At 41.9% G+C, this 60,948-nt stretch overlaps 3 protein-coding genes across 6 annotated transcripts in view; 1 reads left to right on the top strand and 2 right to left on the bottom strand.

Annotated features, from left to right (window-relative positions):
- The first annotated feature begins 10,116 nt into the window (after positions 1-10,116).
- Positions 10,117-28,575, top strand: fbxl4 (F-box and leucine-rich repeat protein 4). Of its 4 annotated transcripts, none has more exons than XM_075464876.1 (9): positions 10,117-10,347; positions 12,078-12,713; positions 13,319-13,655; positions 15,767-16,011; positions 16,267-16,480; positions 20,549-20,620; positions 22,313-22,437; positions 22,628-22,815; positions 23,778-28,575. In XM_075464876.1, exons 2-9 carry the CDS (start codon positions 12,217-12,219, stop codon positions 23,939-23,941), a joined length of 1,842 nt encoding a protein of 613 aa, XP_075320991.1. In that variant the 5' UTR covers positions 10,117-10,347; positions 12,078-12,216; the 3' UTR covers positions 23,942-28,575. The 4 variants fall into 4 exon arrangements, with proteins under 4 accessions (XP_075320991.1, XP_075320993.1, XP_075320990.1 ...); XM_075464878.1 differs by lacking the exon at positions 10,117-10,347 and adding an exon at positions 10,368-10,600 and having other exon boundaries at positions 12,270-12,713; XM_075464877.1 differs by lacking the exon at positions 10,117-10,347 and adding an exon at positions 10,546-10,600.
- A 6,988-nt stretch (positions 28,576-35,563) lies between these two features.
- Positions 35,564-38,331, bottom strand: pou3f2b (POU class 3 homeobox 2b). Its single transcript, XM_075464874.1, has one exon. It carries the CDS (start codon positions 38,276-38,278, stop codon positions 37,133-37,135), a length of 1,146 nt encoding a protein of 381 aa, XP_075320989.1. The 5' UTR covers positions 38,279-38,331; the 3' UTR covers positions 35,564-37,132.
- A 6,039-nt stretch (positions 38,332-44,370) lies between these two features.
- LOC142380538 (furin-like protease kpc-1) overlaps positions 44,371-60,948 on the bottom strand; it is a 166,088-nt gene continuing 149,510 nt past the window's right edge. The window contains exons 17-20 of the mRNA XM_075466455.1: positions 55,190-55,313; positions 49,175-49,344; positions 46,066-46,140; positions 44,371-45,579 (exon numbers count right to left, since the gene is read on the bottom strand). Of these exons, the coding sequence (XP_075322570.1) occupies positions 45,337-45,579; positions 46,066-46,140; positions 49,175-49,344; positions 55,190-55,313 (612 nt within the window). The 3' untranslated portion in view covers positions 44,371-45,336. The remainder of the gene's footprint in view (positions 45,580-46,065; positions 46,141-49,174; positions 49,345-55,189; positions 55,314-60,948) is intronic.

Here is a 60,948-nt window from a genome sequence, read left to right as displayed (position 1 = left end):
ACATCACAGTTTGTACACGTCATGAAATGAATATCTTATATTAACATGCAGATCACACATTCATGTCATACCATCTGCAGATCATATTTCTCTCTCCTCACCGACTAAAGTAATCTGTCATATTTACTCTTTTGGCATCTTATTATACTGTCTTAAAAAATGTCTTTATGATTATTTCCCATTTATTTGATCTGCTTTTGTATTTATACCGCACCTTTTTGCATTCCCTCATACTGAATATTCCATGTATTTTTCTCTCATGAGCCCATTTATAATTGCAACCACTGTTACACTGATATTATTCCGTTAATATATGATTCCCACATGTCTTTTTTATATTCCGCCACATTTATTGTTGTATCTCAGATTAAATTGACAAAAGTGCCCTCAGGTAAAATGAAACTTTAATCTGTTTTGAAAGTGCTTTTTATATCACTGTAGGGCTGTAACACAACAGATCTAGATCTGACACTCATTAGGACTAAATTTAGAACTTTGTGATTGCATTGTTTGTATTTTTTTTTTTTTGTAACCAAATTTGGTACTTTACGTCTGCTCTAAAATATATACACAAGCTTGCATCTATAAAGTTTTAATGGGGAGAACCCGATTTCCAAAACTTAACAGTTTGTACTGATGTTTTAACTAGCCAGTGCTCGTCACAGAAGCAGTTGCTTTTACATGAGAAAAAACATTAAGAGAAACGACACTTTTGCAAGCAAAAGTAGCTCAGCCACCTTTGCAACTCTGTACTCAGCTTGTGGAAACAATGGTTTATGATGTTATATGACTGTGGAAGGAACTCCTGGCCCGATCCAGAACTTTAACGGCTTCACAATGACGCATGTAGTCTGAAAATAATGTGGACATTTACTGGCTGGCAGAGGAAGTCAAAGGAAAATGAAACTGCATTACAGGAAATGTTGAAACCAAGATTTTTTTTCCCCCCAGACTAGTCACAATGTTGAGGACTCCACAGCTTCAGTTTTGACCATTCTTTCTGAAAGTACAATAGTGAGCTGCTTGAGTGCCCTTTTAAAAGATTGTCAAAAAGGGACAAATTCCCTGAAAAAAAGACAAAAAAAACCCTATAAAAGCTATAGAGTGATGCAATCACTACTACTAACTGCTAATAATTTTAAGTTTTTAGAAAAGAGACTACAGACTTTGAGACTTTTACTTTGTCAACAGTGAAGGGTCTTTGGTGGGATTGGCTGAGACCATAGGTCACCACTGGTCTGGCCAGAAACCAGAAAACTGTGACTGGCTCATGTAGGGCTGCACAGTGGTGTTGTTGTTAGAACCATTGTCTGGCTCTTGGTTAGAATCCCAACTGGGGTCTTTCTGTGTGTGGAGTTTGCATGTTCTCTCATGTGTTAGATTCATTGGTGTCTCTAAATTGAACCTAGGAGTGAGTTTTTGAAGTAGTGCATTATCCAGTGTATCTTTTGTTTATGCTCTTAACCTGTGCTTCCATTTTGCTATTCATGACTTTTAGCACTGCATCCTGTTTTTTATGAAAGCGGTTGTTATCGGCCACTCTTGGCTCTGGGCAGCTCAGCTAACTTTCATCAAGTTAGCTCTCCATCAACCCATTGCATTTTGGGAGGCTGCAGATCTTCCATCTGCATTCAAAAATGTCTATCTGTGGAATCTGAGAGTGCCACAGACTGAAACACACATGATGGTATAAAGGTAACCTCGATGGTTTAGCTTAAGTACTTGAATGAAGTCATATGTACAGTACATACCAAACAGAGGGACAAAATGTAAAGTACACTTTCCTGGTAAAACGTATTTTAAATTAAGTTGTATTTTTTATGAAGATGACATTTGTTCAGCGCATATAAGGTGAGTGTTTGCAGTGTTGTGCTTCTCACCCCACAGGTCTGAACTGCAGCTGTCATCGTCTAATCGAGCTAATGTTTAGTTTTGCCCAATTTCCCGCTGGCCTCCATTAATTAATATTCATCATGGTGAGGTAAAGAGTGAATTAAGGTTAGGTTATGGTGATAAAGGTCTGATGATGCTTGTTTGTTGAAAGTCCCTGAATGCACGTTCTCTATCAGCCTATGTGCATCTACTCTCTTTGTTCGGATAATCCCCAGGGTGCATTGGAAGTCGCCGGGTCAGTGTCTCCTCTGTTTGCCTCTGAGCTCACCAACACCGTATTTAATTAGGCCTCTAATCAGCCACTAAACACACAATAAAATGAGACAATCTGTATCTGTTTACTTCCCTCTCAACACTTTGACACACAAAGTCTGCATATTTGCATGTATAGTTGGGGGGGAAAAGTCATTTATCAGAGAGAAAGATCAAGGTCATGACTCCTCTTCACACTCGATTCCCTGAAACCAATTAAACTGTCAGTCGGTGAAGTTCAGTTGGAGGACACGGGGCAGAAACAATAGCAGATGACAGCTTCTCTCCGCTATCTTGGCTGGGCTTTCTTGCAGCGGTAATTATATTTGCAGATTGTGTCATTAAAACTAAAAACTCAGAAGTTCTGCAATCAGTTCAAAATACTAAAAATGCTTTTGTGACGGAAATGTGTGTTGTGTTTAGAGGCTGAATGCGCTGTGACTACTAGACTCTGAAAAGGAGGTCCGACCTATGTTAGAACTTGAATGATTAGTGCAATATGGAGAAGATACAGAGCCGGAGAAGTGGGAAACTGTTCCATGTTATGATCAAGCATAGATTTAAATTCCCTTCTGAAATAATGGGTGCTGCTCTCTGACCCTGACCATCTGACACTTCAAAACCCTGCATCTGTGATGATGTGGGAATGCAGTAGTATACCTGGCATGGGTACCTTGCACATCTGTGAAAGCGCCTTTAAAGGGGAACAACGTGTACAGCTGTGTGAGCAACATGCTGCTATCCAGACTGCATGTTTTTCAGAAATGTTTCAAAGTTTAAAAAGACAAAGGAGGCCCCCAGCTGTAGAGCAGCTGAAATCCTATGTCATAAATAGGAAAACATTTACTTTTCAGCATGACAGCAACGGGCCTGTTCAGTTCCCAACATAAACGTTACTAAAAAGTAGAAACAGTCATCCAGCCTCAGATATGAGGTCAACAAGGTGTCACTGTGGCCCCTTACACACTGGCTCCAACGACTTCCTTGAAGGAAAATATCAACTTCTCTCATGAAATCCGAAGTCATTGTGTTTCACTGGCAAGGTTCACTCCTTCTGTTCCGTGTGCTGGTGGTCATTTTAGGTGTCACAGATACATGTTTTTGTCAGCCGAATGTTCAACTTGAGGTTTCATTAGTTCACAGAGTTATGGATGACATCACAGACGCATGTGATGCAGCACAGTAGCAAACATATAGGTGCAACACCTTGTAGAGGTCTGCCAGCACCTCATTTCAACGGCAGACTTTTTTGCATATTTAGACATGCATGCGTGTATTTATTTTAGAAATCCAAACTACAAGATGAGTCCTTGATGCTTCTCCCTAATTCTGAGAAAAAAAAGAAAATAGCATCAATTACAACAATTCTATTTAAGACATGTTTTACAAAGCTAGAATGTTCGGCTGTTAAAACAATCACTATCAGTTCTACTAATGTAGCAAAAACATCCACAATTAAATGACAAAGGTCTACACCTCCTTAGCATGGGCTAACTCTTAGAGAGCAAAAACTTAGGACACTACCATCTGATGCTTTGGTATATAATGCCTCAGAAACAGTGTTTTTCTTCCTGAGGCTTAGCAACAGTGAAAGGCTGCCTATGACTTCCTGTCTCTAAACAAAGATGAGCAGCCATGACTGGATATTCCCACAGTCTCATGAGAGGTTTCCCCGTGCGGGCTGACCACGCTGCAGGTCAGAGAAAAGCCCAAATACACTGTTCTGTTCAAGCATTAACCAATTTTTCTGCTTCTATGCAAAAAAGGGGGAAGCAGCCCGACTCGTAATTTAGCTGGCTTCTGCCAGCTGGGGCAGAGGAGAGAGACAGACAGAGGGGGTATCAGTGCATGAATGTGCAAGTGTGTGGCACAGACAGGAGAAATTTTTGGTTTTTTAATGTGTATCTGTGTGTGAGCGCGCACGTCCATCCCCATTTGCATTTGTGTGTGCCCGGCCATGTGCATATGTATGTGTGGCACAGTGGACCAGAACAGAGCTCTGACAGTAGCAGGGCTGCTGCTCGCTGATGCTTGCCCGGAGGAGCTGACTGCAGCGTGCCCTGTCAATCACAGAGCATGCCCAGTAGCCCTCTATTCACATGATATGATCTTGTTAACTCTAAATCGGTCCGGAAACTGTTTATATATATTGTGTGCGTGCATGTGAATGTGGTTTTGTCTTTTTCTCCGATGCGCCTCTGTGTTGCGGTCTTAGTTGCACGGACCCGTTTCAAACACTGATCAAACAAGACAGATGATGAAAAGCTGGTACAGGTTGTGCTAAGAAACATGTCACGCTGGGAGTCATCTGATTTTGTAGAGACATGTCAAAGCAACAGCGGATATAATGGACTCATGTCAATGTAAAGCATTTCAGCAAACTGAGGAACAAGAGGAAAGTATTTGCTTTGAGTTATAAACATTTTTTCTTCTAGATTCTACACGCAATCTATTTTCATCTCTAAATATATCGCTCAACAGTCTCTATGATATCCAAGTATTGTTTTCATTGAGAGAAGGAGACCAGGGCTCTTACTCAAAGTTAATTATCTCCTCCCATCACCCACAATGGATGTCTGCTAATGAGAGCTGGAGTTCTGATTGGTTGCCTGCAGCCCTGCTGAGACTCTGGGCTCTTTTGGTTTTGATAATAGAGCCTCGATGCACTGCAGAGACAGAGTGTTAGGATAAGTCATTAATCTTTGCAAATACCTGGTAGAATGTGACCACCATTGTACATAAGATTTGTTAGGGTCTTAATTATCAGGATGGAGAGGGAGTGTGTCTCTGTGTGAGAGAAATAAATATGAATAACTTAATACCCCATATTTCATGGTATTACTGTGTTACATCACATTATTCATCATTTTTGCAGGATTCATGGGAGTTAGAATTTTGTCACATATATCACTGATCATAAAAAATTTGTCCTACATAATCTTTCACCAGAATATAAAATTCATAATTAGGTTTGCAAATGTGCTTATGTCAGGAAATGTAAGCTTTTTAAAAAATGTCTTTAAAAAAAAACTCCTTTACACTCTCAGTAAAATCCAGTTAAATGCTGTTTCCTCTTTTGTCTTCATTCAGTAGTCAAAAACGAGTCCCAGTAACTATCGTCTGCGGCTTTTTTTCAAAAATGAAATTCTCATATTTTGGAGAGTTCGAGCTATCTTTCAAATAATTGCTTACATTTAAACTTGTAAAATTGAATTTATCAGGGTAAAACCAGTTGATTTAAATAGAAAAAGCTGAAAAAAAGAGAAAACATTTTTTTTTATATGTCCATCATCTGCCTGCTCCCATAGATTTTCAAAACATATATAAAATCAAGTGTTCGTGGAACCTATTATCTACTGTATGTACTTTTGTCAAGCACCTATACAACAAAACCAGGAGAAAAATAGAATACTTTTTAAACTATTAACTCACCACAAATCACTGACATTTTTTTTTTTTTTCATTCATGTAGTTTTCATTGGAAACAACATTGGAACGGAAACGCAGAGCAGATTCCAATATAAAGTAATACTATGTAACATTTCTACCTTAAAATAACAGCTTGAAAAAAAAATTGTGCGGCTAGAATGAGTTTTAATACGATTGGCCTGTCTCCTATGCCCTTCGGGGGTCTGAGTTGGAAAAACTGCGCTATGTAACTTTGCTGGAGCGGCCCGGGAGCTGAGCGGAAGTACTTCGACTTGCTTTCTGGCACACCTACCGCAAAAACAAATAGACCCCTCTCACGCTCCCAGGTACATTTGATTACTCTTACCTTCTCGGTCGACATAGCTTGCACCTTCTGACTCCTCGCCGGTTCGTCAGCAAACGTGAAACGTGAAAGCGAAAGGGTGTTGTATTTACGACAGTGTAACCGTACATTACCTCCAAGCCTGTAGGGGTAGCTCCATGGTGGGCTTTTTGAGAAGTTACATTGTAGGCTATTGCTTTAAAGCCATACTCTGCTGTGGCGTCACAGTTGTGTCTCCACAACTTTCTGGTGATCCTCCAGTCAATACATTGCAGGGTAAAAACATCTCTAGCATTGAACTTCTGGCCACCTCTGCCTCCCACAATGGCTTGAAAAATAGCCTGGAAGAAACCGAGGATTAGCCAGTGCTACGCTGAAACCAGACCCTTTTCTCCACTCCATTCATATATTCAAAGTTCGACTTCAATTGAAAGTGGAGGTGTCTGCCAAATTAGACACCATGTGGAATAAAAGGTTTAGAAATACCCAGCAAAAGTGGGATCTTTTCAAGCTATACCAAACCTACCGAAGCCTTGTACACCAATATCCATCCCCAGAGGCGAAATGGTAGATACACATTTAAGTAACCTTTTTTTTAACCTGTATCAGCTCAAGATCATACATAAAATTCCTCCCCCACCCTCTGTAAAATTCAATAATATTGTCCAATTCAAGCCAATTGTAGTTCAATTCATTGTAATCATAATTAATTTCAAAATAATTCAATTCATTCATATAGAGCCAATTCAAAAACAATTTCCTAGCTAAAGAAACCAACAGATTGCACCTAAACTTGTCTTCAGTCCAATCTCCCGTCCTGAGCGTGCCTGAGGTGACTGTGGAGAGAAACGACTCCCTTTTAACAGGAAGAAACCTCTGGCAGAACCAGAACCAGGAAGGGTGGCCATCCGCCTCGACCAGCTGGGGTTTGAGAAAACAGAAAAGAAGGGAAAAACCCACTGTAACACCATTCAAAGGATACCTGTTGGAACAGGGAAACACGAGTTAATGACCACAATAATGTCACATGTACATAATATCATTTGAGAAATTAAACAGGGGAAAAAGAGAGTAAAGTGAGGAAAGGTGTGACAGATGAGGCCCCCCAGCAGTCTAGGCCTATAGCAGCTTAACTATGGGTTGTTTCAAGATCACCTGAAGGATCTCTAACTATAAGCTTTATCAAAAAGGAAAGTTTTAAGCCTCGTCCTAAAAGTGGAAAGGGTGTCTGCTTCCCGGACATTTACTGGCAGCTTATTCCACAAGAGAGGGGCCTGATAACTGAAGGCTCTGCCTCCCATTCTACTTTTAGAAATTCTGGGAACCTCAAGTAAACCTGCAGTTTGGGAACGAAGTGCTCTGTTGGGAAAATATCTTACAATGAGATCTTTAAGATATGATGGAGCTCGGTCATTAAGAGCTTTATATGTAAGGAGAAGAATCTTAAATTCTGTTCTGAATTTAACAGGGAGCCAATGAAGAGAAGCTAAAACTGGAGAAATATGATCTCTCCTGTTAGATCTCATCAGAACTCTGGCTGCAGCATTTTGGATCAGCTGAAGGCTTTTCAGAGAATATGTGGGACAGCCCAATAATAAAGAATTACAGCAGTCCAATCTTGAAGTGACAAATGCATGAATTAGTTTTTCTGCATCACTCTGAGACAGGATGTTCCTGATTTTAACAATATTACGAAGGTGAAAGAAGGCAGTCCTGGAAACCTGTTTTATATGTGCGTCAAATGATAAGTTCTGATAAAAGTGTCTGCAACTTGATAAATAATGCCTCCGCAGCTTAAATATAAGGAATTTCTCCACCTTTTAACTTTGAGAAATAACAGCTGATGAAATAGCCATAATTATTTGGAAATAGTAGAATTAGCACTTTTTTTTAACATCCAAGCACAGAGGAGATTGTGCGGCTTAAACAGACGGCTGTGAGGATGTTCAATAAACATCCTGTGTGCTCTCCATTCAGCAGGAACTGAGATCAATTTCATAAGACGGACATAAAGACAAGACATGGCCTTGCCTACTTGTCAAAATAGCTGGCATTCCCAGAAGCTCATTTTATGGAAGAAAGAAAGGTATGCATGATACTTATACTCAAAATATTTTTCAATTTGTAATAATTTTTCAAAATGAAGATCTAATAAGTCATTTGAGTGAGTTTTCAGAGCTAAACTTATCTAGTGTCACTGGTTTATTAATACTGTAGTGCACTTCCAGACTGTGTGCTTACGGTGGAAACTATTTCACAGCGCTTCACCTTTCCCTCATTTACTTATGTTACAGCCTTATTCCAAAATGGATTAAAATGATTTTATTCCCACTGAAAATTCTACACATAATATCCTATAATGACAAAGTGAAAAAAAGTTTGATATTTTTGCAAATTGAATCAAAAATTTTTAAATCTAAAAAATTAGCCTTTTGCTCAATACTTTGTTGAAGCACCTTTGGCAGCAATTACAGCCTCAAGTCTTCTTGCGTATGACGCTAAAAGCTTCTCACGCCTATTTTTGGGCAGTTTCCCCCCCATTCTTCTTTGCAGAACCTCCCAAGCTCTGTCGGGTTGGATGGAGAGCGTCGGTGCACAGCCAATTTCAGATCTCTCCACAGATGTTCAATCAGGCTCAAGTCCGGGCTCTGGCTGGGCCACTCAGGGACATTCACAGAGCTGTCCCGAAGCCCCTCCTTTGTTATCTTGGCTGTGTACTTATGGTCGTTGTTCTGTCGGAAGATGAACCTTCGCCCCAGTCCCAGGTCCAGAGTACTCTGAAGCAGCTTATCGTCGAGGATGTTTCTGTACACTGCTGCGTTCATCTTTCCCCCAACCCTGACTCTCCCAGTTCCTGCTGCTGAAAAACATTCCCATTAGCCAGGTGATGACCAGTGCCTGGTTTCCTCCAGGCATTACGCTTGGCATTCAGGCCAAAGAGTTCAACCTTTGTTTCATCAGACCAGAGAACTTTATTTCTCATGGTCTGAGAGTCCTTCAGTTGCCTTTTGGTAAACTCCAGACGGGCTTTCATGTGCCTTTTAATCGGGAGTGGATTCGCGGACTAGGGCCCTTGTACCTCGATTGCTCAGATCAGCCAGGCGACCAGCTCCAGGAAGAGTCCTGGTGGTTCCAAACTTCTTCCATTTACAGATAATGAAGGCCAATGTGCTCATTTGGACTTTTAATGTTGCAGAAATGTTTCTGTACCCTTCCCCCACATCTGTGCCTCGATACAATCCTGTCTCGAAGGTCTACAAACAATCCCTTGGACTTCATGGCTTGTTTGTGCTCCGACATGCACTGTCAACTATGGGACCTTATATAGACAGGTGTATGCCTTTCCAAATCATGTCAAATCAACTGAATTTACTACAGGTGGACTCCAATCAAGTTGTAGAAACATCTGAAGGATGACCAGTGGAAACAGGATGCTCTTGAGTTCAATTTTGAGCATCATGTTAGATCCATGTTAAACTTTCGTTTTTTATTTTTATTAAATTTGCAAAGAAATGTTAGTATGGGGTGTTATGTGTATCATTTTGAGCTGAAGTTTTTATTTAATCAATTTTGGAATAAGACATTTTGATGATATTTTGTAATATCACAAAATATGGAAAAAGGAAAGTGCCGTAAATACTTTCCAGCTGTAGTGTATGTGAGATGTGTCAAGTGCCAAATTTTCCTCTGTGTCTTCACAGGAAAAAAAAAAAAATTGACTGTGCTTCCACAGGTATCATAAATGAATGGACTTTTGTGAAATAGAAATCCCAATGTAAGCAGTTGCTCCTACAGCTAGTGAAAAGTCAATGAGTTCTAAGTTGACCCATGACCTAATTTATAATGTTTTTATGTAAATATGTTCAAAGTTTTGTTCGAAGATTTCAGTGGAGCTTTCAATTTTCATAATCAGCTCTTCAATGTTATTCATGTTTCACACTAGCGATCAATGAAGACCTGTTGTGCACTGAAGTGCACATGTTGTAGAACTGAACTAAAATTAGGTAAAAATAAATTCTTTGCAATGTGTTTTTTACCACCCCAACACTTAATTTATATGAGATTTATATGGGTCTCAGCAGGTTAAATACAGTATCTACATATATATAGATATAGATATAGATATATAGATGTAAATATATCTATACTGCCATGTCATTCCCAATCTAAAGAACTATAATCCCCACAATCCTTTGCGTTAAAAGAACGCAGGTCGGATGTTGACAGATTGCTGATTGGTGATGATTCGTCTTTTAAAATGCACAGGATCTGCGGTCATTTATTCACCGTTGTAAACGAAATAATTTATGTTTTGTTTGACAGGGTTTGCTAAACATTTTTCGCAGGCAATAGTTTATCTTTGAAATGGTTGGCCATAGCGATGGTGAAGGAGATATAAGCAGTTCCGCAAAAAGGAAAACTGGTTGCCTCTCCTCGTAACACAGACTTTGGTAAAAATGTATTTGTTTTCCTTTCATCATCACCATTACTTGACAACGCACAGATGACAGTTGATGCATTTATTCTACATTATGTGGTTTGTTGTTGTGTGCTCTTCACGAGTCGTTGCATTGTCCGAGTGTTCCAGGAAGGCAGCACAACATAAATGACAGGAATATTGTTTGCGGGCTCTTATATCCGGATAACTTAAAGGAAAAACGGGGATTGCGCCTCATGAATGGATTTTGTCGATCTACGTTTTCCGTAAATTTCATTTGGGTTCCTTTCTCTTCATTGTTTTGGTTTGCAAAGCTACCCTGAAGCTAACTGTTCATGTTTTGACAGCTCAGCTAGTCTGTAGGCTAAGCTAGCCAACACTACCTAACACCAGCTATTTAACACGAGCTAACACTCACTTCCAGCATTAGTTGTGGGAGACAGCCCACCTTTCTGTATGATTTGACTTTATTGGTTGTAATTTTAGTGGTCTTACTCAGCTAAGATCTTCATGACAGGCACTTGAACGTGTACTGTTTGTTATGAACCAGCATTTAAAGTCAATCAAGGTTGTAAGGTACTTTAACCAGCTTCAATTGCAATTTTCACCAAACTAGAGTTTACATGGACGGGCTTAACGTCAGCTCTTATCAGTGTAGCTCTTTGGCTTTTTTTAAGCTTCGATAAAGCCGAAATGCCGATTAGGAAGGACGGTTGAGAGTTGCATATTTATGTCAGTGTGAGGTCAGAAGTTAAACTTTAACTTTGTATCAAGTGCTGATTTAAAAGAAACAAACAAACAAAAAAAGCATTCATGGCAGGTCAGAACAGCTGATGGGACTGTTGTGTACAATGAGTCAGATGTTTATGCCTTACTAACTGACATAGCTCGCTGGAGCCAGCGGCAGTACGTTCAAATTGAAGTTTCTGGTATCCTGATCACTCTTTGTGTCAATCATACTCTGGTCATTATTAGCAGAACCTACTGTACAGTAGTCGGTGAGGAATTAAAAAGTGCCCAGGCTAGAGCTTTTTGCTGATTTTTGGGGTTGTGATCGATGTGTTGGTAATGGGTTGTATCCATTAGGAAGTGCAGCACCTTCACCGAAGACCATCTTAATCCTGTTGAGACTTAAATGAATGTAGAATCACTCTGATAAATTTCTGTTGCATCATATTTGGTAGAGATGGGCTTTGAAAAGTGTCAGACGCTGTTATTCTTGCTCTGATCAACAGTTTTGATTAGGTTGAAGTAAAAGTTTCAAGGCCGCTTCTGTCAGTTGACCCTCAAGATAAGTGTTTTGGTCTTACAGATGTGCTGCTGCTACTGACTTTGTTGTTTAAATTGCTTTGGATTTTTCGATTTGTGCATTTTGATTTAAAAAAAAAAAAAAAAAAAAAAAAAAAAATACTGTTGTTTTATGCTAACTGTAATTTACTGAAAAAATGCACATCATGAACAAGCAGCAGTACTAGACTATAGTACTACATTTAGGGCACTGCATGTAAGCAAAAAAATGTTATCTTTAGGTAATTCCATAGTTTGCAAAGCTTTTGTTCTTGCCCAGACAGAAATATGACCAGTCATTCCTTCCCTACAACTTATTTTGTAATACATGGGGTTATGTATTCAAAATAATCTAGTTTATCTTAGGACTAAGCAAGAGTTGCAATGTGTGGTGTCTCAGACCTTCTGTCTTGCTGATTTCACTCTTGTATTTGTTTGTCTTTGCCTAACCCACAGGTCATGCATGCAGCCGGCCTTCTAGCCTGCGCTTTGTACATCCCAAGCCCTTGAGACAATGTGCAACCAGTAGTTGGAGGCTCTTCCTCCCACTAGCTTCCGTTTCTCCCCTCTGTCCCCATCAGTCCCAGAGTTCCCTATGTTAACCCTCTTGAGCATGTTTTACTATATATGTCTGCGGCGGCGGTCCAGGAGTGGGACTCGAGGCGAAGCTCTGACCAGTCGTCGGGCCGTGGAATCTGGGCAGCGGGCGGTGCTTCCGGTCAGTGTTGAAGTGGAGCAGTATGCCAAGGAGGTTCTGGACTTCAGCTCCCACTATGGCAGCGAAAACAGCATGTCCTACACCATGTGGAACCTGGCTGGGGTACCCAATGTTTACCCCAGCTCAGGGGACTTCACCCAGACTGCCGTGTTCAGAGCTTACGGGACATGGTGGGAACAGTGTGCCAGTGCTCCGCTGCCTTTTCGTCGCACCCCAAATCGCTTCCACAGCCAGGATTATATCGAGCTGGGCTTCGAGGAGCCTGTCTACCCTACAGCAGTGGAGGTGTTTGAGACCTATTACCCAGGAGCCATTGTCCAGATCCTGGCCTGCTCTCACAACCCCTTCTCTCAGAACCCGCCCGCCGATGTCAGGTAATAGTTTTCTACTGTGGATTTTAAGTTCATTAACACTCCTAAAAGGGTCCAATACCAGCATTAAGTAACTGTGAGCTTTTGAGTACAGGCCAAGTTCCTCAATTCTGGAATGAGCCCTGACTGTATTTCAGGCAGTATTGGAATTTTTTTTTTTCTTTTTTTTCAAGTAAGCAGATTCCCTGTGAGAACGTGATGCCAAACATAAGACTGTGTATTAATCACAGTTAAATAAGTGACGAAAGGTCATTGGCTGGTCTGGTATCAGCAGAACAGCCCCCCACAGATGGAGTTCAACATTCAGCTCTGGCTAGTACTGGTTTAACACTAAACATATGTTTAATTTAGCATCAATATGAAAGTATCAATGATGAGACTTCAAACATGTTACGCAAAATGTAAAGATTTAACATTCTGTTATAATTTAGTAAAATGCATAACCCTGTATGTTCTTTATCAAAGAACAGTATGAACATCTTATATGTATCATGCCACATATCGTGCACGATTGCAAAAATGAACTGCAGCGTACTGATCAGTGTTGGGCTCCGATCCAAGGCATTTCTGCACAACTGTTGAATACACATGCACTTTCGCTTGTCCAGGTGGGAGGTGTTGTGGTCGGGGGAACCCACCAAGGCGCTGACTCCCCAGGCACGCCAGTTTTCCCCCAAAATCAAGCATATCAACTTCCCCACCAACCTGCTGCGCCTGGAGGTCAACAGCTCCCTGCTGGACTACTACACAGAGCTAGATGCCGTCATCCTGCGTGGGGTAAAAGACATGCCCATGCTGGCCCTTTACAAGATGCCTCTTATCGACATAAGTGACCTGAGTGACAGTGAAGAGGAGCTGTCGGACATGGGAGGGCCTTTCGGGCAAAGCGGAGACAGCAAGCTCCAGAGGACAGGCAATGGCTACTTTGACAAACTGCCATATGAGGTGACTACAGAGCGTGTACACCACAGGCCTGTGTAAAGTTCAAACTATTTCACTGTGACCAACCCAGAGTGCTATAAAACCTGCTTTATCCATATCTTCACCCGTCTTCATATCTTTCAGCATTAGTCATTCCCAGTAGATGTGTGTATGTATCCCATATTTGCAGTCATGTGAAAAAGACAGCACAACCTCTGTGAGTTCTCAAGTTTTGCATATCAGGAGGTAATGAAAAAAAAAAAGGTGGTTCTTACCATGTATTAGAATATATTGAACCGTGTCATTACTTATTGAAGAAAGCCTAAGTGCTGAAGGATTGTGGAAAAGTACACCCCGTGATACGGTGGCTCGTACAACCACTTTTAGCAGCAATAACTTGAACTGTAACTGTTCTCTATGTGATGCTGTCAGTCACACACATTGTTGTAGAGGAAGCTTGGCCCACAGAACGTTGTTTTAACTCACTGAGGTTTGCAGATATTCATTTATGCACAGCTCTCTTAAGGTCCTTCTACACTATTTTAATTGTGTTGAGACTGGACGGTTTAACACCGTGATTTTATTCCTTTTTTAACCATTCTGTTGTAAATTTGCATTCCTGTTGCGTAACTCAATTTCAGCCAGACTTAAACTGTTGGACAGATGACCTCACAGCTGACTCCAGAATACTTTTGTATACAGAGGAGTTTATGGACGACTCCATAACTGCAATGTGTTCAGTTACTATGGCAGCAAAACAAGCCTAAATGATCATCCCTTCACCACCATGCTTCACAGTTTCTATAAGGCGTTTGTGCTGATTTGCTGTGTTTGGTTTTTGACTTCTGTGCCGCTGTGCATTACTGCCAAACATCTCCACTTTGGTCACTTTGGTCTGTCCAATGGACATTATTCCAGAAGTCTTGCAGTTTGTTCAGATGCTACTCTACAAGCCTACGTTCTTTTCAGATAGAGGAAGCTTTGGAAACTGTTCCAAACAAGCCATTATTGTTCAGTCGTTTTCTAATTGTTCAGTCATGAACATTTAACATGCTAACTGAGGCCTGTAGAGTCTGAGATGTTGCTCTTGGGTTTTTTGCAGTTTCTCTGAGTCTGACCTTGGGGGTACCCAACTGTAGAATGATGGACTCCAAAAGGTTTGGAAATGGCCTCATAACCCTCCCTTAATTGATGGGCAGCAACAATCATTACTGATGTCTTTCCTCCTTGACTTTGTGTTTACACGCACCTGAATGCTCCAGACCAGCAAACTGACAACACTTCTGCTTCTATAGAGGGGCTCACACTTACTGGTGGTCAGACACACTGCCTCTGCATTTTTGTGTAGTTTAAAAAAAACAAAACAATAGATATTTGCACAGTGTAATATGTCATGTTGTTGCTCGTCTAAAGTTGTGTTTATCTAATTTCGAGATCTCGTGAGGACCAGATGATTTCTTTCTTTCTTTTTTTTTTATTACGTCCTGATATGTAAAAACGTGTGTGCTTCTTCCTCCCATGACCATTTTCTGCATTCCGCACAAACACATTAACGTTGTGGCTTGGACACGTCCCGATCTTGTATGCACGGACACAGTCATTTTCATGCCGTACGTATCATGTTATCTGAGGCGAGCTTCAAAACACCAGCGATGCTCCTGATATTTGTTCCCTTATGTTCCCTCCAAACCGCTGCCATTAACAGAAGTCTCCACAACCGCCATGTGTTTGTCTCAGAAACACAATATGGCTATCATTATGTCTGTTGATACCGGTTTGAACACAGCGTATTGTTAATTCACACGAGCACAGTCATTCTTTCTCTTTGAGAGGCACACGAACACCAAGCAAAACAAGTCGGCTCACCTCCCCACTGATCCTGCTCTCAGTGCTTTGTGTCGAAGATAACCACTAATAAGATCTGTCTGATAGAGGGGATCCAATTATTATTCTCTACTCTATGCTTAACTATTTTCTGTACGCTACAAGGTAACACTACTTTTTTTTAAAGTTATGTATTATGTTTTCCTTTTTTGGTCTATTTTGGCTCTTTCTGCTTGCCCCCCCTCAATCTTGTCTTACCCTTTCCTCTCTCCTCTCCACTCCTGACCCCTCTCCCCATCTTCCATCCACAGCTCATCCAGCTGATACTGAGTCACCTGACCCTGCCAGACCTCTGCCGTCTGGCCCAGAGCTGCAGGCTGCTGCACCAGCACTGCTGTGACCCGCTGCAGTACACCCAGCTGAGTCTGCAGCCCTACTGGGCCCGGCTGAGTGACGCCTCCCTGGGCCACCTGCAGAGCAGCTGCACCCTCCTTCAGAGGCTCAACCTGTCCTGGACCGGCAACCGCGGAGCTCTCACCCTGACAGGCTTCAGCAGGTTAGATTTCCAGCAGGCCGGTGCTAGAAAAACAGTTAAATGTCCTTGGAAAAACAGTAATGGTCACAAGTGCAAACTATTTTGAGGACTGTTTTTCTCTGAAACAAATGGAATGGAAGTTTGTGCAGTTCATCATAAAAATGAAATGAGAGCTCATTCAAAATTCAATTGTGAAAAAGAGAACTGCTGACCAGGACGCTGCTGCTGTGGGCTTGATACATTTATAATGCTCTGTCTCTCCGACTCCCGCCTCAGTTTTCTGAAAGCCTGTGGTCTCAGCCTGGTCTGCCTGGAAATGTCTTGCTGTCACTTCCTGAACGAAGCCTGTCTGGAGGTCATCGCCCAGACTTGTCCCGCTCTGCAGGAGCTCAATCTGTCCTCCTGTGACCGCCTCCATCCACAGGCCTTCACACACATCTCCAAGCTCACACACCTCCGCAGGCTGGTGCTCTATCGAACAAAAATTGAGGTAGGTGTGTTCAGCTGTAAAAACTATCACATGTGGACTTGGATCTGTGTTTTTTTTTTTTTTTTATATATATATATATGTACAGCAAGCCCGTCTAGATGGAAATCCTTTGACGTTTCAAAACTTTTTGTTTGTATTTTCCTGGAATATTACTTTGATGCTGATACAGCTTTAAGGTGAGCAATATAATCTTCAAAAGCTGATGCATCCTGTGTCCTTTAGGCTGGAAGTGTAAAGTTCCAACACTCATGATCCCTTTGAATAGTAAAACTTAATTTCTTCCCAAAGCATGTGTGTACGCACAGGGCCACAAGGCTGTTTCATCTGCAGTAGAAATTGTTGTGGCTTTCCATTTGACTCTACAGTCCAGTTTGTCCATAGAGTGTCTTCCCCTGCATGATGAGACCAACAACCTGAATAAGGTAGTTGCTCTCACTGTAGAGAGAATGTTCCAGCGAGATATGCCTTTTGAATATACATCAGTCAGCAATTTGTGCTTGGTTGGAGATGCACTCTTTTTTTTTTTTTTTTTTCCAATGCAACAACCAGCATCCCTCTGTCAGCATGGTACATACACAGTTGAGATGAGCAAAGATTACAGCTTGAATTGGCCATTTAATTGGACCACTGTCCTTGTCCTAGTGTACGTGCAGGGGAGCAGAATCGAGTTATTGAACAAAGTATGTGGACTGTGTGAGAAAACGTTCATGTGCAATGATCTCTTTGGGAAATCATTGCACGTGATGTAAGTATAGCTGAATTCAATGCACAGATGTTGTTGCTTGGATGGTGATTTTTGCCAAAAGACGGTGCAGTTACAAAATAAGGATTTTATTCGAGCAGAGCGGCAGTCTGGAAATGCTTTAAGTGACTGTAAGGTGGCACGTGGCCTTATTGGGCTGATTTTAAATCACATTTTCTGAGGCCTTAAACTGTTTGACAAAAGACTTGGCAAAAGATGTGAATCAGTGGGGTTACATGGCACTTAAAGGATCAGATATTGGCTAAATTACAATAAGATTGAGTTAATAAGTGCATGTAGACACCTTAATCTGACAAGATATTGGGTCGAACCGAGTTATTCGCGATCGGATTAAGACCCCGAGATAACTCGGTTGAAAGTCAAAATAAACGTGCTTGTAGACGGGTGAAGCACGTGGTGAATTAGACTTTGCATTCTGCGCATGCTCGAGATTTTTTTCCCGGGATCGGGAACCGGAAGAAAAACACCGCGATGCGCCGTTGAGCATCGCGTTTGTGCAATAAGCAGCAATTAGGCTGCATTATTATACACTCCCAGTCTGCCATTTTTTACAAAAAGATGGAACTTTGGTGCATGTGCGGAGCAGCAAGCACATCATCCTGGTAGTTTTTTTTTTTTTTTTTTTTTTTCCTTAGAAATGCTTTATTTTTGCTTTTTGTATTTATTCTCAATATAAACCTTTGAGCAGTTTGACTGCAACGCACGGTGTTTGCTGCTGAAAATGTTTTTAGTTTGCACATTTTTCTCCAGGTATTCCTGACTTCCTTGCACATTCCAAAAACATCCATGTTTGTGATTCTAAATTGACCAGAGGTGTGTGTGTGTGTGTGTGTGTGTGTGTGTGGCCGTGCGTGGTTGTCTGTCTCTTACATCTGTGATTGACTGGCAACCTGTCCAGGGTGTACCCTGCCTCATGCTCCATCACAGCTGTGGGAGGTGGCCCTGCTGTGGCCCTAAACCAAATGAATGGTTACAGTAAATGGATGGAAAGATTAACTGAATGCGACCAAAATTGGATTGATTTTGAAGTGCCTTGAGATGACATTTGTTGTAATTTGGCGCTATGTAAATGAAATTGAATTGGATTAAATATTATGTAATTCTGTTTGAAAGCTACCTAAGATGACTTATGTTGGGAATTGATGCTATATAAAATAAAGCTGAAATGTCTTATTTTGAAGCCATTTTTCATCATCTTTTCTGCTACCCAGCTTATTATTCTCATCTTATTGATGATATTTCAAGGTGTCTCAAAAACTACTTTTTTCCCCGGCTGCAGTTTTTACCGGTAAACCTTTAGAAGCCTGCTCCATCGTGTCAAATGAAAGAATAAAAAGCGGCTGTTCTGATTGTTCATGTTGTGGGCTGGCAAATGCTGGCATCTGTGGTCATCCTTTAAGAGGAACTGAGTCATCTCAGGGTCCGGAGGTTTTTAAGGACACATGGTGCATGTCTTCAGGCTCAGACACGTCTGACGTGTAAAACCACTCTGATATGTTTTGGTGTTGCACCTCAGCATTTCTGCAGTGTTTGTCATGTTTCAGAATGGCTCGCAATAGGTGGTGTAGAGTGTCTGCGGTGGAGCCAGGCAGCTTACTGCAGGTTGTTTACACCTGGACAGACAGAGCGAGCTGTGTGTCTGCGGAGGCCCCTGACGTCTCAGCTGTCATTACCCTGTCACTGCTATAATTAAATGAGTAGCTCGCCAGAGAGAGGCGTTTATAAAGGTGCCAGGATAAGTCGAGCACACACACGCACACACAAGAGGCCTCCACTTTCATCTCTGACACTTTCTCCTGCCACTGAGGTACACGTGTTGGCAGTTGCAGCATTGAATTCCCATATCTCCATCATAGCTGGAGGACCACTGGAAAAGGTTCTGTCCGCCCTTTGTTTTCCTCTGTTAAGACATGTAAAAATGATATCTAGTACGTTATTTAATTCCCTTAAATGCTGAAAGTGTTAGTTGAGTGTGCAGACAGCAGATCACTTAGAAGGAATGTCAGATGGATGGCATGACCAGACTTGTTACTGTTATTTAAACATATATTGTTATTTTAATGTATGCGTTTTTATAGTCAGAGTTTTGCAAGGGTGTAAACAGTGGGGGGGGGGGGGGCTTCCTAAAAAAAGTTGGCACAGGACCTTGTTTATCATTGTGTAGCATCTCATAGTCCAGGGGACTCGGTGAGCAATGACTTACAAAAAAACAATGTCAAATTTTGGTTAGTGTCAACACGGTTTCAGTATCATGTTCACTAATGCTTCTTCTTTCATAGAGTTTCCATCTGCATTTGTGGATCCCTGTCTGTATTTACAGGCCTGTTTTTAATGCAGATGCTGCCTGAAGGCCCGAAAATCACGGGCATCCAATTTAGATTTTTGGCCATGTCCCTGGAACACAGAGACTCTCCAGATTCTCTGAATAATTCTATGATATACATTACATTACGGTCATTTTGCAGACGCTTTTAACCAAAGCGACTTACAATAAGTGCGTTCAACATCGGTAGGCAAAAGAACTTCAGGTCACAAGAAATCATAAGTGCATTTCCTTCCAAAACCAAACAGCTAAGAGCAAAACTAGTGCTAGAGTAAGTGCGATAAGTTAGGTACCTAGACAGATGGGAAGACAATTTAGAAAACAAAGACAATTTAGGATTCAATATAAACACAAGAAACTTGTGCTAAAGAAAATAAAAAATTAACATAAAATAAAGGACCAGACTCCGTGAATAATTGATGAATAATTGAGTAGATCTACGTACTGTAGATGGTAAAACAGAATAAGTCTTTTGTTTGTGTTTAAAAAATTTTTTTTTTCTTAAATCACGCCACAGACACAGTTTGGATTTTTTTGCATGTTGCTGAACTTCGTCTGAACTATCTTTACTTCTGAGAGACTGCTTCGGTAAGGTGCTTTTTTAAAAAAATAAAAAGCAACCCAATAGTATTACTGACCTGTTGCCAATTAACCAAATTCATTGCAACATGTTCCTCCAGCTTTTTCTTTTTCTCACCACTTACTTTTCCAGCCTCACGTTGTCCCAACTTCCTTTTGTATTGTTGCTACCATCAAATTCAAGATGAGCTCATATTTTTCATGAAATAGTAAAATGTCTCATTTTCAATATTTGATGTTTTCGATGTTCTGGTGTTGAGTTGCGGTTGTGTTTTGTGGTGCACCAGTCTGCCGTCTCTTGAATTGAACATTATCCGTGTACAAAATTGGGTTGAGGGACACTTAAGTAAAGAAAGTATGAGTAAATAATTGTACTTTGTCTTTGTCTCTGTTCTCTTTACAGCAAACTGCCATCCTGAGCGTCCTTACCTTCTGCACAGAGCTGAGACACCTCAACCTGGGGAGCTGTGTGAGGGTGAGAATGGACTAAGAGTGTAACAAATGTAGTATACAGATAGGTAGTCTTAAATAAAACCTCTGACAGTAATTATTGGTAATAAACACCCATACTATTACGTCTTTGGAATGTACACAAAGACACACAAAAAGTGAAGCACAGCGTTCTAACTGCACAAGTTTCCGTGAGTCTTGAAAGTAGCTTGTTCTAAAAGAATGTACAGTACCAAGGCACAGCAAAAAGCTTAGGCCAATACTGATACGCTGGCTGGCTTGAATGCTGTCTTGCTTGTCTAGTCCAAAGGTTCCTCAACTTCTTCTTGTATGCCCCCTTAAGAAGCCCAGGCACCGCATTATTTTTTTCATCAGTTATTTACAGTATGAGGGGAAGTACTTAAATTTTAGTGAGGTAATACTCCCACAGTATTGTATCAGCAAATTCTTGTTTTCCAACATAAATCTTTTGCTCATTCATTTTTGTTTAATCTCATATTTTTCCTCTTGGATTCAGCTTGCGCCTGAGTACATGGTTTCCATGGTTTCCACAACCCAGTTGGAACTTTGCAGATGCACGCTTAGATGTATTCATACTGCCTTTTAAGTCAGCTGTGAAGAAGCTTCCCATGCATAGAGAGGTCGTATGTTTACAGTACGTTGGGCAGATGATGGTGTTTTTCCTGCCAAGTCGCTCCTCAAAACAGCTGTCCATATTCTTTTTCTGCTCCTCCTTGTCCTCCTTCTTTGTCTCGTCCGATTTGTCTCTTTTCGTATTTCCTCCCAAATGGAGATTTATCCAGGTGAATGTGTAGCCGGTGCCCTCGGTCTCTGCTGTTCCATTTCAGACATTACATAAAATCTCAGACGGGGCTTTTGTGTGTAAACTGAAAGGAAAACTCCACACAGTGTTTCTTACTTTTTCAACCATTCGTTTTTTTTTTAAAGCTCCTTTTGTGGCTGAACAAAAAAGCCCCTCTCACCAACTGCTGGCTTTCGTCTTCAGTGGGAAAAGGGTAGTCAGCAAACTAGTCCCACGTCAAATGATTCTGCTGTAGTTCGGCCCATTTATTAGTGCCACTAAATTTCAAGATGTGTTTAAGGTATGTTTAAAAATGCACGTGCAGTTTCTGTCTCACACAACAAGTGTGTAGATGGATTTGACCCATGTTTTATGGCGGAAAAGAACCACATATAACCACTAACTTCGAGATTAGACGAAAATATAACTCGCCCACTCTTTAACACAATTACCCTATCACTCAGTCACATGACTGGTTAATGTTAGACACAGATATTAATATAATATTGATATGAAAACAAATAGGAAAGATAGTAAAATTCAACATTTCAGTTCAGTTTTCTCATGTGCTCTCTGAAGTCAGAACTGCCATCATCATCAGCATTTCAGCAGAAATTGCATGAAGAAAGCTTCTGTGAGCCAAAGCTTGAATATCCATGTAATGTTAACTCTGACAAATGTTCCCCCGGTAGTTATTTCTTTGGTGTATGTGCCGGTCTTTTCACTCTTAAATACGTTCATTTGCTTTCATCTCCGGACAAAAGGCTTTTCGTCCCCTGGCCCACATTACCTGACACTAAGGAACAATAACAGCCTGACAGAGGATCCATTTTCAAGCAGTTGTTGACCCTCTAGAGATGAAGCGTCACTGTAACTGCTGCACACATCAGTCAGAGTGACCTGTCTCTTCCTCAGATTGAAGACTATGACGTCGTGGCCAGTATGCTGGCCATTCGCTGCCGCTCACTCCGCTCTCTGGACTTGTGGCGCTGCAGAAACCTGACAGATCGAGGCCTGGCTGAGCTCGTCTCAGGCTGCAGGTGGGTCATACCGGCAGGTCTGCTGCCTCTTACCACACGATGGTGACACACAACATGAACATGAATATTTAATTTAGTGTTTTAATTCAGTGGTGAAACCACCGATGAATATAAACTAAACACTCCCTGTGTGAATGAGTGATTTGTGTTTTCAGTCCTGACGGGTTTCTTGTATGTTCTGCTTGCTCAGGATGTTGGAGGAGCTCGACCTGGGCTGGTGTCCCACTCTGCAGAGCAGCACCGGATGCTTCCAGAAGCTCGCCCGCAACCTGCCACGACTGCGAAAGCTTTTCCTCACCGCGAATCGCACCGTCTGCGACTCGGATATCGAGGAGCTGGCCGCCTGCTGCCCATCGCTGCAGCATCTCGATATACTCGGTATGCTCCTACCCCACACATCTGCACGCGGTTATTTATTATTCATTGATGAGGGTCACCATCAGTTTACTTTATCATAGTTGTTGATGTTTTTTGTATAAATTAGCCTCTGAGGACAATATTCATTGCGTCTATGAGACATGCAGATTACTGTGTAATGGCTCTATTAAAGCGTGTCTGTCTTACTCTTTGTACAATGCCATCATCACATTAAGGTTTAAAAGACTACATCAAAGAGAAAATGTCACAAGTTCACTTTTATTTTTCATTATGACACCTATTTTTGCCGCCCCTCCCCCCCATATTTAAATGTGACATTTTGCCCACATTTTGTGAATGAACAAGACTGTGAAAGGAAGTCGTTGCTGTGATCATCGCTCGTTCTGATAATTTGGCCGTGATAATGCGCGTCCAACACGTGCCGGTAAGCACATGCTGCACTTGTGACTCAGCTCGTCTACACAGTAGACATGTTGGTGGGAAGTTTGCATTTGAGACCTGAAAACAGTTCGCTGCAAACAGTGAGCCAAATAATCAGCTTAATGGTGATCTGAATGAAAAGTCGCTCATGAGGCCGAGTTGGAGTAGCACACTGCCGCTGCTCTTGAGCTGTAGTACCAGTTGTGTAACCGGATGGGTTTGACCGCGCAGCGTTATGCCGGCGAGGTACAGCGTGTCAATGTGTCAGTTTCTTGGCAGTTGGAGCCGTCGGTGTGTGTGTTGGAAAGCAAATCGTGTGTGGCAAGTAGTGAAAATAAAAACATGACGCTGTTATGTACACCATCTGTGAATACAACATGAAGAATTCCAATCTTATACACAGTTGCAGGTGCTGTGCTTGAATTCACTGAAAGCTATAACGCGTGTTTACATTTCTCTGTATTCCTCTGCTCGTGTGAGATATTTGCAAAGCATGCAGTGCAGTTTTTCCTCATTTTTGTTGCGATTCGACTTCCACACAGGTACACGGCTGGTGAGTGCCGCCTCACTGAAGAAACTCCTCCAGTCGTGTCCGCGGCTTCTCCTCCTGGACGTCTCCTTCTGCTCGCAGATTGACATGCGGGTCGTCCAAGAACTCTCCGGCCTCTTCCCCAGTGTGGCCATCAAGAAAAGTTTCACTCAGTGACCCCACCATCATCTCATTTCTCACTGCCAAAAGGTAGTAAGCGGAGGGGGATGCTCGCCAGCAGATGCTGCTCCAAAAACGAGTTGGGGGCAGGTCAGATGCTGGAGGAGAATGCGTACCTGCCTTTACCTGTATCGCAGACGAGATCCTCTCTCAGTGGTCAGTAAATAATGCACAGCAACCGTGTGAGGAGGTTCTTGGGATTTTTTTTGAATGACTGAACGCAAAGCACTAAAGATCCACAGTGTAGGACATGAAACAGTTTTTCTTTTAATTTTATGAACGTTGAAAATGAGGGTTGTTGCACTTAAAACTGCTGCACCCTGAAATCACTACTTACAAATTGTAATGCCAAACACCATTCGATATGGAAACATTGCTACAAGATGGGGGGCACATGAACAAAAAGAGCTTTTTGGGAGTGATCCTGCCTTGTTAGGCGAACAAAAAGGGACTTCAACATTGTGAAACACAACTTTGCTGGAATGTCACACTCCCGTTGACTGTAGGTCAGTGCCTTGTCAGAACCTGGAACCCCAACGGGCTGGTTTGATATTCTCACGGAATTTAAAAAGGTACCACTCCTATTATTTATGTTTTTTTTTCAGTCTAAATGTATTTTATAAGAAAATTATGTTTGTTTTCGTGGAATATGTTGTGAGAAGAACAACGTTTATGTTCGGGCGTGTCGAGCGACTCATTCATTATGTTCAGAAGCATTTTTAGGCACCAAACTTGTGCCTTTGCTGCATAATTTTGTGGCAGGAAATCATTATTTATTTCAAGGAAATGTATTATTGTGCACACATTTTCTGTGATTTTTTTACAGAATTTTCGGTGACCTGCTTTGGTCACAGTACCACTGCACTCTTTTTAATCCTATCTTTGCAGCTCTGTTCATAGCAGCCGGTTTTAGGGGGAGGAGTGAGCCACCCCACCCCCAAGTATCTTTTTTTCTTTTTTTCCCCCTCATTTGAGGTTGGTGGAACGGCTTCCAGCAACTGTGCAAACGTAAAGTACGCTTAATGACCCCTGAAGCACGTTATCACCATATGAGAGCGCATACAGTAAGTGGCCTGAGAGCCCCACTAAAACACTAGTTTAATCCTTGAATTCTTAGAATCCCATCGAAGGCAGTTTGACCACAGACATTTGATACTCATCCCTCTTTTAGGCTCAGTCTTGTTCCGAATCACGCCCGCCCACAAACCGTGACGCAGATAGGTTTGCTGAATGTATGTAATGTAACACCCAGCTGGCAGGTGGTAGAGTTGAAAACACATTTCCAATAACAGTAACATAAAAGCTGTGACTTTGCTTCACCGTGAGTCCATTTCTTTGCTTTTTGTTTAAGTTTTTAGAGGCTGACGGTTTTCAACTGCTGTTTATACCAGTCAGCCATAACATTAAAACCACTGACGGGGAAAGGAAGCAACATTGTCCATGTTGTTACGGTGCAGTGTTCTGATGGGGAAATGTGCATCCTTCAAATGGACGTTACTTCTGTTGCCAACTACTTAAATGTCTTTGCAGGCTTGTCAAAGGGTCAAAGTTGATCCGCGACAGCTATGGCTCTGAGAACCTCAAGAGAGGCACTAACAGAGGTGGAACAGCTATGTGTGTAAAGGCAAGCCGATGTTGCAGAATATGCTGCTCTAACCAACAAGCTGTGGTCACTCAGCTGATTCCGTGACGCTGCCTTGATGTGTGTGAGCACACGGTGACGCGTTTTACCAATGCTCATTTTCTAAATGTTGCAGAGGATGTGTTGTCTGCACCTGCAAAAAATCTGCGCAAAGGCACAAGAAAGATTTCATTTTTCGGTCCCGTTAGAGCGCAGAACCGCTGAGGTTTCAGGAAGTCACTTCTCAGCCCCCTTAGTGATCAGGTAAAAACACCTGTTAAATGATAATTACAGAAAGTAAAGAAATGTTTTTTTGTTTTTTTTATTTGACTGAAGGTGTTGGGTTTTAAATTCCGTGAGTCTAAAGGAGTCTCCTTCTGAAGGCATCTGTCCTCATCCAGCCCATTTGATTTTAATTGAATTGTAAATCACGTTTACTGCTGTTGTGTTCAAAGATATGCACATGGAAGGTGAAATCAAAGGGGCGCTTTGTGCATACAGTGTGTAGTGTACAATCTGAACTTCCAACGTTTGCTGCTACAAACTGCAGACTCGCACTCAAGGATGTCGTGCTGAAATTGGAAAAAAAAAAAGAAAGAAAGAAAGAGAAAACAGCCCATCAGCCACACAGGAGTGACACTGATGGCGCCTTTGCGTTAAGAAAACATGCTGGGACTTGTTAAAGAGGAAGTAAAAACTGCCTAAATTTCCAAGTGCCATAACAAAGACATCCAGAAGCATCAATTTCAAAGCAGAAAGACTCATTTGAAACAAAATCATCATGACGAACACAATTAAACTTGTAAAAGCCAAATAAGCAAGTTTAAATGACTGAGTGCGTCACTTCTGCTCTGTCATCGTCAACCCGACCTGTTTGGCTCAACGAACTGATTTCAAATTTTTAACCGGCTACCACAAAGAGCAGTTTTCAAAAGCGTTGGCGTCGCTGCTGTCAGTGTGTTGCCACATTCCAAACACATTAGATTGAGGCGACGATGTTAATTTGATGCCGTGGTGGTTCTTAATTGAACGTGTGGTGGAAACCCGTGTTGAGCTGAACTTTTTGTTGGATTATTCGGTAGAGAAACTCATCAGACCTCGCCTGCTCCAGGTCGGCTTCTGTTTAGATCGGCCAGATAATTGAAATATAGAGTGTTTTGTTAAAGAACATTTTTAGTTGCATACGACGCTTTACTGGCCACAGTAAAGTCACACCGGGCTGACGTTCGTGGTACAAAGCACATGAACGAGTGTGCTTGGGTCATCAAGATCATTCATTTTGTCAGTGATTGCTTCGGCTGTTTTATTTTAGGGCCGGCGTGTTGGGCCTTCACGATATTTGTCTCTAGTAGTAAATTATATAGTTTAAAAGACTTTCGTTCTCTTGTCCATACTGAGCTCCATGTGATCGCTTCCACTGTTGAGAAGGAGCTCTGGGATTAAAACGTTAAAATGAGACGGTGTAAATATTTCATGTGACCTCAGTATTTGTCCTCAAACTCAGGGGCTATACATACATACACATCATTATCGTTATATAACTTCTTCTTTTTTTTTTTTTTTTTTTTTTTTTTTTTAAAGCATATTCTTTACTCCAGAAACCAGCACAAAGGGGGGATGGATGGTCTTTACACCGGACCGAGTCAGCTTTGAGGTTACCCACCTTTGTTGTTCCTCTGAAACGACAACCACACAGGATGTACATAAAACACAGAGCTTACTGGCTGTTGAATGTTGAATGTTGCAGTAATTGTATGGTTAGAAAAAGATATATATGTATATATACATATATATATTTCTGTTTCTGTGACATGTGGAGCCACAGTTGCAGTGTGGTAGAAGTGCCAGGGAAGCTTTTCTGTTTGTGAGAAAACTTGAAATTTTCTTTGAAGTACTAGTCATTTGTGCCTTATATTCCTGTTTGAACGTGGTGTGCGTTGTGGTGAAGTGCTTTGCTTTCACGGCCCTCAACCAAAGTAAGACACGGTAACCTGGTCGCCGGGTTCCCCGCTGGGTCTGAGCAGTTTCTACGCCATATACTGTATATCAGCCATGTGAATTTATATGCAAACATTATTTATTTCTACGTCTCTGTGCGGTGTATCTGTGGGCGCAGAACCGATTCAAACGTTTCTATGAGTCTAGTTTGTTTTTTCTTTTTGCACTTTTCACGACCCAGTGCTGGTTTTGAAGCACTTAATGTTTGCTTTAAATCTTTTGAATTACGCTACAAATACAAACAGAGTTGTAATTTATTATCCCCTATACCTTTTAAATTGTGGGTGAGCTGCAGTGGTTGCAGTTTCCCTGCTTTCAGACTTTATGCTGAGGCAGGCTAAACTTGTCCCTGACAGTCATGTACTGTCATGTAGTGGTCACCCTGGCATCTTATTGTAGGCTTGATTAAAACCTCCTAAAAAAATGCTTTGATTTTTCATTTAAAATGACTATTTTTCCAGTTGGTTCTCATTCACAAAGTGGGTGGGGTAAGGGTATGATGCAAATATCACTGAAGATGTAGCTGAAAATAATCTCGTTATCGCTGGCTGACTGGAAGCCAAGACGTGCATACGGCACATTTTTACTGGCCCACCCAAACCCAGGCAGTCATTTCAAGTAAATTTCAAGTATAATTACTTCAGTAATAACTATAGCAGCACAGTGAGAGAACACTGGCAATGTATTCTTTGTACAGGAAATCAGAGATGGCCTCTGTTTATTAAGACAAGCTAACAAACACCATGCTCAGACCTTTTGACGGGTGAAGCACTTTCCCTTCCTTCTCCACTTGTATTTTTTCTTCCTGCCTGGAGTGGCCCTACTCTCCTGTAATCAATATGCACTCTGTCTTCTGCCACTCTGGACATGAGACCAACCTTCTGGCCGTGCACTGGTAGGACATCCTGCGATGAATGCCGCTGTTGTGTGTGGAAGGATTGTTCCTCTGTCACGACAATCCCGGGTGCTTCCCTTTCACTAGGTTTTAAATAAACTTAAGGCTGACGACTGATGCGGTGTGGCTTCTTTATTTCTCACAGTCTTGTTTTTATTCCGTAGGGACACAGGTATTCGAATCTGTTTGACTGAAGGACGAAGTGACTACGTGGCTGCAGAGTTATTAAGTTGCACATATTCCATTTCCCCTTTTTCTTCGGCTCCAGTGAGCAGCACACCGTAAGTTGTGTCACTGTATAAACCTGGGGCTTCGGAAGTCGAGCGGTGTGTCTGGGAGAAAAGAAGACTCGGCTGAATTCACAACAACTAGCCATTTGTCAGGAAGAGTGACTGGATAGTTGTTGCGGAATGATCCTTTTTGCCTTAACCCGCTGCCATTTTATAGTCTATTAATACCACAGGGAGAACTGACATTAACTTGTCTTCTTAACGACTTTTTAATGAATTGTTTATGCCTGGTTTAATGATGTATATTGTGGCCCTGTAATGTGGCCTAATGACGGAGAATGAGGCGGTCTCGGCTGAACTATTAATTTGGACTGCCTCCCCAATGATTATTCCTCAGCCACTAACACCGCCGCCTCTGCTGGCGTTTGTGCGATGCAGACGTGATTCATGGAGGCTTTCCGCTCTGCGCCACGGCTTGATTTCTCGCTGTCACGCTCCTCCATGAGGCTGATATATCCAGAGAGGGATCCACAGCAATTAGTTTGGCTTTTTATTTGTCTTTCAAGAACTCGGCAGACGCGGCTCTTGAAAGATGAACGGAAATGTTGTTCCCGCCTGGTGATAAATCCAGCAATAACCGAGATACCGGGGTTAAAGGTTGGCCTGTGCCTCACAAGTGGCACAACATTCCCTGACAAATCATGGAAGAAGAAATGGTCTTCTTGTGAGTGAAAGCTGTGCAGAGTGCTGCGGTGGGCCTCCTCTGAACCCTCCTCAGGCCGGGACCCAACAGACCTGCCTGAGGGAGGCCTCACTGTGATACCCATCATTATGTGGCTTGATGTTCCTTCTCTAGTTTCTCAGCTCAGGCTTTGGTAATGAAGACATCCCTGACAGTCCTCACTGTCTTGTCTAAAGCCTTTTGTTTTAATTTCTTTCCTTCTTTTTTTTTTTAGAATATAGAGAATGTCACTCAGTTCCTTAAATCCATTTGAGCGCAGGCATTGCTTTAGCCATGTCTAAATCCAGGAGGATAACTTTGCACACGCTGTTGTCCGACTGCGATTCCCAATTTAATTACAGTAAACAGGTGACACCACAAAGACACCTGAGCTAAAGCCTGCGGAACAGCCAAACAGTTTTGTTACAATGAGTCTTTGTCTGTTGTCTTCCACTAAAGGATTTTGCTGAGAAGAGAAATTTAGTCATGTGGCCCCTTACAACATAACAGCTTGTGGGCCCCTCGGACACGAGTACCAAGGAAGAAGTTTTCTCTCCTAGGATTGTCCTGTGAACCGTTAGCTTTGTTTCAAGACCTCGGTATAGGCTGGCCACAATCACATGTTTGGTCGTCGGAGCACAGGAAGAGTAGCCTGGGCGAAAGCCGTCTGTTGACTCCGTCAAACAGTCTGGGAAAACCCAATAGGAATCTGTTTCCATGGAGGGTGGGACCTTACTCAGCAACTTAAATTCATTGGAGTTCCCTTAACCAATCAGTAATGTTTAGAAAGGACGTAGGTTATGCGCCGAGGTTCATGCTTACTCTCGCGAGGCTCTAGCTCGCGAATCACGCTTCCCACATCCGCTTTCATTATACCGGTACCATTTGATAAATCAAACTTTTCCCAAAGCCAGTTGGAAGGAGAGCTACGACATCCTTGCCACTAACAAAATTGACGAGGCATTCCTCTTGCTCTTGTTTTAATTGTATAATGCTCTCCAGAGTTGAGACAACTTCATGGATAGCTTCTAGCGTTCTTCCGTCGCCATGTTTATTTCCGCTGCGGTTGAACTACAATTATATGGACTACAATGGACTCCGCGCGTGAGTTCTGCGTCACCACTCGCAACTGTTTGCTGATTGGCAAAACACTGAGCGAACCGAGGTAGGGGGGTTGGGCCAGACTATGTGTGGAGCCAAAATCTTTGGGCGGAAGTACGTAGGATGGCGTCGCCAGGCTACAGGAAGAGGGTGTAAGAGTGTGAAATGAGCTGCGAGGAGATCAAGCTTCATTCTAGAGTCATTTGTGTTGCCAAAGTGTTAATTACACATGAGTTAATAGCACTTTAACAATAATAAGCCTTTTGTTCACAAAGTGCTCTTGTCTAATGTGATATTTATTTTGGATTTTAAGATTTTAAACTGTTAATGCATATAGAAACTTTACTTTATTTTGGTATTGATATAAGGTTAAAAGAGGACAATATGGCCCCAGACCCAGAGTATGTGAGGGGTGGGGGGTCAGCTCGAACAGATGTAAATGTGGCTATAGGTTAATCACATTGAATATTTATATATTTGGTGTTATCTTGCCTCTTGCACCCTAATAGTAGCTGTGGTAGGCTCCAACCCACCCGGATCTGCGACCCTGAATGGGACAAAGCGGGTACAGACAGCGGATGGATGGTTCTTTGCCGGACCCCCTCAAACAGGGTCTGTCACAGACACTGTTGGTGTGAGCCGAGTATGTCTCACAAGCGGGCCGAGCAATTATAACTCGAATAATTATGCACTGTAGGGGAGACACGATTCGCCCCACTGATCAGCAAAGTTCATGTGAAGTTATAATTAAACAATAACTCGTTTACAAATGAACGCACACGCGCATTTGTGTACTTAAGTGTGCAAAGTGTAATTAGCTGCGATGCATCTGAGTGAGACTGAACAACAACAATGTCAAATGGGGGAATGATATCACCGTTATCTGTGTGTGGGAGGATGGGGTTGGGAGGAGGAGGAGGAGGAGGGGGGGGGGGGGGGGGTGGTGGTGTGAGCAGTGAGAGACAACAGTTAAGATTGAATGAGTGATGGATACAGAGGCCTCTTTCATCTTCACACGCTCCAGATATGGACATGTTGTTTGACTTTGTGTGTAGACATGAGATGAAAATCACGGGGGAGCAAATAAAGTTCGCTGCTAAAACATTTCTTTTCACAATTAATTAAACGCCTGGAAATCATTATGTTGTGACACATTTTTTATATATATATATATATATATATATATATATATATATGGTCAGATTTGGTAGTTTATTTGTGTCATAATTCATAATTCAATAGAATAAAACAAGAAATTGGAGATTGAATAAAATGATGTTACATACAGACGAGGCCTTAGACAGGACGGTGAAAGATAATCTTGTGGACTTTGTTGGCTGAGACGTCTGCATCGATGTCCAAAGACCTTTAAAAAGGATCCTTTAGTTTCACTGTGGACACATGGCTGGGATCTGGAGTTTGGCAAAAATGTGTAAAACCATCAGAACTAAGTGTGGTTATTTAAGCAGAGCTGAATCTTCCCCTCGGCCATTGTTCATTTTCTTGTTTACACTTGGACTTTGACAAACCAACAGTCTTACACGTGGAAACATTCACTGAGCCTTCGATGTGACTCTGGATGTTAAAACATTTTTTGGGGGTAAATAACCCGGTCAGTGCAGAGTGGGCCTGCTAACTGTGACTCAGCAGAGTCAGGACTGAGAACCTTTACAGTCAGACTTATCAGGGGGTGTCACCTTTAAGCCAACCCCGTGTTATGCATAACCCGTACCATAGATTTCTGCAAAGCGTATTTTACCACAGATATGTTTTAACATTGTGGAAGGTTTTAGTTGTTTTTTTGGATTTTTTCCCCCCACACCATTTGGAGGAACCTTTGAATGAATCCCTCATCAATATGGAACTGCAGGAGATAAAATTTATTTTGAAATTACAAAAACGATGGCTTTACCTGTAAAATCAGTTTGGTGATTTTTCCTTTAGAAAGAGTCATTCAATGCAAACTTTCTGATCAGTTTGATGGGATAGTTCGACATCTCCTCTGGTTACTCAGTGATCTGCACGCGCTTCCACTGCTCCACTCACATTAAATGTTTCCACAGCAAATCCCCCTAAAACCCCAAAGACATTTTGTCCCAAACTCTGCTGAATTTTAAACTAAAGCGATGTGACACTGGGTCCAGAATGACGAGAGTTCAGACCTCAGACTCACCCTCGGCTGTCACTAGATGGCGCTAGAGCACCGACTGTCCTGCTCCCCCCCTTTTTTTTCTCTCTCTCTCTCTCTCTCCCTGTGAGCCTAATGGGGAATACAAGTCACCTAAATAAAAGGAAGGTGTAATTAACGCGACGCGCTATTAATTGTGTCTGTTAGAGAGCGGATGAAGGGCACGAGGGCGCGCTTTTTAAAAAATATATTATCATTGTTATTATTATTACAAGACTCTCCAAAAGTCTACTTCAGAGATCTTTATTTCCGGGTGTCATTTCATGTCAGGCGTCCAAATGGCAGGTCAAACTGCGAGTGGTGACGATGATGATGATGATGATGATGATGATGTTTTATTTCCCGCTGCGTCAAAAGCCAAGACACGTGCACTGATACTCTCACGCTGTTACGCCACACAGACTGAACCCAGCAGCCAGCATCCTACAGAAAAGAACCCGATTAAACACGCGACCAGATCAAGAACATGAGTTTTGTAGAAGAAACCAGTGAGTCGAACCCATCTGTGAACATTAGTCGTTTTTTTTGTTTTTGTTTAGAGCCCATCACTGTTTTTTACAGTCACACAGTCAGAGAATGAAGCAGTGTAAGACTAACCTGCTTTGTTTCGTCTTCAGCTGTCTGCTTTAACGGCCGATCAGCCATCGATTTCCACAAGTCATCCACCTGCTTTTTGTCCTGTAACGCTCATGTGTGGAAACCTTAGTTGTTGTTATGTGTTGTTTTTTTTTTTTGGCTCATCCACAGACTCACGCTGCTGCACACATCGGAACAGCGAGGGCCAAGAAATCCGCAGACTGGTACAGGCCACAGAGAGCAGTGTTTAAGCAGTAGGTGGCAACTTTGTGCCTTGGCTCTCCGTTCTGAGCTAAAAGAAACCAGGCAGGCAGATGTTCATAGAAACATCACAACGCAGCTTCCTGTGGGAGTAGTTCAGAGAAGTGACTGAGAAACTACCATCAGGGTCACCACTGGCAGCGCCACTGCCAGCAGAAGTGATCTGAAATATCACAATAGATTTTATTTTCTCTCTTTCTTTCTTAGTTCTGTTTGTTGTTCTTTTCACATTTAACTGATTAATCCAGAACTTTACCTTTAATGGAAGTAACATTTTTTATATATATATATATATATATATATATATATATATATATATATATATATATATATATATATATGTATGAACAGGAAATACTTATATGTTCAGTTTAAAGAGCTCCACAATTAAGCCAAAAAAACAGCAGATGTCCTTTATCAAGAGAAATAAAAAGCCCCTCAGACCAGCTGTGGAGAGTTTTTGAAAAAAAAAAAAAAAATCGAAACGCTATAATCTTTGTTTGACACTCCAAGTGTGTTTGGATGTGCTACCAACAGCTTGCACTTCAAACTGAAGTCAGACCAGATATATTAGACCTCTTTCAACACTCTTAAAGTCCAGTTTTTGTTCCATGGACCCCACTTTGGGAACCCCTAATTCAACCCTATAGGAAGCTTCCTCAGCCAGAGTCAGAGCATTTGAAAGCGGCCCCGAGGCACAAACAACACATCATCGGCTCACAATCTTCCATTCATCAACGACTTTCTCGCAGCCATTAATTCCCCTCAAAGCAAGAAGCAGGTTTTTATAACACAGCTGAAGGCGGAGCGTGAACTCACTGCGGTAGCCCAACATATGTAGGTGCATATATTTATGTGGAAGGGGGAAACAAAAGATACATTAAGACTGGAAGTTGGAAAAAAGCTGTTTAATATCAACCCCATTATTTAAAAATGTGCAAGTCCGTCGTTCATGTGTCAAGTGATGAAACACCTTGAAGCATTTCTCAGCTCATCTCTACTCCAGGTTCATCCAGTGAGTATGACATGGTCAACAACCCCCCCCCCCCCCCCCCCACAAAAAAACAAACAAACAAAAACAAACAAAAACAAGCAGTTCGAAACAAAAGGAAAAAGAAAATCAGCGTTGGACTGCTACAGGTCTACATCCCACAACTTGAACTTCCAGGAAATGATGATGGTTTCGTTAAAGCTACCGAGAAAAAGGTTTCAGTGATGGTTGCTGCTTGTTCTTTGCAAGAGAATCACAGAGCAGAGAGAGGGGGAGTCAAAGAAAGAAAGAAAAAAAAGCCCAAACAAACAGAACAAACAAAGTCCCTGGATATAAGTGTTTGCATAAAAACAAAAAGCAGGAGAACTGATGTATTTACATTTAAGCTGACTGTCCAGGCTGTGGCGACCCCGCTGCAAAGTAAAAAATATCTCTCTTCATCTCCCCTATAAAAACAAAAGCCTTCCCGGTGTCATTTTCATATATATATATAGATATATATATATATGTATATGTGTGTGTGTCTTTATATCTCGCCCATCTAGAAAAGTTGTCGCAGAATAAATTACAATCGCATTAACAAAACTACGAAAATAAAATGAATCGTCAACGAACGATTTCTTTCCGCCACAATAAAGAAGCACTGATGGACAAAATGGCTGAAATGAAACGAGCTCACAAACAAACAATAGCTCAACAATAATAACAACAACAATAATAATAATAATAAGAAGAAGAGTAGCTAATTTTGATCAGACGCTTCAGTTTTTTTGGAATGTGACTTGAACGTGTTTTGGGAAGAAATGTAAAGTAAAGGCCGTTCTGTTGTTGAAATTCCAAAGAAAAAAAAACACGAATCCTGATGATATCTCTGCCATCCTGTCAATCAAAATAATTTGTGGACAATTCTCCAATTTATCGATTATTCTCAACCCATAAAACCTTCGATTTTAAACTGGGGAAAAAATCCGGGGGAATTTCAGAGCAGACGCGCAACTGCTACCCCCCCCCCCCCCCCCCCCCTAAAACTGTGGTCAAATTCCTTTTTTCTTCTTCTCCCCACGCGAATTCAAATTAAAAAGGAAAAGAAAAAAGATTCAAAAATAAAATACGCCATAGAAATTCCATAAAATTGCAACTGAGCTGAATTTCGACACACACACACACACACACACACACGCACACACACACACACAAAGAAAGACAAATAGAGCAGCACAGTAAGTAACCATGAGACCGGATTCTGAAACTCAAGCTGCTTGTTTTTAGAAAACATTCATCTCAAATAAAAGTGCCCCAGTGAAAAGATAGAAAAAAAATAATAAAAATAAATCAAATACAAATAAAAGGGATGAAGCCACGACTTTTAAAGTTATACAATATTTACAGAAGTGGATCCGAATGTTCTATGAGAGCTGCTGCCTTCGTATTTCCTTGTGCCTATTGGAGATTCATACATACACATATGTATATGTATATGTATATGTATATATATACATACATATATATATATATATATATATATATATATATATATATATATATGTATATATATACATATATATATACACACACATATATATATATAAATATAAAGAGAGCCCATCTTATTGTGGGAAAGTGCCATCTAGTCCAATCAAACGCCACAGAGCCCTTTCTGGAACAGAGAGACGCTCTGGGGGTGGTGTGTGTGTGTGTGTGTGTGTGTGTGAGGGGGGGTCACATTATTGAACGCTTGTGTGAAAAACAGAATGGACTTTCTGTTTATACTGCTGATTGTGGAGGTCACGCACGTCTTATTTACCACGTCGCTGCACGAAGGCTAATTAATGGACAGCTTAGCCATTGAGCTGCACGTGTAACACTAATAATAATAATGGCAATAATAATAATAATAATAATAATAATAATAATAATAATAGGTGATAAACAAATGCAGACCTCACAGAATAAATAGGAGCCGGTGGCCTGCAGGTTCCCAGCGGCTCTGTGCTGCCTGTCAGGCTGACAGATGGGACCCTCCACCGGACTGGGGCTGCAGCCTTTACCGGACTCCAGCTCGCTTCATTAACGCAGCTTCTTTGACCCCCGCTGCACCATCACTGCTGGACGCACACATTTCCGAGCTACAAAACTAACGCGGCTTTGCTGTCCCTTTTACACACAGCAACAAAATGATGGATCTGATATAAAAGTGGCGAATGGAAACTATTCTGCTATCCCTTTCATCTAAAATCCCTCCTTCCCCTCCCTATTTTCTTCTTCTTTTGTTTTGTTTTTGTCTTCGTCAAGTATGGTTTCAGTACACAATAGGGGCTACACCTTGAAACTGCGTCGACTGGAGTCACAGTGCTGGGCATGTATCCTTGGAGAACACAAACGGGCTTCTGTTCCTTTAGCTCTGACAGAGCTGAGAAAAATGTCCTGTCCTCCCCTTTATCATTTTCCATTTCTCAGATATTTGCTGCAGATATTGTTGAAGTACTCACTGCCATCTATTATACATAAAACACCCTCTAGATCGTTTCATAGTCCAGTGATTTATATATAACCTTGGGGATAAATAAAAAAGATAAACAAGTCCTGGAGGAGCAGTCCTGCAGAGTTCATTGGACCGGGGTCTGAACCCCGTGGTGCGGCGGCGTGTCCCCGTACACATCCTCGCTCCCTGGCAGCGCTCCTCCTGGAGGGGTCATGCGTTTCTCCTTCTGTCTCCTGTTACAAAACCAAACCCTCACCACTTCTTTCTCCAGGTGAAGACTGTCCGCCAGGCTGATTATTTCCGACGCCGCCGGTTTAGGGCACTTCAAAAAATGGCTCTCCAAAGCTCCTTTTACGCTTACCTCGATTGAAGTCCGTTTTTTTCTTTTCCTCCCCTGCGCCGCGATTTTGTCCAGGCTGGTCGGGCTGCCCGAGGTGGAGTCCGCCTCCTCCAGCCACTTGTTCAACAGAGGCTTCAGCTTGCACATGTTTTTGAAGCTGAGCTGCAGGGCCTCAAACCTGCATATGGTGGTTTGGGAAAACACATTTCCGTACAGGGTCCCCAGGGCGAGTCCCACGTCCGCCTGCGTGAAGCCCAGTTTGATCCTCCGTTGTTTGAACTGTTTGGCGAACTGCTCCAGGTCGTCCGAGGTCGGCGTATCCTCGTCCGAGTGGTCGTGGTGACTCTGCGGCCGGTGCTGGTGCTGATGCTGGGACGGTGGGTGGCCGTGTTCGCTGAGGTGCGGGCTGTGGTGGTCCTCATGACTGTCTCTAAGGTTGTGGTGGTGCATCCCCTGCCCGCTGCCTGGGATCAGCCCGTTGACGCTGAAACCCGGCTGGGAGTAAATAAGGCTTTGGCCGTTAGTCGTCGCCATGGTCGGTATGTGCGCCGTCGTGGTGGTTCTCCACGCCCGACCGTCGTGGTGGCTCCCGTGCGTTTGGTGCACCAGGTGGGGCGGCCGTGATTGGTGCTGCAGGTTGTTGCTGGAACTGTGCATCTCATCCCGGGTGCCCTGCACCGCGGGTTTGATGTCCTGCTCTGCGCCGAGCGGGCTGGAGGACCACGGGGCTCCCTCTCCGTGGGACAGCGCCGTGATCCACTGGTGTGCGTGGCTGAGCGTGTGGCTGTTGCTCTGCAGCGGGTACTCGCTCTGCAACAGGCTTTGCGCGTCCCGGTACGCCGTGGCTTGCTGCATGCTGCTGGGCTCCGAGTGCACGATGGATGCGCTGGAGGTGAGGATGCTGTAGTGGTTAGACGCTGCGGTCGCCATGACTCTCGGAGCCGGACTGGTAGCTCTTATTAAAGGAACCTCGCATTTGACAGATCCTCTCCTGCCCATAGGCGGCTCCCAGGCGCTCTGCCAAGTGGACGCCGAGGCGCACCTGGACTCAGCCCCTCCTACGTCGCTCATTGGCTTTCGAAATATGATGGACGTGGTTACCAAGGGCAACGCTTTATTGATTGGCTGCGTGAAAGCCTCAACAAACACTACCCTCTTTGCTGGAGAGGCGCGAGTTGAGGCTCCCGTGGAAGCGGATAGCCGGAGTGCAGCATGGGGAGACGGAGCGCCGGGATCAGCAGTGCAACTGTAAGATACAGCTGATTTATTTGTTAATCATGTTTTATCAGACTCAGACTGTTAGGTGGTTTAGTTCCAGCTGAGGATTCTCTGAACTGGACGGAATGAAACTGTGCTGTAACGGATATAAATTAAGTTTGCTCAGCTGGATCTGAAAATTTGGCATTAACTGCAGTTGTGCACACACACACACGTTAATTCTATTAAATTGTGGAAATGTGCGTGCATTACCCGAGTGGTTCAGAACTGTTCAACAAATAGAGCTAGACTGCAGATTAAAAACATGTTGTGGCATATTCATGTAATCTGCATGTGCACAAGATGACATTCGAAAGAGAATCTCAGTTAATTGTTTTGATTGCTGCAGATTCATACGGACACATCTGTTTTGTTTGTGCAGTGTTATCTGTTTAGTGTGTGTCAGAGAAAAAAAATACACGTATGTATGTGTTTGGTATTGTCCCTCATTAAGTATTATTATGCATCAACCCTTACTAACAAATTTATATCAGTTAAACAATATTTATCAAATCAATTTTATTCAAGAGTACTAAAGCTGTCATGATAATGTTTGGATTTTAGGATTAAATTAGCTGAAAAAAGCTCAAACACCTTTCACTCAAATGAATTTATTAGAAAAATAATCTAACTTAATGTTATATTAGATAAAAGTGAAAGCTTCGTGCCAACTGATCTTTTTTTAAAAACTTTGTTTTATTTGACACTGCTGTGCTATTGATGTGTATGAGGATCTTAAAAAAGCACTATGTTTGAAAGCTCTCATAGTGACAGTCATCTGCACATTGGCTCTAATGTATTTTTCTCATCCGGATGCTTGAAAATGTAGTTGATCTGTTAACAACCTGTAAACAGATCAACTTTTGTTCCCAAACAGGCTGTGAAGTAAACTCCTACCGTGGGAGTGGCTACACACAGAGAAGGAAGGGACCCCAGATTATGCTTTAGGTTCTAGATGCAGTGTGGAAAATTTACAAGATGATTTAAGGAATAAATAAATTGAAATAAAAAGCGCATAAACATAGTTTTAAGGATTTTGTGTGACTAAAAAGTTTGCAGCACGTAGAATCTTTAGATCACCGCAAACGTTTCAGAAATTCTTTTCAGGTCTTCAAGAGAGCTTTTAAAGAGGTGTGTGAAAAGCTTCTATGGATGCTCATCATGGACCAAAGAGAAGATAGTCAGAACTGAACAGAGGGATTAAGTCCAAACTCAGGCCTCCAGTCCAGGGCAGGAAGGGCAAGTTTCCATCCCATCCCAGCTGTCGTCCCCCTCCACCCCCCACCTCACCAGTGTCAGCTTCATGGACCAGGACTTTGTCCAGAGAGGGGACATTCCTGGTCGACTGCTGCTGGTTGCCATAGGGAGAGATAAATGAAACAACAGCAGCCGCGTCACTGCTGCTGCACCCCCTTTCCTGGACTATCTAAAGGCCTCTATTTAGAGAGGGTCTCTGCTGCGGGGACAAAGCCTTCACAGGGATAAAGGAGGGAGGAGTAAAGAGTGCAGGGCCCTGAGAGGAAGAAAGAGCTAGAACTGAAAAAGATAAGAGAGATTATGTCTGTCCTCGAAGCTGCTTCTCCTGTGAGATAAATTAAACTATGTGGAGAGAAAAAAAACACAACTTCAGTATCTTGTTGGCAAAGCACATTTGAACTTTCTAACTTTTGTTTTCGTACTGAAAATTTGAAGATATTTATAATTCCAACTGAACGTATGTAATTTAAAAGGAGTCTCGTTTAGTCTGGCCTGCAGAAATTCAACACTTAACTCCTCCAGATCTAAAGTATTGAATAGTGGCAACAAATTAAACCTATAAATCAGCAAATACAGTTCTTCAATATCCACAATTTACAACTTTCTCACTATGCAAATGACAGAAACTGTAATTAAACATTTTTATTTAATAACGTAGAACTGCAGTGAAATTAAAAGGCAATAAAAAAAATTTTTTTTTAAATCCATCATCAAAGAAACACAAAAAAAATATTCAAACTGTTCGGTGAAAACACAAAAGTCTGTGTATGAAATATTCACACTCACAAATTATTCTTAGCTATGTAAATTTATTCAAAAAGTTCACACAGGGACACATGTCAAGTGTGCAGACTGAGGTATGTGAACAATGCCGAGGCATGTAACAAAGGACAGGCGCTAATTGCAAAATGTCTCTCCTCCATGACCCGGATTGGATTCTTAATTCATATGCTGATTTAAGTTGTGCCACAACTTTTTTTTCTTTTCGTTTTATTTTTTGCTTTGATGCTGCTTTAGTCGCCAAAATGGCAGTTCTTCATCTCAGATGTTACAAAAAACTAAATGAATGAAAATGAATCGCAATAATCTTTTCTAGTTTATTTCAGGCTAATCGTATATGGTAGCCTGATTTTTAAAATAGCCATTCTTTTAAAGGCACAACATGAAGCCAAAATGTTCAAAAATTGTAAAGATGTTATTGGAAATTGCTTTCACTTGGAATAAAATGAGCAAACCTTTTACTGGAAGAATAGACATCAAATGGATTGTTTTCTGATGGTCTGTTTACGTCAGTGACGTGCACTCGGTGATGTAAAGTGGGCAGTGAGGATCAGGAGAGAAACACACACAAAATGTTCATGTTCCACATATAACTCAATCTCTTCAATAAAGTATTAGTGATTGGGCCTTTAATGGATCTCATTTCATAGGCTAATAATCCTTTATAGATGTGAATCCAGCTGCACTGACAGCTCATGGAGCCACCGGGATTTAAGTCATGCCATGAAAACTTTCCAGGCACGGCTCAGTAATTCATTCTGGTAATATTGAACATTATTGTGGCGTAACATTGAAATCGGCCAAATCAAAAGAACATTGTGGTAATTAGGCTGTAATTCAAGGAATTACCACATCGCCACACAGGCTTAAATAGTCGTGTTGGGAGAAACGCAAAGCACATTATTTTAATGGTGTAATATGCAAACTATGGCTCGTTTCAATTACATGGCTTAACAATGCATAAATGATGCGAGCCTTGTTATTTGGACTGCAGGGTCCGCAGTTATTCAATCACTTGGAGGGGGCCAACGATAGAGGCCATGCTGCCTCCTCACATGGACTAAAAGCCAGTGTTGAGCAGAGAGGGCTGCTGCCAAACTACATTTAAGGAAATAAAAATGAACAGTAGAGAATGTAAGCGTTAAATTAACAGTAGGATAATTATATGACCCATGCGCTGTAAAGATTCAATTTCTAACGCTCTAATTAGGCGACTGTCTCCCCATACATCAGCTCACATCCCTCTGCCAATTTCTCACCAGCAAGCATCCCGTGAGCGGAAATAATTAGATTTTATTAAGACACAGCACGGGTAATAGAGAAAATCAAAGGAGGAGCTGGTTAAATATGATATGTTTTAAAATGTACACATTGTCCCACACTCTCAGTCCACTGAGTCCAGGTGAAAGATGATGATCCAAATGTAAGAGAAAGAGGTTTTAATCAGTCTGTGAAATACAACGATTGCTTAACCCACGTAATCAAGTGGACTATAAAAGAGAGATACGGATACTTATCATTTCAAACTTTTTGACATAAATTGTAACGTTGACCATCAGGCTATTAAAAACAGTGACCTTAAGCACTAGTGTATGTAGGGATGCACAAAACCAGTTAGGAAGCCAGAGTAAACAGTTCTCCATAAACATGACGCAGACTCCAGTGGACATTGTTGGAAAAACATATTTTCAGTTGTGTAGAGGATACACAACTGGTGTACAGCAGGTCAACTATAAACCCAAAAATCACTGCCAATACAACCATCTCTTTGTAACGAGGAGGAGAGGGTGTTAATATAAAATGGCTTTTTGTGTGGAAAACACTAAATATTATTCGGTTCAATTGTTGTTATCGAAAAGAAAACCGGTTTCATTTTTAACGAGCTGGAACATGTAAACTAGAACAGATTTGCCTTAAAAATGACCCACAATTGTTTTACAATTGTTAAGTCTTTATACTAATATATCAGGACTGTCTCTGAAGAAGCAAACAACTAATGAAGCACAACAATTTACTATGTAGTGCTGCAAAGATACAAATGCTTTGCATGTATCATTACATGCACAGCAGATGAGTCAAACTCGTGTCAACTATATTCATAAACAAATACATTAAAGGGATTTTCTTTCTTCATCTTCCATCTAACACGTACTGTTTCACCGTGGGTTTTCGACAGTAGCGTGCATCGCCTCTTGTACGTAATAAAAGTTTTTATTTCAGATTAGCTGTTAGATATCAATAATTCTCACTGTGGCCTCTTTCAAGTCTTACATAATGAGAGGCGGCCGACCTGCGCCTTTCATCCTTCCTGTAATTGTTGTGCGCATCAAAGATGGGGAGATTGACAGGCTCCATGGGAGGATTAATACAGTGGGTGAGTGACGACATACTGAGCTCGTCAGTAGTGAGGGAGAAACAAGAGATGGAGAGGGGACTGAGATATGGGTCGGGGTGGTGAGAAGGAGGAGATTGAGAGAAAAGTAGGAGAGGACAAAAAGTGGGGAGAGAGTTAACGAGAGGGAGAGCATTAATTGTGTGCTTTGTGCCGGGGCTCTTTTGCTGAGTGTGGCTGTCGAGGTGCGGGTGCTAACCCCTCCAGCAGCCCGCCGTGATCTGAGCCAGCTCTCAGGCTGCTGTATTCCAATGCAATTAGGCCACTCAAAGGCCTGCTTAAAGCTGCACCCCCACTACACACACAGGCACACACACACTAACTCAAATAGCAACAGCCCCTGTGGGTCCCCTCCATTGTAGCAGGGAGGTGTATTCTGCCCCTCTTTGAGGCCCTGAATGAAGAGACCACCCTGGGGAGCAGAAAAAAAGCAAGGATTACCTTCCTTTCTGTCTCTCTCCCTATGTCTTTCTGCCTCTTTATCTCTCTTTCTGGTTTAGAGTTCACCTCTTCAGCCTATAAGCTCAGGCAGGTACACAGAACAGCTCTGCTTAGCTTCTCCAAAGAGACACAACTTGGAGTTTTAGCAGGAGGAAACCGAAAAAGAAGAGCGATGAGGCACTTCTGTGATGGATGTCATTGTGGGACTGCCTGAGCAATATCACTTCCCTCTTCCTCTTTCATTATTCATGCACTCTTATATTTCAACAAGTGGCGTGGGGCGTCTAGCTCACCAGCTAGTCCCCACTGGCATCAGCGCTACAGCCTCAGACAGTCGGTCCGCTCTGTGCTGTATTAACAGAGAGCTCTTCATGATAGCAGAGCTCTCTTGGCAGAGTTTCGGTGTGTCATTCCCCAGAAAGCGTTTAAAGCAGATTACAAACCTGACGCTACACCTCCCCAATAAAAGAAGAGAGAAAGAAAAAAAAAACTTGGCACATTAACATCTGCAATACTGCTCAATGGCATCAGCAGATTAACGAGGTAATCCACACAATGAGGTCTTTGATTCGTGCGGTTTGGCAGGCAGCAACGCCAGGCATAATGCACACTGTTATTTCAGACCGTCCCAGCACAAGAAAACCTGGCAAAAGCCGTTTTCTTTTTTTGCCTTTCCATCAGATGAGCTTTTGAAGAATTTCATCTCGTGCATCTGGTGCTTTAGCCTGATTTCCTTGTCAGAGAAATAACCTGCTGGCTGCTCCTGTGGCACATGTAAAGGGAGAAGGAGAGGAATCTTCTATTGGCTGTTTAAACAGCAGGGCTCAGGAGCCCCCCCCCCCACCACCACCACCACCATTTTTCTGCATAAGGACGTGCGCATAGTATATGTGTGTGTGTGTGTGTGTGTATGTGTGAGAGAGAGAGATCTCACAGTCCCATCGCTCATGTGCGGCTCGATTAGCCCCACGTGCCTCGTTCGTCAGACGCGGAGGCAGAGCAGATGGCAGGAGACGCACCGTGTTACCATGCTGCAGCACTATGTAACGTCGCTCTAATTGAAACATCAATACTGTCCTGTCAATACACTACTGCTACTTTACAAAACACCATGCCCAGCAAACCTGCACCGGACTGTAAAAAAACCCCAAACAAAACTGCTATCTCTAATATTTCAGTTTTAGAATGAGATGCCCTGATCAGAACATTTCTGACTGAATCCACAATAACTTTCTCTGTTTAATCTCCTAATAGTAACACGTCACTTTGCCTTCTGTTTGTTTACTGTGTTGTGGCAAAGGAAGCATGCATTAAAAAGGAAGAGAATTCCCTCCATAGCATCTCCGCTGTGGTGTATTTTTAATGAATGGATAAAACGTTGAGGGGGCTCACATGGCTGTGATCAGTAATTTGACGTTATTGAAAATTCTGTGGAGAACAGAAAGAAATTAGGCGGCTAAGAATTAATTTGTTATTTGTCCAACTCAATGAGGAGTGACGCAGCCCCCTTAATGAATGGGTAATAATTTTCTTATTGCACTGAGCTGAATTCACCCTTCACTGAAGTGGAAAAAGACTAACATATCGTTCACTAACCTTTGCAACTTCCAGAGGTAAGTGAGGAGGGGAGATGAGCGCTGAGACGCGTTCCTGAAACTATTTGTTTTTGGGGAAGGATTTATGTGTTTGTGTGGGGTTCTGTAGGTAGAAGAGGCACTGAGCTTTAAAGTGGAGTTGAGAATCCACAATAAAAGAAATCTCTGCTGACGGCACACAGTTGAAATACAGTACAGATCAATTGGCTTGCTTCTCCGTGGAAAACAAACGAGTCTTTATTTAACCATGGGTCATGTTTGTGTCTTCAGCTCCCTGCTCGCTGGTCACCCCCCTCTTCTGCCTCTCTGCTAACAGTCCCTTCATCTTTTGGATCTGGAGAGTCTGAAGGTTGGGCCTTCGTCATGGGAAAATCCTTGACAAGATGCGATGGTAAGGACCTGGTCTCTCCACCCTCCTCATTCCTTACGGGCTTGGCTTCAAGAAGTTCCTTCCTCGCAGCCGGTCTTGCTCTTTGGGAAGACGTCTGTACAACATCTGTCTGATGTAACTGTGGGATATAGTATTGATTATTATGAGGGTATGTCGTAAAGAAAGAGCATACAGGAACAAAAGGGGATCCAAATATCTCATTTCACTATTTTGTTGATTTTCATACAAGACTTAAAAGTGCCTGTCATCATTCTACAAAGCTAAACGTGACATCTTTCAATAAATACTTTTTTCAGCCAACAGTCCAAAGCATGAAGATACGAGCACATCTGAAAAAAACGTGACAGCTTGAAAGCCTCAACTACAGTATGGTAGACGTCTTTTAAAGATGTTTTTTAAAATGAAAAGATTGGAAAAATAGCTGCCAACTCCAATAATTGTTCCAGCTGTAAAAACAACCATATATCCAAAAAGAAAAACATGAAATTTCTTGGCCAAGTGGGCTCACAGCCATGTGTGCTTTGCATGAAAACACACATTTATCCAATTCAAATCATTTCCCCTGCATGCCTTACTAAATGGAATAGTACCGAAACTCACTTACCTTGAAAGATATTTTAGATGTCAGGGGCAGAATGAGACTGAAGTTAGCCATTCTGCCTCCAGGGGTTTCCAACATCTGGGTAAAGGAAGGGAATGTTTAGCATTAAAGACGAATGAAAAACAGGATTTGCAAAGTGAAGAAATGTAGATCCCATGTAGGATTATGTCACTACCATAACTGACTTGGAAAAAGAGTTCGCTTTGCACTTTTGCACTCATGTTGGTAAAGTGAGCAGCAAAATTTCAGATACCAAGCTTCAAAAACACTGGATGCAACCACTGATGTTAGACCTTCTCTTGCCTGATAAAGGCACGTGGCTTTTTATGCCTCAAAGTCTCCACCCACAAACTCGATGACATCAAAGGGCCTGTTTTTCTCAGGAGGTTTGCCTCAGCTCCAACTGTAGCACGTCAACTGACATTTGTGTAAAATCTCTGCAGTTGCAATTTATAATAATTAAAAAAAAACGTTGGTTTTGTTAAGAGTCTTAGTGGTACATTTGTTGTTGTTGGGATTCCTTGAGGCTCTCCACCTTTTACATATCACACCACCACCGCGTGCAGCAGGAGCTGTGACTCCTCTGACATCTTTTTTTTCCCTCCATATGGAAGTCATGGGTGAAAACAAAAGCTAAAAAACACACAAAGGGAAGGACACAAAGTCTTAAGAGAAACCCATTTCAACTCTATTTAAAAAAAAAAAGACAAGGACAAAGACAAAGAGCTTAAATTGAAATCCGCCAAAAACTAGCTCTGTCCACGGGAGTGGCAGTCTGCAGCCACAATTTAATCTCGGCTCAAGTTTTTCATTGAGTGTTGACGTCTCAGAGTTGTGAGGAATCCCAAACCGGCAGCTTACAGTGGGGGTTTTAGTGATACAGTATTTACAAGGCACGAGGAAGTGGGAGCGCTGCAACAGACGGCACCGAACACGGCGCTTTCAATTATTTCTCACAGCATTAGTGAAAATAGAAGCACAGCGGGGAGTACAGTACGAACGACCAAACTATAAAAAGAAACACAGTGAAAAGAGAACTCCCAGGCTAAAATATATGATGTTGTATGCTGTTGCTGGTGAACAGCTCAGAATAGTGCATGTCTCAGAAAACTGAGAGATAGAAATGTTATGGTGGAGTGGAGACGGGGTGAGCAGTGATGGAGAAAAATGGGTGCATAAATAATTAGAGGGAGGCTGAAGTTTAGAGTTGATTACATCTTCTGAATCTGTTTTGAGAGTGAAAATGCTCTGATAACCTCGACAGGGTGCCTCATGCAAGAACCACTCGTACGATTAGATCCATACTTAATATGCAAGTGAGAAGGGTTTGCATGCAGAATCGGTGGCTAATGCTGATGACGTCGAACATGTTCGCCATCTAAGTTTAAAATGTTAGCATGCAATTTTTTGCTAATTAGCAATTAACAAAAAAAGTTAGTTCTGATAGTTCTGTTTTATATTCAGACTGCATTTGGTAAAGACCCAAAATACTGAGCAAATATAAGAGTTGATGATGGTTCTAGAAAATGAGTAGTTACAGTTGCTGTAAATGCATTAAAAGCCTAAACAGTTTGTATTTAAATGTAACATAAATGTAACATAAGTGTGTAGGTGGCCGACTACCTAAACATTTAGGTAGGTGGCAGATGTCCATGTGAACGGCAGGATGCAGGTTTTCACAGTAGAGCATTGCACTATTACAACATGAACAATGTTACTCACTTCACCTGTCCATTGTAAGAATGTCATGGCTGATTGGTTTATACTCAAGCACAGGAATGCACACACACCTACACTGGATCTCTGTGCTCTCTAACTCATCAACTGAAACTGGTGACAAGCAGCTTTTCCTGGAGCTGATCTCTCTTTCCTCTTATAGATGAGAAGCTGTCGGTGAGAGGAAGAGGCTCACAGAGATTGTTTCCCAGCCCTTCCATCGTCTCTGTGGGATGACCCTTCCCATCTATCCACCAACCAACAACACCCCCCCCCCCCACCTCTCCACCTAATGGATCAAACAAAGGACATCATTTGTAGGCCAAGTCTTTTTCTGAGTGTGTCTCTCCTCGGCTCTGCATACCAATCCAATACAGCCCAAGGAAAAAAAGCCCCGCTGTGGAACGTGTGTGTGTGTATATGTGTGTGTCTAGACTGGGAGGGGGGGTAGGAAGCTCTGTTTGCCTCTCCGCCAAGCATCGATTTATCCTTTTCTCCAATTTATTTCTCTTCCTTGCCTCCACAATCCATTCAGATCTGCCTCCAGGGGAGGAACTTGGGGTAAAGATGTTGTTAGACCTCGTCGTTGCCTCCTAACACCAGCTCAAAACTCATCTACAGGCCCAGGGACCATGCACCCCTGCAAGGACATCTCAGCCAGCAACACACACAAACATCTACTTACCATCTAACAGCACATTCTGACAAAAGTGTAGTGTGCAGCCTTATAAAGCCGTATAACGCCAGGGATAGAAGGTCACGGTGACTGTAAGAAGTCAGTGCTAAGTCTGAAAGAGAGTTGATTTCCAGTTGAAATCCAGAGCTGAGAGATGATGAAGTATAGCACAAAATGGTTTTTAATTTCAAAGGAGTGTCATAACCTAGTCTAACCTTTGCAGTACCAACTGCTGGAGAACCCAGATTTACGTTTAATTGTTCCTCCTAATTAAACCTAGACTCAGTGCATGTGCAGATATGATCAGAATAACAATATCTCAAGTCCAGATTCCACCGTCTGATCCCTATCTTTGCCAGTATGATTCTGACATTTTCAGATGTTATTACTCAGACTCAGGGATTTGTATCCTAAAGCCTCGACAGTGACAACAGGGCTGAACAGAAACGCTGCATGTGCACAAATCCCTCCGTTGCGGCCCCTACACACACGTGCACACTCACAGATGTATGGCAGAGATCTGCGAGCCATTCTTCAGTGTCACAGTGAGCGACGCCTGGCACATCCTTACACCTGAAGTTGATCAATGCAGATATGTCCAGGGGGAAATTGAAATCCATGGGAAATTAGACGGTGCCAATGATTTATTGGGATAGTAAATCACAGTGTGTGTATGATGTGTGACACGTGTGTGTTCCAGCTCTGTGTACAGTACTGTACCTTGCGTCCGGCGAGGATGGTGATGTCAGCAGCCCGCACTTTCCTGTCTCTTTCCATTTGGAAGACCCACTGAAGCAGATCCAGAGGGGGGGAACGGTCCCTTTGGTACAACCCACCGTGAGGTACTGGGTGAAGTGACCCCATAGACACGATGCTCTGCAGGGGCCCCTCTGAAGAAGGGGAAAAAAGAATGGAATACTATTAGAACACTGTATGACAGCGAATGCCTCACTAGCTATCTTCCTATTGAAAGATTAAAACAGGTTTTTCACAGATGTTTTAAGTTCCTCTCATACCATTTATTGAAACAGTTAGAAACTCATCGCTGATCATCAAAAGAAACTTTTTTTTTCAAACAGATTTTTTTCTTTATTCAAAATAATCCTTCATCCTCTCATGTTTTTAGGTAACACTACACCTTTGAATCTGTCAATATACAGATTACCCCGCCTCTATCGCCACTGTTCACCTCCAAACACTGTAAAACTACTCCAACCTGCACATAGGAAAGTTGCAATATCTGAGTTATATAGCCAAAATCAGATCTTAATAAGAAGTAGAAAAATTAATTACACAGGGTTACAGATAAACCAATGTGTCAGAGTTGTATCGTTATTTATCTAATGCTCTCTAAAATTTGTGAGACTCAACAGTTACCAGAAACATGGTTTGATTAAAAAAAAAAAAAACAGTTTCTCATCACCAGCTCTGACAATTCCCACCGTGCAAGTCGATGCTTTTTAAGTTTTTATTTCTGAGACTGTCATTGTGATGGTACTCTTGCAAGACAGAAATGCTCAGAGGTGTTGCCCATTTATTTCACTAATGAGACAATAACTCTTCCAAATATAAACAAATATATGAAGACGATAACAAGGTTCAAACCTTGAGCTTCCTTTAGTGGGCCACTTAAATAAAATCAAAAACAAAAGGGACCTTACTTTGCAAAATATTTAAAGTGGACTGAAGTAAGTAACCCAATGATATAACCCAAAAAGAATAAGAAACAGAAAAAAAGGCTGGCAGACGGCTTTTGCTAAAACTTTTGAATCCATATTTGCAGTTTTTTTTTTTTTTTTTGCAGCCTTGACCCAATGATTAGATGTCTGTAAATAGTTGACTGACTCTCTGAGTTAGCTTTTACAAATGAAGGCTAGCCGCAAATTCAACATGGCAGACTCACCAGGTGTTGGCAATCGCTCATCAACCATCCAAATCCACATATAAGGCGCTCCTTCCTGGGCTCTACCTGTTCGTCAGCAAGCTGCATCCCACCACCTCCCCATCTCCACCCAATGTCTCAAGTCCTCGACATCTCCTTCCTTCGTACTAATCCGCCACCAGGTTCGGGTCCCAAGGGGGGGAAGATATTCAGCATCTATCTCCCTATGCCGGACTTGCAAGCTCACAGCGGTTCAGCTTGCATGTCCTCTGCCGGGGCCCGAGCGCCAAAGAAATATTGACAATAAACCTTGCAATTGTCTCCCTATCTCTCCGTGTGAGTCTCTCCAGGTTGAATTGACTGGTAACCTGTCAACCTGTCACCTAACGGTGAGTGTGTTTGGAGCTGGCCTCCATCTTCTTCAACAGTTCAGCGCGTGTTTAACTATTCAAGGGATGAATTTTTCAGTAAAAGTTATTCTGTGTAGATCCATTCTGCAATCTCCTCTATATATGGTAGTTTTCAGGCTTAATGGTAGGAGTTTCCATTCTAGTGCAGGACTCAAATTACCAACCCAAGAAACCCCCGTTTTACTCTTTATCTTACTGCATTGTCCTCAATATTATTAAGTAATAAGGAAGGACTGGGACTTATTTCATCAATACCAACAAGAATTCTTCGTCAAGATCAAATGAACTGACAGAGAATCATCCGAAAAAATGGACGGAAACTGAACAAGCATGTTGATTGTGTGCACATATTGTAAAAAGTGGCAGCTGTTATTACGCCTCATGTTTTACCCTAACCACAAGTCTATCTGTCTATGGAGAGAAACATAAAAATGTCCTCAAATGATCTAGTATTCTCGCTCAGATTGTTGAATTCGATCCTTTTAAGGGTGAAACTATACAAACATCAACATGAGAAATATATATTTGATTTAGAAAGGTTGTGTGAGTCTCTTGAAAGAGATTGAATTCAGATGTGAATGTTCAAATAAATCAAGGAGACTTTTTTCTTGGAAATTAAACAGAGATAGTGTTCAGAGTGGATCCTCCCCCCCCCCCCCCCACACACACACACACACACTCACTCCCACACCCCTTTACTTGCTGTTTTTTTTATTTCCAGGTACACTGCTTGTGTACTTCTATCTTGTTTTTGTCCTGCTTTAATTGCTTTTTTTTTTTCTTGCAGAGAGGAAGAAAAGCCAACAACAAGGCAGTGAGGGCCACAGCTAATGGAGAGGCTGTAATTGTGAATGGAGGCATTCATCTGGAGACATCGTCCATGAATTGCGCCGCACAATACCCAGCGCCAGGCTGCTCAGATCACCAACCAAACACACACACATATACACACTGAACTCTCAGATCACTGGTGCTCAGAGGAGGAACGTAATCACACCTCCGCAGAGAGAGAGAGAGAGAGACAGAGACTCAGAGGAGGGGAAGAGAGGGGCTAGAGGGGAGGATGGGAAGATGAGGGAAGAAATTCTGCAAGGAGAGAGGAAGAGTGGAAGGGGGAGGAAATGTAATGGTGAAATTGATGTTTCCTACCATTTGATTTGGGCCATGGAGCCCAGGAGGCAGATCAGATAGAGCTATATGTACGCACACACACACACACACACACACACACACAAATAAAATCACTCATAAAAAAAGTACACACAAATTCTTATGTGCAGCACATGCAGGCAAACACATATGCATAAAAACAAACATGTAAACACATATGCATGAAACAAATGTACACCCTCACACATGGATATTTAATACATGCAAATTTTGCATGCCTTTTAAACACATAGACGCATACAACTGCAAAAGTTAAAAACTATAAATCCATCTGAGCAATATGCTTATAACTCATAAGTGCTCTGAGAGCCGTTGCTTTCTTCTGCCTGCTGATATAAGTCCCAAAGAGCCAAACGAATACCATTAAATCGAAACACACACACGCATGCAACTAAAAAAGACACAACAAAGCCTATGGTATAGGAAAAAAATCCCTCTCATCTTGGCGAGGCGAGATGAGGCACCTGTCAGCGTGGTGCCTCCTGCTAGCACAGAGAAACATCAGGAAACAACAACTCAATTAAACACACCATCCCTGTTCAATTACTGCCACATAATCACAGCAATTTACCTTCACTTGCTGCACAGCCACCAAACAAACAAACCGAACATGCAAGGGGGCAAGAACACTCAGAGAGGTGGAAAAAGGCTCACGAACACACACAAGGACACGGCTGGATCGCAAAGACAAGCAGGCTGGAGCTGTGCTTCATCATACTCATCCTGAGAGCAAAGCCCGGCAAAACCGGCATTATAACTATAACAGTTTCTGTTCAGCAAATACGTGGTATTTAAGTACACATTCTGCATAAATAAAAGACTTTAATACCAAATCTTCTAATAGTTTGTAAATTAAACGGAATTCGATGGACATCTGGCATCTTGTTGTATTCTTGCCTCACTCCTGAAATTCTAAGAATGGCATAAATATTTATAATTGTACCTTTGATTTAGTCTCAATTAAGCTGATACACATTGGGATGTCAGTTTACATACTGCGCCAAGATAAATGCAGACTACAATAATAAGCAGCAAATAAATCCTGTTTTTATTAAGGCTATGATGTTGAGTTTTTGTTGATGTCTTCAGCTGACTTCACAGTCATTTTAAAAGCTGTAGTTTGCATTGCATTATTGTAAATGTGTTGCATTAGACTGTAATGGTTTAGGCTACGAGTGCTCAATAAATTGGAGGTTGGAGAAAATCAGTGTACATGTTTGATTTGAGTGGGTCTGAATATAATAATCACAATTATTTTGGAAATCACTGAATCCATAATTGCATGGCTTTCCTGGTTTGGTGAGGTATAACTGAACTGCTGAGGGCCCTGATTTGTACCCCATGCAACATGTTTGGAATGAAAACACGAGCTTGGGATTAATTGTTGAACAATTGGGTGCAATATTTTGGTCACCACGTACTCTGATCAGCTGTAGGTATTCTTTTTGCCAGAGTGAATATATCTACATCTGAGATGGACAGTTAAAAAATATTTACTGGAAATAAAATTTAAGAGAAATAGAGTTGTTCATAAAAATCTTATTTTCTGAATAAATCATATGAAAATGGTATATTCATGTGAAAATGAATCAATATATTAATATCAATTTTGTATTATTAATTTTCTTTGCCATTGACTCACACGTACTCTAATGTAATAACATGAGATGACACATTATTGTTTAATATATTCTGGAATATACAGGTATTTCTTTCCTTGCAGCACTCTCACACCTCTATGCTGAAATATGACGGTCAGGTTAGCAGCTGGTTAGCTTAGCTTATCATAAAGATACCTGAAGAAACAGCTAACATGTCCAAAGGTAAAATAAATTAATAAATGAACAAATTTAGCAATTCTAAACCTCACAAAATATTATCAAAATAGAGATTTTTTTTTTTGTTTGCTTGTTTTCTTTGGCTACGCTTGGCTAATAGCCAGCTTCATATTTAGCATACAGATAATTTCTCTAACATCTAGACATGAAATCTCCAAACTGTATTCAGGTATATTCTGCACAAAATATAAAATATGTTTGTTTAGAAAAAACAATCACAAAGTCTTGACTGTTCAGAGCAGAGTATGTGGCACACTACTACTGAATGATGTCACTAGTGATGAGACAGAGAAATAGCAGCACAATGAGAGCCTGTGAATGAGTTGTGCCTATAGGTGTGTGTTTAGGTGTGTGTGTGTGTGTGTGTGCGCGTGTGTAAGAGTGTGTGGACAGCAGATTGACTAACAGCTTGAACTTGGGTTAGATCCAGGCGCATGGGGAGGGATACATGGATGGATGGAGAGAGAAGGAGAGGAGGACGGGGGAAGCCATTGATTTCTCAACAGAGAGATCAGCATCTTGATGGAACAAGAAGAGAGAGCATCAGAGCAGAACACTCACACACACACACACACACACACACACACACACACACACACACACACACACACACACACACACACACACACACACACAGAGGGGAGGTTCCCACTGTTGGCCCTCAGGTGAAATTCCATCACTTTTCTATTCCTTTTTTAGGTTTCCATCACTAAGCTAGAAGAGTTTTATGCCCTAAAAACATTGACCCTTCCTTCCTTCTATGCTGATTTTTCAACCTTTGGCTAAAATGAGGGTTACATGTAAAGTAGAAGTGACACTACTGTAAAACATTCCACCAGAAAAAAATGTCCTAACTTTAACAGCACATTTGTTTCGAAGTGTATGATATCCCGGGACCTCTGTGGCCGCCGTGAACCCCTGTTGACAGAGATCAACAGCAAACTGTGGTTCAACGTCTTTCTCCCAGCATGCCTCAGTGATTCTAACAACCCTAAAACCCCCGACAGGCACATGGAGGACGTTGGCGTGTCTTTGTGCCTGTGTGGCTAACGAGGTGTGTGGAGGCTGTGTGCACCCAGGGAGGAAGTGGTGGGATTGAGGGGTGGCAGCCAGGGGTCACACACCGTAATTACACATCACAGTCCCTGTGGTCAATCGTCTGACTTCCTCTGACCACAGTGCCTCATCCGTGGAGGCAGAGTTGGCAGGGGCAAGCCTGGTGGTGAAGGGTTTGGAAGTTTTTGCACAATTGTGCAAAAAAAAATTAAGAAACACATTTTAAACATCTCTTTTCCAACTTTCAATTAGTATGTTTGTTTCGCCCCAATTTGCCTCTCAGTATTTTGAGATACGTTCGGCACACATGTCACACTTCTATAACAACCTTGCCGGCATGCTCACATCAGCTTGCTGACTGGCTGACACTTTTGCATACCGTGCGTGGTCTTGTGTGGGTGGTAGGTGCCGTAGAGGATGAGTGTGGCGCTGAGCAAAACCCCGGCAGCCTCCTCTTCACTTGGCCTCACGCAGCTCCTCACTGTACCTTTGTGGTCAGTCACCTGGAAATAAGCACAGCAGCAAAGACACCATTTTACCATGAAAAAAAAACATTAAAGAGGAAAACTTCTGCCAGCTGTTATACTGTACATCAAAGAAAAAGCATTCTATCAAGGCTAATCTCAATGTTCTTTGTGTGCATGTGCGTGCGTGTGTTGGAATCACTTGATCGCAGTGATTCTACACTGTATAACTTTACACTTTAATTTAGAAAAATCAGCTCATCTTCTCTTCTTATTTCCAATGCTAATTTAAATGTTCTAGTTTTTATATGTAATCAAACCAATCACTGCCAACTTTCACAAAAGCTGTTAAGGATGTGTTCGGTTACAGCATCCTGGAACATAAAGCCATTCCAGTGTTTTTGGCAGGAATGAGAGGTCTCTGGTGCAATCATGGTTTGTCTTTCTCTGACTAGCTACACTGGATAAACAAAGCCAGTGTCATGCCTGATGCTCATTCCTGCCACTGCCTGACAGGCTGGTACTGTGGAGTCTGTTGTTGGCATCAGGTTGCTACAGAGTCCAGTCATATGAGGATGAGAAAAGCCATTGAGTCATAGATCTTGTGACTTTATAATAAAAGAGTTGAAAACAACTCAAACTGTGAACTTCTTCTTCCCTCGTATCTTTCACATGAAAAATAGTAAATATGAACTGGGCAAAAATTCAGCTCTCTGTTTTTAAATGTTTTAAAACACAACAGAGCTGTTTTGAAGCCGACCTCAGCCAGTCACGCCTCTAGTCTTTGCTTCTAATTTCTAGTCTTTGAAGTTTTTGCCTTCTTTTTATGGTAAGCCAGGGATTCTGAGTCTAAAAAAACACAGTCTACTCTGATTGGTCAGCAAAACAACACCATTCTGTATCAAATTCCAAATTCATCCCTGAGTGCAGGATGAGTCAACTATTTTTTAATTTTCTTTTCAAGAAATTACAAACAGACAATTCCGTATACGAACAAAATTATTTTTTTTTTTGGGGGGGGGGGCATTGTTTAATCAGACACTGGTTTATATGTGATGTATATTTGACACGTAACAGATGAACACTTAAAAATCAAATTTGATTTCATGGGGTCTTAAAGTGACAACCACCAGAGTTGTAGTTAGCATTAGTGCTACTGCAAAGCAAGACTGTCACTTGTGGAGAAGGCTCTCTGCCAGCTGCATTCTGATCTGCGAGGTTTAGGAGGTTTTGTGCTGCATCAGTTTCGGTAGATCAAGAACAACAGTACGGCGGTGCTTCCCAACTGAAACAGTGCAGGCCTGTCTTGTCATTTGTCGGAAACTCCCAGCTAAATTCTTTCATTTCGATCAAATCAATGATGTCGTTCTGAAGCGGGTCTTCCAGTATTCGGCTGACTTACTGTAGCTTGTAAAAAATAAGATGTAAAAAGGTTTCATATCATCCCATAAATAATTCTGAAGGATCAGCCTAACATAACTTTCATGTCATATTTGAAAAGAGACTAAAGTTTTAGTAAAGAGCTGTTTAAAGACCTCTCTCCATAATAGCTGTCCAGAATAGCTGGAGCAACTGCTCGTCGTGTGTGCATTCTATATATCACTTTGTGTGTGAGTTTATGTGTGAGGGCTCTGAGCAGATCAGAGGCCAGGCATGGCGGCCCCCAGCTGAGAGCTGCATTGATTTGTTGTTGGTAAACAAACAGCTGGATGCTACAGGTGGATCAATAAGGTCTGCGTGCCTCCCAGCCTCCCAGCATGCCTTTCTATGAGGCTGACATGGCTCTCTGAGAAGCTGTAGCCTTGCTGTCGTTGGGAAACCAAGTGAGTCCAATATTTTGACTTGCCAGCTTTATTTTAATTGAGCTGAGCTTAATTTCATGAATAAAGTTACTCTCCTGACTCGATGGCCAATGGAAAGAATCACATTGTCATGTTTAGTGGTTATGTTCACTGCTAAAGTGCAATGTATCTTCAAAATAAATTAGCCCCAGACTACCAATCGATGGGTAAAAAATTATTAGCTCTGATCCAACGGGCAAGATAAATCTATTTTTGTCTTCACTGGAATAGTTTGAGACCCACAAGCAGAAACAAACCAAGGCTCAGAGGAAGGACAAAAGAGAGACAAAAGAAAATGGAAGGATTAGCAATAGCTGAGGAACAGACGGGAAAAGGGAATGATTTCAAAGCCAGAGAGAAAGTACAGAGACAGAAAGAAACAAAAGGGGGGATTAGTGATGGGCAAGAGATGGCAGGATATCAAAAAGGGTGAGTGTCAGGAAGAGGAAAGTGAGACCCAGCGATAGAGGAAGAGACAGAGATGAGAGAGGAGTTGAGAGCGAGATACTGATACTGAGGTAGGCAACGATAAGAGAAAAAAGATGGGACAGAGACAGACAGAGAAAAGTAAAGAAAAAAATAACAAAACGGAATGGAAATGGAGTGTGAAAAAAAAGGAGAAGACAGAATGCTGCTGAGAAAGACAGACAAAGACTCGGAGACAAGAAAGAAAAACTACTTTATGTTTTTAAGGTTGTTTCCCAAGAAGAGTTCTGAGTCCTTTCCAGGTCAGCCTGATCCATCGAAGATGTTTTACAGCTGAACACCTGAAAGCTGCTGTGTGCAACCACAACCTTCGACTAAGCTGCCACTGTGTTGCCTTTAAAACCAACACCATTCAGTAACAACTGCATCAGACATTGCTGCTCTATGATTTCCATCCATCTCTACACATTTTGCATTCTTTTAATATCCAAACATGTGCATTGTTCCATTTTTCTGTAAGTTGGGAAAAATGTCACCAGTCAGCACAATTAACATGATTAGAGATTTAGCTGCAGTGTGTATGGGCTGTTTGGTTGCGAGTTCAAATTCCAGCACTGGTTGATAAAATAATTCCAAACAATGTAAATGAACTATACCTTCTCATACAGTTGCATTCTACTGTAAAGAAGCAGGTTGCACTTGTCTCTTCACTGTCACCCCCTTTGCTAACCCTAAATACATACAGTGTTGTGCAAAAGCCTCTGGTCACCAGTCATTTCTTTACAAATGTCAGCAATACAGGAAATAATTGGAATTATTTACTTAAATGTACAAACACATGATTGTAAATACAGTATATATATAGCAAAAAACATAGTTTGTAGAATTCCAACAAGCAAAAGTAAAAATGTGATATGAGCACCTTTATTCGTCAACACAGCCTGAGCCCTGAGTAGCTTTCTTGTAGATTCTTTAAGTAGTCTTCGGGAATAGTTCTCCAGGCTTCTTGAAGGACATCCAAAAGCTCTTCTTTGGATGTTGGCTGCCTTTTGTTCTGTTCTCTGTCAAGATGATCCCACACTGCTTCAATAATGTTGAGGTCTGGGTCCTTGGGAGGATTCATCCCTCCATAAGACCTGTTGCCACTGTATTTCAGTCCAGTTCTTGTGTCATTTGGCGTACCTCAGCCTTTTCTTCCCGTTTCTCTTCCGTAATGGCTTCTTGACAGCCAGCGATGAGGACATTTCTGATGAAGCTTCGGTAGAAGGAGTAGATGTATCAAATGAAGGGTCAGGTGCATCTCTGAGGTCCTTTGTCAGGTCTTTGTTGAAGTTTTTTTTCCTATCAAGGAAACCTAATCAGTTTCAGATATTGCTCATCTTCTGTAGAATAGAATGTTAGGCCATTTCTTCTTTTGTCCTCCACTTGTGCAATTTCCTCAAATTTAAAGGACTGCACACACCATTCCTTGGATACACGTCTTTAAAACTTTACTGAATCTGAAGTCAGGATCAAATCTAAATAATCTTGAATTCCTTATGGAATCTAGTTAAGTTGAGGTTTGCACAATATTGAACCATAAATAAAGTGCATTGAAAAAATATAGAATTTTCAATGCAATACAAAATATTAAAGCTAATGTTTGATGCATTAATGACATGATGAACTGTGTCACTAATAAAACAAAAAAAGCTCAGTTGAAAAAAAAAAAAAAAAAGAGAAACTGGCCACATGTTAAGAAAATGGTAAAACTGCAAATAATAAATCTGGATTATAGCTCTTATAACCGACTTATGTCTGTGGCTGTTTCCAGGTGACTATCTGGTCTCAAACACGAGACAGGAAGTTGCTCGACAATAGCAGAGGGCTCAGTCTACCCCTATGGAGTAAACACAAGCTTCGAAATAAAAATCCACCAAAAAAAGAACCTGTGAGTGTTGGCTGAGTTGTGAGAGTGAGGCAGTGTCAGATGGGAGGGGAGGAGGAGTCTTGCTGTGTCTACATATGTAAAGCAGCAGGGAAGCAGCAGTGTGTCAGACTGAGGCTCTGGCCCAACCTGGGCTCCTCGCTGCTCGCTCCAACACATCAATCATCCAAAACAGGGCCATCATAGCCCCACTGCATGCTGGGAGACACACAAGCACGGGCGCGCACACTCTGCGGCATGCCTAAACACAAACAACCGAACAAGCACACACAGCGTTGCGTGAATACAGACATTTACACACACACAGACGCACAAAGAACAAATGCGCAGTGAACTGCAAACACACGCACGCACGCGTACACACACACACACACACACACACACACAAAGAGCAATACAATTACTCAGACAAACATTCTGCAACACGCACAGAGACAAACACGTACACAACAAGTGAACACAGTCAAAAACACACGCAAACACAGACAGTGCACACCGTTCAGGCACACAGAGTTACACTCTTTATGCCTCCCAGTCTCACACAAAGCACACAGATACACAGAAATAGGTATCCTGTGCCCAGAGGGTGCCCTCGCCCCCGACCATCTGTGACGGGTGCCAACACACAGTGGGTGATATTTACATGGAGACACCCACCCCCCCCCCCCCATCTCTAACACACACACACACACACACACACACACACACACACACACAAAATACCCACAAAGGGCCGCTCAGATCGCTTGATCTCCCAAAACTCATTAAACATGCAGATGTATGCAAATGTATGCACCTCTAGAAATCCACCTTGGGCCAGAGAGAGTGAGTGAGTGTGTATGTGTGTTTGTGGGTGAATGTAAGTGTTTGTTTGACTGTGCGAGTGATTCTGTTTCCACTTTAAGCTTTGACAGTGCATCTGCAAAACCCAATGCCATGTGTGAGTTTGCTTCTGTTGCAGAAAAGAGTGGAGATATTTACCAGGTCAGTGGTAGTGCATTATGTCACAGCAAAACTTTACAAAGTAACAAAACTGCCTTTTAAAATGAGGACTGACACTTCTCTTAAATAAGAGATCGTTGGCCAGATTTACCAACACTCTGTGCCTGGCACAAGCACTGTTTTGCCATAAAAAAGGTGTTATCAGAATTTATAAAAAAAGAGGGAAGTGATGAGTTGGCACTTGAAAGGTATGACTCTGTTGTATGTATTTCCTACATTTGGGGAGGAGAATATTTAAATTAATCATATTGTGAGATTTCCTAAGGTATGCAGTTTACAGCAGGTTGTGTCCGTATTACAGCAGAAAAAAAAGCACGTCTTGAGTTTAGCACTTAATGTTACAGTGACAGTTGCGGCAAGGTCACAAATGGGAACCGTGCAGGTGTTACAGAAACTGAGGGAAGAAGAGTGCAGTGGTAGCTGGCTATCACTGTGGGTTCAAAATCTTTTCCTTGTTCTTGTTACCACACCGCGTTAG

The sequence above is a fragment of the Odontesthes bonariensis genome, chromosome 5 (assembly GCF_027942865.1).
Source record: "Odontesthes bonariensis isolate fOdoBon6 chromosome 5, fOdoBon6.hap1, whole genome shotgun sequence".
NCBI lineage: Eukaryota > Metazoa > Chordata > Actinopteri > Atheriniformes > Atherinopsidae > Odontesthes > Odontesthes bonariensis.
This window is presented reverse-complemented; position numbering and strand designations above follow the sequence as displayed.

Excerpts from the sequence above, each read along its gene's own strand:
- fbxl4 (XM_075464876.1), top strand. The coding sequence starts at position 12,217 with ATGTTAACCCTCTTGAGCATGTTTTACTATATATGTCTGCGGCGGCGG. Across the intron at positions 16,012-16,266 it reads ACCCTGACAGGCTTCAGCAG|TTTTCTGAAAGCCTGTGGTC; the intron begins GTTAGATTTCCA and ends CTCCCGCCTCAG. Across the intron at positions 20,621-22,312 it reads ACCTGGGGAGCTGTGTGAGG|ATTGAAGACTATGACGTCGT; the intron begins GTGAGAATGGAC and ends TCTCTTCCTCAG.
- pou3f2b (XM_075464874.1), bottom strand. The coding sequence starts at position 38,278 with ATGGCGACCGCAGCGTCTAACCACTACAGCATCCTCACCTCCAGCGCA.